The sequence below is a fragment of the Tasmannia lanceolata genome, unplaced genomic scaffold (genome assembly GCF_043159265.1).
Source record: "Tasmannia lanceolata isolate RefF3 unplaced genomic scaffold, GAP_Taslan_0.1 ptg000012l, whole genome shotgun sequence".
NCBI classification, from domain to species: Eukaryota; Viridiplantae; Streptophyta; class Magnoliopsida; order Canellales; family Winteraceae; genus Tasmannia; species Tasmannia lanceolata.
Window position 1 is genome coordinate 11,304,229 of NW_027518689.1, and position 72,089 is coordinate 11,376,317.

The 72,089-nt window shown below is 41.1% G+C and overlaps 2 protein-coding genes across 4 annotated transcripts; both read right to left on the bottom strand.

Annotated features, from left to right (window-relative positions):
- Positions 1-4,768: 4,768 nt before the first annotated feature.
- LOC143887074 (putative myosin-binding protein 5) lies at positions 4,769-8,679 on the bottom strand. Of its 3 annotated transcripts, none has more exons than XM_077391184.1 (2): positions 7,251-8,679; positions 4,769-5,763 (listed from the first exon to the last, which is right to left on the bottom strand). In XM_077391184.1, exons 1-2 carry the CDS (start codon positions 8,338-8,340, stop codon positions 5,153-5,155), a joined length of 1,701 nt encoding a protein of 566 aa, XP_077247299.1. In that variant the 5' UTR covers positions 8,341-8,679; the 3' UTR covers positions 4,769-5,152. The 3 variants fall into 3 exon arrangements, with proteins under 3 accessions (XP_077247299.1, XP_077247301.1, XP_077247300.1); XM_077391186.1 differs by having other exon boundaries at positions 4,769-5,733; positions 7,251-8,678; XM_077391185.1 differs by having other exon boundaries at positions 4,769-5,736; positions 7,251-8,678.
- Positions 8,680-10,032: 1,353 nt separating this feature from the next.
- On the bottom strand, positions 10,033-43,854 carry LOC143887075 (uncharacterized). The gene is made up of 2 exons (XM_077391187.1): positions 43,625-43,854; positions 10,033-10,928 (listed from the first exon to the last, which is right to left on the bottom strand). The coding sequence occupies exons 1-2, from the start codon at positions 43,776-43,778 to the stop codon at positions 10,225-10,227; spliced, it is 858 nt and encodes a 285-aa protein (XP_077247302.1). The 5' UTR covers positions 43,779-43,854; the 3' UTR covers positions 10,033-10,224.
- Positions 43,855-72,089: the final 28,235 nt, after the last annotated feature.

Below are 72,089 nucleotides of genomic sequence, written 5' to 3' on the forward strand. Positions count from 1 at the left end.
GTTCGAAATCCGGCGAAATCTAAAAAAGGCAATATTTATCTTCCTTGAAACTTCGGCCGAAATTACTGACATTTTGTTAATTTCGCCCGAAATTCCAGGGAAATATTAAATAATGTATATTCTATCGGATTTGGTCCGAAATTTTAGAAAAACGAAATTTTGACAAATTTCCAAATTTCTGTCGAAACAAAGTAATGTTTCGACTTTCCCCAAGTTTGATTTCGCTATCCGGATTTCGGTCGAAATTTAAAACCTTGCTATCAACATATGACATACTTCAAAACTGGCGGACAGTCATTTGGGAGAGAGGTATCAAAACCATCCTTCACCATATTGAAGGCCCCTTTTTAACATATGGCAAAAACCCAATTTTGATGGAATCTCCAAAGGAAAACCGGGGCGGGTAGGGATTGGGGATTGATTCGGGATTCAAACAGGGAAAACCGGGGCGTATAGGGATTGGGGACTAACTCGGGATTCAAACGGGTGTTCCTTCATGTCCTTTTCTAGCCCAGCAGGGTTTATGACTCTAGTGAGACAGAAGCAAGCGCTTTACTGTGGAGCTTAAGGTAGTTCATGCCACATATGTCACTCCCTTTGATTGTGGAGGGAGACTCATCCACCATCCTGGCATGGGCTAATGATTCGGCGTTGGGTCCTTGGAAGCTACCTAGTATTACTTCAGAAATTCACGATTGTTACATGATCATTCGCCCTCAAATTTCTCATATGCATAGGTCCGCTAACGATAAAGTGGACAAGTTCACCAAGGTTCGTAGAAGTGATTTTGTCAAGCCCTGGATAGCCTTTGGTGGTTGTCTGAGCGGCTAGAGTATTTCTGTTTTTAAGATTTGTGGGTCAACGATTGTAATCGTGTTGGGGGATATCTTGTCCTCTGTATCGGCTTGTAATCTTCTGCAATTTCCTTTGGTATTCAATAAAGTTAATGTATTAAAAAACAAATAAAAATAAAATTAAATCTGGCTTGGGGTAAGGATATTGATGCAGGTGCATCTCGCCATCTCGCCATGTCACGAGATCAACGGCCCATATTAACTCAAGGATTCAAATTTACTTATTTTATTTTTATTTAGAGTTGGCCATCCAAATTTAGAGCTTTTAGGAAATTCGGTATTTTTAGGAGTTTTTAGGAAGTTTAGTTATTTAGTCGAAGATTAAAAGTTGGATTTTTCCTAGTTTTTGGGGATAGAGGGACGAGTTTTTATTTTGTTGCCTTGGATTTGTCCTGTCGCTGGAATCGTCACTGGAAAATAAGCCACCCGCTGCTTGTTGTTGCCTTTCTCGCAAGCCATCTGCTGCTTATTTTTGCCGCCTCAATTCAACCACGTGCTGTTGAATAATCCCAATACAAGGATTCCACTTCTGTCATATGCCAATGCATTATTTGGTATTAGAGCTTAGGGAACAAGAAATTTTATGTCTTTTGTAATCCTGTACAAGAAAATATGCCAAGAAAAGTTCGATATTATCACAGCTCCGGATCCCACATACCCTTGTTATATGGCGAAGATGAAAACGAGTGCCTTGATTGGATCGACGCTATCGATGAGTATGTTGAAGAAGAAGATCTAAATCATTAAGAGATAATCAAGTGCATCGAATATACTGTTAGAGAACGAGCTAAACGTTGGTGGGAACATATGACTTGGTCTCGAGAATTCTTTAGTGAAGCGCCATGGAAAAAAAATCGTGATCAATTTTTGAAAGTGTTTGCGCCAAAAGCTTTCCAAAGGCTCCACGCTAAACAACTATGTGAAGAGACAGCTCCCCAGACACACTCTTGTTCCAATACGACAAGCTCCAAAGATGGATCAAAACGCTAAACATCAAAATCCAACTGTGTTGTTGAAGCTCACCAGCCAACAAGAGATAGTTGTCATCATTGAAGATCCGTAGAGGCCAGAAGAAGATCGCATTGAGAATTCGCTCGAAGAAGAGAAAATTGATGAAGATGCCGATAACGTGTCAATTAGAAGAGAGCTAGCACCAAGAGATCTTGCCACGGAGATGACAGATGATCCACCCCTGCTCGATGAATACGAAGCCTTTGATCCCGATCGAAGTGAAAGCTACTTTATGCCATCACCACTAAAATTCAATGACTACATCGAGAGCCAACTTTCCGATCGAATCAAATCTCACCGCCATTCAAATCATGCTAGAATAATTGCCCGGTGGAAGTATCTAATTCGTTGGAAAGGTCTCCAATTCGAAGTTGGAGCGAGAACCACATCCAATGTGCTGATTTTTGCTCCCAATGGCATCATCAACCTTGATTTGAACTCGTGGACGAGTTCTTTTCAAGAAAGGGGGTCTGATGTAGGAGCATCTCGCCATGTCACGAGATCAACGACCCTTATTAACTCAAGGGTTCAAATTTAATTATTTTATTTTATTTTTATTTAGAGTTGGCCATCCAAATCTAGAGTTTTTAGGAAATTGAGTATTTTTAGGAAGTTTAGTTTATTTGGTTGTTTAAAGAGAAGATTAAAAGTTGGAATTTTTTCCCTACTTTTTAGGGATAGAGTTGGACGAGAGTTTTTATGGATTCCTTTGTTTCCTTTTTCTTGTTTGAGTAGAATTAGGAAGTCTAGATTGATTAGGATTTTGTCTTTTAAAAAGTCTATAAATACATGCCATGTAATCGTTTTTTATCAAGCTTTTGATGAATAAAAAATTTATTTTGTTGCCTCGGATTTGTCCCGTCACCGGAATTGTCATCGGAAAACAAGCCATCTGCTGCTTGTTTTTGCCGCCTCAATTCAACCACCTGCTGTTGAATGATCCCAATACAAGGATTCCGCTTTCGCCATACGCCTTTGCGTTAGATATCTCGGCTATTGTTATGAAAGAGGAGCAAATACATGGATCGTTGAACTTCTAAACATAATATTGTTGAATGTATTCAATGTATGGATTTGAGAATATCTCATATATAGTGAGATGCATATTTTCGTTTCGCCTATCAACTTGATGTCGTAATTGGTGTGATTCTATATCAAGGCACATGTAAAAGATAAGATGCCAGTTCTACAAGCAGAATGTATTTGATAGAAATGTTATAGGGTGTTGTTGTTTTGTGGTGTGAAGTTGCTACAATCAGAAAATAACATCATCGGCCAACTTCAAGATCAGAAAAAAAATCCCATATCTTGCACTAGCAAGAAGTGCTATCAGAGGAACTTAGAAAAGATGCATCAAGAGAAGATTAGGTGTCTTTTAGAGGCTAAGCAAGATCTGAAAAGTCTTGAACTTTAGTTGCCCGCCTGTGTTAGGTTGCTGATGCTCCTTTAAAAATGGTATCCTGTACAAATCCAATTCTTCTAGAGATTTTTTTTTAATTATCAATTCTTCTAGACTGTCAAAAGTGAGTTGGTTTTCTTCTGGTGAAACACATGGGATAAAAGCAATTCTCACCCACATACTGATATGGAAAATGTACCCATTGATGAACTTGTAGAAGGGAGACATTAGAAGGAAATTCAGTCCCACCAGCAATATCCTGGGAATCGGTCCTAATCACAGGGAGACTCACTTATCTCTGCATATATGGATATTTCTCTCCACTGTTTTTATAGCACAGTTTTAATTCTCATACACAGACTGACATGGAAAATGGAACCACTGATGGATTTCAGTAAGGGACACAATAGAGAGACATTTGGTCTCAGTCACAAGTAATCACTTGGTTAGAGGGACATTTGGTCTCAGTCACAAGGAATCACTTTTTTTTTTTTGTCTCTACTTATATGGATATTTCTCTCCACTGTTTTTATATCAGAGTTTTTATGTCATACGCTGCAACCAGCTGTTAATGTGAAATCTTTAGCTTCGGGTTTCAGCTTTTCAGCACATTCACAAAATTCTTCTCCTTTGGCAGTTAGATGACAAGACCATTCCATAGGATTTTCAGTCTCGAGTTCAAGATCTTCAAAAGGACAGAATATTTGTTTTCATAGGAATATTTCAATATAACAAACTCTAATTACATGTGTTCATATCTTTGCCAGTTCATATTACTTCTAGTCTATTTCTATTGTTTTCTACGAAATTATATTATTTTGGATCAATTCCATCCCCACTGGGTTTGCTAGCTTTCCCTTGTATATTGGTTAACCAAAGAGTGAACTGACATATTGCCATTGTAACCAAGCAATCCTTACACATAGGGCATGTTTGGCAACCATGCAAAAAAATATTCCATTGGATATTAATGAGGCCAGTTGTGAGAGATGGTCGGAGAGCGAGAGACTTGAGAGGATGGGAATGAGGGGAGCATGAAAAGCGCCTTACAAACAAGGGAAAAAACCCAATTTGAAGTGGTGTAATTTTTCCATTGTTTTCTAGCTATTTCTCATGCTCTCTAAGTCTCTCCACCTCTGCCCTATCAAGTCTCTCTCCTCCCTCCTCAGCTCCTCCTTCAAATTGGGCCAATGAAATACCATGGAATAATTTTTCATGATTTCCAAACATGCCCATAATGTCAAGAATATATATTCAAGGGATGTCTGTTTCTTCGGCTGCTGATCGACCCAATCTGGCACATTAAAGCAGAGATCCATATAGACAATGCAATTCTACCAGAAGATGATGGCCCTGAATGTCCATAAAACCTACGAATTAGTAAGTAAATAAACTACAACAGGAGCAAATCTGAATTTAGGAAAGATTCAGTTTCTGTGCTCAGCATTCTACATAAATGAGTCGGAAGAAAACTGGAATTATAATGCAAAGTGAAGAGAAAATAGGACAAGAATTCAAAAGATCGACTTCTATTTGTTTTTGTTTATCATTCCAAAATAAATTCTAATATGGAGACAAAAGGAGGAAAAATGCCTTCATGAGCAGAACAAGATACATTCTCCAATGCCCTCCTCAAGAACTTGAATCCCTGTGCTATTTTTTTGGAGTGATTGAATTGCATGGTTTTCAATTTTTGCTGTGCCCGAATTCAAAGAATTCCACCATGCAGAGTTGTTCTCATAGGAACTTCTAGCATGGTATAAGCATCTCACCCACAAAGTCTTAACAAAGATTCAACAAAAGCTCCTGTTTTCTCACTTGAAATTATAACCCATCTTGATCATAATTAAGCTCATGTATCCATCCTTTCACTCTTGTACTTATGAGGTTAAAAGAAAGCACGACGCTCTGATTTCATGCCGCTGAACGAATGGGAGCGAGATTTCAGCTTTTGTAGATTCTTATTAATGAGTTCCTTATATCCCTCATTATCTTGCAACACAGTGCCCACATACTCAGTGCCTTCGGCGCCTTCATCTTTCTCAAATTCACATTCAAATCTCTCTCTGTAAACCTCAACTTCTTCCTCCAAAAGCTTCATTTCCTTCTCTCTGTTTAGAAGTAGCCTCTTCATAACTTGAAGAGCTTCTTGGTCATACTCCGCCTGTTCCTCCATCATTCTCTGGTATTGCAAGGCCTCCATTTGCACAGCCGACTTCTCCTCCTGGAGCCGAGTGATCATTGCCATTGCCTCATTTGCTGCAATCTCAGAAGCACTTCTTTCTTGGTCGAGTTCCGTGCACAAAGCGATCAAAGACTTGCGGTCCAAACGAACCTGTCTCTTTAGTCTATGCAATAAGCTCTCTCCTTGTACTTTCCCCATGATGCTTTCCTTCAACGACTCTAGACCAGAAGCACTACTAGTAGTAGAAGCCTTAGAAGCGTCTGCTGCCTTTGTATCACCATTAGCTGCTACAAAATACAGTCCATGCACAACAACTAAATCTATGTTACATGGATTCTTATGAATGAGCGATGTACCCATGTGGATTCCCATACTTTAAGATTCACTGCGATACTTCTAGATCTCTTTTATCTATTTTCTCTAGTTACTACTAAAAAAAATTACAATTATCATAGAGTTTTCGAGTTTTGTCTAGGGAGATTATTTTTTCGCCCCCCGTACGATAATGAACCCCCTTTTAACGTGAATTGTGGGCAGACTTTAACGTTTTTTGACGTCAACTCATGTTAAAAGGGGGACGCATTATCCTACGCCGGGGGGCGCCCGGGGGGGAGGGGGGTGTTTGTTGGGGGTTAAAAACAGCGAGGTTTTATCTGGTGTAAGCCCTTATAGTCCCTTATTTTTCAAAAGGTATTGTACGGGCCACATCATAGGATGATCCAAACCTACGTGATTAGATTGGTCCCCAAAAATCATTTCTATAGGATGATCCTAGCCATCCGATCTATAGAAGTTTCCACATTATACAGTTCCTCTATAGATCGAAGGGCTGGGATCATCCTATAGAAATAATTTTTTGGGCACAACCTATTTACGTTGTGGCCCATCACATGGATGGTTTGGATCATCCTATAGTGGGTCCGTACAACACTTTTTGAAAAATAAAGGACTATAAGGGCCTACACCATATAATTTCTCGAAAAAATCATTGCCCTCTATTTATTCTAATAGTAAGAATTTTATATGGAAAAAATATTATAGTTTCTTAACCTACCAAAATTCTCAATATATTACATGTTATAACCAATCATGCAAAAGAATTAGAATTAGAATTGATTAAAATATATTCATTAATCCTTTTTTCCGAGGTTAGCCAAATCCGACACTCGGTACCTGTGTCAGATTCCAACACTGAGTGTAAGCACAGCTCACCCGAAAGCTCGAATAGCTTTCTCCACCAGAGAGTGGAGAAGGGGAGAAGCGACTCGTCGTAGAAGCTTTGCTTCCTGGATGAAGCCAAGCCTAAAAGATTGACTTGATGCAGGAGGACAAGCGCTACAAAATACACTCCATGCACAACATTAACTAAACTAATGTTACATGGACTCTTTTGAATAGGCGGTATGTCGGACATGTGTCGAATCCCATACTTTAAGATTCACTGCAATACTTAGATCTCTTTTATCTAATTTTTTCTAATTACTATAAAAAAATCACAATTATAATAGGTTTTATCTATTCTAATAGTAAGTACTTTATATGAAAATCAAACTTTATATTTACTTAACCTACCAAATTTTTCTATATATTAAATGTTATAACCATATTATCATGCAAAAGAATTAGAATTAGAATTGATTAAAATGTATGGTGAATCCAGAAATTCTTTTTCTCAGGTTAGCCAAATGCAAAACTCGGTACCCGTGTATGATTCTGACACTAGTACCTGTACTAATGCAACATAGAACGAAACAAATAAAAGAAGGAAACTGAATTTCAAAATGAAGCACCTTGAACTCACCATGATTCATCAATCCATCTGCAATTCCAGAACTGGTTTCATTATCCGAAGGCTGCCGTGAAGGATCTCTGTATTGTCCTCCCCCGAGAACCTTCGACTCTTCGACATTCGAATCTGACAACATCAGACCTGTGCTTCCATCCAGAGCTTCGAGTCGCTTGTGTGGGAAACCTTCCCTCAATGAGAGATCTTGTGGTTCTAAGAGAAGCAATTGCTCTTCTGATACCATAATCGGAGTTTCAGGTTTGATCTTTTCAAGGCTTTCCACCATTTTTTTCGACTCTCGATCGATTACCTCATCCTTGTAGGCCTCATTGTCTGAAGCTATCGCGCTCGAACCTTCATCTTCATCTACAATCTCCGATTCAGTGTCCGATGTTAACCTCAACTCCCTATAATTGATATGAGACAGCGGATCAAACCCAAGTGATTCCTCATTTCTCATTATCAAATAGGATTCTCTATCAATTGCCACATTAGAAGGGACCAAAGTTTCAGGAACCTCGCTTCCATCAGATAGCATCTGAACAGGCCCCTTCATGTACGAAGATCTACTCCTCATAGGCTCATTACAACAAAAACACTGACGAATACTACTTTTCTCTAGGGGAAATTCTCCATCATCCTCATTAAGAAGTGTTTTAACCCCAATTCTCCTATCTTCCTTAATGGAATTGTCAAGATTGCTGCCTACAATCTCGGCCAGAGATCGATTGGGATCGGAATTAGATCTGTTTTCCATTGAGAATGACATGAGACAACCCTTGCACATGTGCCTGGCATCGGAAAGTTTGCCATGAATATGGCAATGCACAAGGGATGAGACATCTTTTTTGTGATCTTGGCAGATGGAGTCATTATAGTAGAAATCGGGGTCCCTTCGGACGAGGACATGATCAATCCTAGTGCAGAGCAAACAAGGGATTTTCAAGCCAAAATATCGAGCAAACTCATTGGCCGTGAAAGCAAGTAATCCATCAATAAATAGCAAAATAATTAACATCCACTCTAAAACAATATAGATCAATGCAGCAGGGAATGTACCCAATTTATTTTGGATTATTTGTTTGAGGGTTCTCTTCGCCGCCATGGATTTCACGATTGTTGGGTTTAATGGTTAAGAATCCAGAACCAGAAATCTCCCAAATAGAAGTGTAATTCTTCAGAAGAAAAATATAAATAGAGAGATAGAGAGGCAGAGATGTTACTGTAATAAAAAGAGGATTAGACCATGATCTTGATTTGGAAGAAGAACCAATATCAGATCATGATCTGTACCTGTGGAAAGGATTTCCTTTTCCTTTGGATAACATAACAGAATGATGGATTCAGATGGGAAAGCTGGGGGGCATTCCCTTAAAACCCGCTTCTTGCCTTTGACAAAATCTCTCTCTCTCTCTCTCTCTCTCTCTCTCTCTCTCTCTCTCTCTCTCTCAGGATGTTTGGTTGGTTGTACTGCCAGGAATTTAGTGCAACAATAACGGTCATTCTCACATGTAAGATTTCAAATGTGAAACATGCGTTTGTAATGTAGTGAGGGGTGGACTGCACGTTCCACCATTCATTAGACCAATGGAGTTTCAAGCTTGGATTACTATTTGGTTTGATAATGGCACCCTTCACTATATTAAATTTTGAAACAAATGGTTTTAAATATGATCCAGATTCACTAACCCAGAAATCAGAATTTCCCTTTCTTGTGAAAGGTCGAGATTAATCTCAGTTAAACAAATGTGTTTTTTTTAATCTTAGCCCTTCACAAGAAAATGAAGGGGCTGATTTCTAGGTCACACACGTAATTGGGAGAGATGGGACAGCCATCAAGGATGAATTAAATGAATAAGGCCATGTTGTGTGATGTAAACATGGTTTTAAATTTCGAGACCGATACCAAAATCGATAAAAACCGAAACGGTCATTTATTTCGGCCGAAATTTCGGGTTTTCCGAAATTTGCCAAAAAATCTGTTTTTTTAATATTAATATTTCACCGAATTTTCGACCGAAAGTTAATATTGAATAAAATATTAGTTTCGGGTTTTGTACCAGATTTCAACCGAAATTTCAAAATTTCAAGGTCCGAAACTGGTACCGAAACCGAAATTTTAAACCTTGGATGTAAATGGGTTTTTTTTATAAAAAAAATGGAAAAGGGAAACTAGTGCCTTTTCCCTCTTGTTTGCGTAAAGAAAATAAATTGCAGAACATATTTGATCTAACAAGCCACAACATCATGCATGACTTCTTTCCATGTGTGTTTGGCTCAGTGTTTCAAAACATGCCCAAAGCAAATCCTAGTACACTCTACATGGCGCACTCAAGTACTTGGTTGATGCAAATGACTACATCTAGGCAGTTATAACTCGTGGTAGTCAAAGGAGTTCTGTTCAAGTTGATGCAAATGACTAGTCGGTTGACGCAGTTGTAACTCGGCAGAGCCAAAGGAGTTTTGATTATGACTTTGCAGGCAAAAATGCGGACTTGGAAAGGAACACGACCAATCTAAAAAGGAGTTCACTCGGGCGAGTCGATGAGGCGGGAGAGTTCTGAAACTATGGTTTTCGTACCCTCATTCTTGAATCCAACTATCTTTCATCTCCGTGTTTGATCTCATCTCAAACAGATTTGGCTGATTTTTTAACAATCAATAGCAGGCAATGCAGATTCATCTGGACACAAACTGTTCCAAAGCTGAATTTGGGGCTTTAAAAGCTCACAGGAGAGGCCAAAGATTTCTTTTCAGATGCAAGAGAACTGGAGTAAGATATGAAGAGAAGACGGTATGAAGGAATCACTCAATCAGATCACATTATGGATAATACAAAAGAACATTTTGTTTCTTCGCTCTATTACACATTGCAGGGAAAAAATAACCGTTTGCTTTGACAGGACACAGTACAGGAATTATAAGCCTTCGACTCTTCTAAAACAAACAAAAATCCTGCCCATTTCGATTCCGCTAGGGCAAGTGATAATTAAAACCAATACTGCCTCAGAAAAAGGGCACAGATGAGTAGTACTGCATAGACACTGCAATCCATGAAAGCTGCATTCATGGCTTTCTGCAACACCAATCCCACCTCCAGTGCTTTAACTAAACTATCTGCCCAACCATATTCGTCATTACCTGTTTTTCGAGCTCCTTTGCCCATGTCATAAGCTCCTCGGCTTCCCAATAGTATCCCAAGCACAATGGTTACATCAGTCAACAATACCAGATAAAGTGGCCTGTAGGCAACTACGTTTCTTATGATGTTACTGCCAAGAGGATTACTATGAGTTGATATAACTACCAAAAGAGCTATGATGGCAGAACAAATAAGTCGGATATTCTCAGAAGCTGAGATGGAGGAAATGATTCGGGTCCCAGTGAAAATCCTAGAATGATGTGGTTCTACTACACGTGGATTGATATCAGATGTAGAAATGGATGTGTTTTGAGCTGCCGAAGAGATTGAAGGTTGTATTTCACTGTGGGAGTCCGAGGGATTTCTTACAGCTTCACTGCTTGGAGAGATCCGAGGTTGTAATTCACTGATTGTATCCAAGGGATTCCTTAAAGCTTCACTGGTTGGAGGGTTTAGGGGATGTAATTTGTTGTTTGCGTCCGAGGGATTGCTTACAGTTTCACTTGCCGGCAACACAGAGCCAATCGCATCATCCTCGTCATGGGAAGCACCTGTAAATAGCAAAGGCATCAGTAAGTAAACATGTGGAATAAATAAAACCAAAGGGCAAACACCAAATATATCAGACAAGGAAAGATTTACAGCTTACAAGTAAATAAAACCAGAAACATGACACCTCTGAGTATGATGGTGAAGAAATGAAATGTTATGAACAAGATGTTTAGCTGGGGGTTGTGACTGAAGAAGGTAAGGAGATTCAACAGTTGCTAAACTAGTTTTTCTATGGGTTTGAATTTTGGAGATACACGGTCAGACATTTTTTCTAAACCGCGATACTGAATTTCCTGTAAAAGCTTAATATCAACTTCGCATATCACTGGGAATATGATTGTGTTAAAACAAGCCCGATGGATTTTTATTTTTTTGAATGTTAAAGACCATGCATTTAGCCGACCATGCATTTAGCCGACCATTTTTTTTGTTGAGTTGAGTTGAGTTGAGGTAAAGAGCATTCATTAATGCAAACAGAGACCGAGGAGGTCCCAATGATTACAAAACCCAAACAAGTCCCATGGATTATTACAAGGAAATTAACAAACTAATCCCAATCTTCTGATCATTGCAAACTAATGGAAGAAATCCTATAGTGTTTTTCTCCAGCATTTTCTACAAAAAAACTAAAGAAGTGATGGAAAAGCACAGGTGCTCACATAACGTCACTGCAGTTCCTTTTTGGGTAGGTCAACTGGGAGTGAGCCTAATCCTCAATGACCTTTGTGTCTTATGCTAAAGACTCTACCCGAATTATTAATTGTCCAAAACTATCATTTAGGATATCTTTCAAAAACAAAATATAATCTAGGATGCAAGTAATGCTGGAGATTTTATTGAGAGGATTACCAGCCATAATCACCCACTGAGCAATCAGCCAGGAGTTTACTATGTGGAGGAAATTACAGGGATCAGAGATGGTATTAAACATATGTCGAGCTAGTGCTCCTGTGGCATGTCTAAACAGTGACCAATGGTTCTTTTTAGACAAGGCAACACTTTTCTGTTAAAGATTTTGAGGGTAGAGGCTGTAGAACGCCCGCGGGGAGAGGGGGGGGGGGGGGGGGGGGGTGGGTTGCGTGGGTTAGGGGGGTATATAGATGCTACCCAACTAGTGAAAGGATGTAATTTCTGCCCCATTAATGTAATCCATGGTTACAACCATATTAATAAAAGGGAAATGATATATTCGCCCCCTTTGTTTAACTTGTGACAGTCACGTCCAGCATAAAAGAGTAGTCATAAATACACTAGAGGTGGCTGCACTAATTAAAAAAAGGGAGCGAATATATCACTTCCCTAATAAAATTGTAATCCATTAAAAACTAAATTGGGACGGGTAAGCTAGGTCCAGGTACCTCAATGCTCTGTTTCCTAACCACTCAAACTTTGGCCTTGCCCCTAAATTTAATGCATTTCTTTCTCATTAAATTCTGCATAAAAAACTTCCAAATCCCATCAGTAACCACTTACTAATTACAGTCCTAGAGACTCTTGGGAGAAATGCACATTTGATGAAGGGCAAGCAGGAGGAAAGGTGGGCAGGTGTACTGTGCCTTGCTCAGTCCAAGGAATGGTTTTCAAATTCACGGTAGTTATGTCACTAGGTTCAGAAATCTGAAATAGTGAATGCTCAACTGTCAAATGCTAAAATTTCTTTAAGAGTGGCTGAATTCTCCCCAATTCAAAGAAGTATCACCTTCAACTTCGATTAAAACCTTAGCGGTATTTTTCCAATCAGTTGTAATTTCCACCAAAATTGGAAACTACAGTCTGTCAATTAGAGGACTGGTCTTTAGCTCCAATGAACATAGGCTTGATTCAACTAGATTCAGTTAACAGATAGTGGAGAGCTCCAAGCCTTGTTTCCAAAGCAATAGACTCTCGGTTTGAATAGATGCCTCATCTCCAATTGAGATATAAAACACAGAGCAGTCATACCCCTGTAATTGCCACATTCTGTCCTAAAGTTGTCATTCAAACCCTTGCTTTCAATTAACAGATTAATTGGGAGAAACAAAGGATGATAAACAATTTGTAGAGGGATGGGTGATATGGGTGTCAATGGTTTTGCTTTTTGAAAAGAGAGAGGATATCAAACTTGGAGATGAAGAAGAAAATGATCTCATTAAGGGAAACAAGCTCGAAGCTTAGGAAGCACAGTAGCAGGAAGTTTCTTCTAGGTCTTGAGATTGCTCGGATGCAAAATGACCATAAAGGAGTATTACGGTCGCCGCCTGGGTTTTTCCCCAGGGGATCTCTGCTTGGGTGATCCCATGGGTACGGTTAACTGTAGTTGTAGCTTTAGGATTGAAAGCTTGAAGGAGATTTATCTAGATATTGTTGAATCAGGATACTATGCCTATGAGTCTTTCCAAACATTAGGATTGTCCAGGGTTTGCTGCAGAAGATCCTTGATCTTATTTGCTTCGTTTGGTTGCTAGTAACAAAAATTCCATTGGATTTTTGTGGAATGAGGGAGGAGACAAGGGAGGGGACAAGCATTTATTAGACAAGGGTGTCGTTATGAGTGGAGAGAGAGGGAAGAGAGAGCACCATTCCCTAGAAAATTACATGGGAGACTTCCAAGGAAAAGCTGATGTCACCACTAATTCTTCCAAAAAAATCCCATGGATTTTTTTTTACTAGCAACCAAACAAAGCAATTAGGACAAGGAAAAAGCCCTATCGGATCCCAATGGTCCTCTCCAAGGTCTTACCTTAGAACCCCGTGGAGTGAAGAGGAGGGGAATGTTTTCTTGAGAAGGCTCGATTCCGGAGTTAGGAGAAACCTCGGAAGATGGGTGGAAGGAACCAGAAGGCATATCCCCTCGTACAAATTTGATAGTGATTGGAAATGCTTGGATTGTGGCTACAATAATGTTGGGAAGCGTTGCTATTGCAGGAAGTGCTCACTGCAAAAAGAGGGAAAAGCATTTGTAAGAGGCTGGCCTTCTAGAGAAGACAAGGTTGAAATCACTCTGGAATCTGAGGCAAAAGGTGGCCCACCGGAGATTAGAGTGCTGCCGGGATAGGTGGAGGAACGTAGGTTGGCTCTCAAAAGTTGTTTGGTGGGTTGCATATGCCGCAGGGACAGGTGGAGTAACATGGAAAGCCAATAGTTTGACTTCTGGTATTCCACATTCTATGTGAATGGATTACACGTGTGCTTATTGCTCTATTAAAATTTATGATATCCATGTGTGTTCGATCTCTCCACTTACGATTGATATCGTATGGTCTCTATTGATGAGATTAGAAATTGTGGGCTCTATATATGAGAGCTGGCTGTCTTCCTACTGAATAGTAGCCGATCGCCAGATATGATGAATCTTGATATCGAGTCCCTCCAGTATGTCCAAAACCACTTCTAAAGCATCCGCAAATCTCCATGGAAAGCTAACCCCATCTCTCATCCATCAGACTACATATCAAGGGAGTCTCCTTGATGATAACATTGTCTAGCTGGAGCGATTATTGAATCGAATCCCCATTGAGGAGAGTCTAAACCTCCGCCTTACTAGAATCCTTTTCCGCAATCGGATCCGAAAATGACGAAAGCACATCTGTATCAAATATTCCTCAAGAGCCCTCAAATGCCAGCTGGCCTGAGTTGCCAGTACACAAGCTATCAAAGTTCAACTTTAACCTCCAAGGAGGAGAGTCCCATCAGGGACGAGGGCCATAGAATGAAAACAACTCAGCCTAATATCCTCCCAAGACTCATTGAAGGATGTCACCAAAAATTCACTGAAAGTAGAAAGGTTTGATGCCCACTGAACAACTACAGAGAAAATTTGCCTCTAGATATTGTATATTGATATTCCCTTTTTTAATGATCGCCAATTTATTGATAAAAGAAGATCGAGATGCTCAAGATACAAACATAAGAGAATACACCAAGATAGATGAAAAAAGAAACAAGAACTTATGGGGAAGAGAATCTAAAAGGGCCAAAGATTCTTTCAACACCCCCGATCTAGCCAAACCATCCGCCACCTCATTAGCTGATCGACGAACATTCTTGAATGATAAAGCCAAATCTCTAGAGCAATCCAAAATCTCGTCAAAGTACCTATCAAACCTCCAAGGATTCTTTTGGGAACCTTTTAGCCATCTAATTACTTTTAAGGAATTCCCTTCAGTCACCACATTGTCCAAGCCTTTCGATGCCAACAATGTGATACCCTGGTGAGCTGCACGGACCTTAGCTTCTGATGCATCCGCTACCCCAATAGGGCCCGCAAGTGCCCCAACAACATTCCCTTATTGTTTCCATCCCCCCTCCCCACAAATCCATTCGGCCCCAAGTTTCCTAAGCTAGAGCCATCAAACTTGAGCTTAAGAAGCCCATAGGCGGGGGTTCCCATTTTTGAGATACAAGATACTTCATTTCCATGCTGAAATAAACCTCCTTCCAACCTTCCCACAGGTCATACGCTAAAACAAATGCAAAGGATGGAAGAGCTGTCACCCATGAAATAGTAAGGGCTATCACTTTAATAAATAGGTAGTCGGGACTCCTTGCATAACCCTTAAACAGTCTTATATAAAAGCCAAATTGTGGCTGCTAAGAACAAGCTCCACATATCCTACTCTAAAAGGCCAATAGGGTAGACCACCACGACTCAAAATGATCAGCAATATGATATGGGAGAACGTAACTCACTCCAAAGAGACAAAAGACAAAGTACCACAATTCATGCGTAAAATGAAAATGAAGTAGGAGATGGTCTACTGACTCGGCACTAGCAAGGCATAGTGCATAATGATTTTTTTTTTTAAATTGACATTTATTATTCCAAAAAGTGCCAAATAAGAGACAAGTTGTCCCCTAACAGGCTACAACAATATCGCCCCCTACATACAATAGAAGTAGCTTACATATCCGTTATATCCTACCCATCCCCATTCCCCAGTACATTAACCAATAGCCTACTTGTATCGAATCCAACAAAAAGTACCATATTTGTGGACCCTACCAAGTCATGATACGTGTCCGCCATGCCACATAGACTTCTCCACATCATTTCAGCTGGCGATTTTGATTTTAAAAAATCTCGCTCGAAGACCTAGCTAGAGCTATTGCGCCCCTAACCGTGCACGATAGCCATCTTCACCACCCGATCTTCGTGAGCCTCCACCTCGCACCACCGCCAATCTCCGACGGACCCCCATTAAATCGGGCACCAAATCTGTTTCTTCAACCCTCCTCTCCACTGCTATATCCAGCAACCCACGACCTCCCACGGCCACCTCATTCGGCATCCCACGGCCTCCACATTCGTCAACCCATGGCCTCAACGAATCCGGCGGCCTCCTGTACCGCTGCCCACCAAGCCCCTCGGTTAAAACCGGCATAATCATCTCCATTTCCGTATACCGAAATCCGATCACCCCCATAACCACCTGCCGGCCAACCTCCACCATTAAACCCAGATCTATCCAAGGAAGCTCTGTTAGGGTTTAGAGCTAAAAAAGTTTCAAGGAGGGTTTCAAGAGGAGAGCTGTCAAAAAATCGATCGGAAGAGCTCTCTAGAGGGTTTCACTTGCCAATGAAACTGTAGCAACATCGATAAGAAGAGCTCTCAGGAAAATCTGTTGTCCTCTTCCGGCAGACAACCAACTAGCCATCCGTTGAGCCTCCTGCTACCCTGAAATTTTGCTTTTGCTCCTCCTTACTGGTTCCTGATTTTTAAATAATATTATCTATACTATTTATGTCATAGTGCACAATGATTGACAATGATCTTTTGTCTACGGCGGAGGTGATCAACATTAAGAATATTATCTAAACATGCAAACCAACAAAAAGCATTAACTACTGTTAGACGAAAGTTTAGACAGAGAAAATAGAGTGAGTTAGGGTTATCTCCCCCTGACTCATATCTTTATACTAAAACATAAAGGGATGTACAAAGTCCTAAATGCCCTTAGGCAAGTTACATATTCCAACACTCCCCCTCAAGCTGGAATGTAGATATCATACATTCCTAGCTTGTTACATATATCACTCAATTTTGACTTATTTAAGGACTTTGTAAACATATCAGCTAATTGGTCCCCTGACCGAGTAAACACAGTGCAAATCTCTCTTTTCTGGATTCTTTGACGGATAAAATGACAATCCACTTCAATATGCTTGGTGCGCTCATGGAAGACTGGATTGTTGGCAATGTATATTGCAGCTTTGTTGTCGCAATAAAGCTGCGAAGGAGAAGATGAAATGAAGCCAATTTCAGAAAGAAGTGAACGTAGCCAAATAAGTTCCGTGCTTGTCTGTGCCATTGCCCTGTATTCAGCCTCTGCACTGGACTTAGCTATAACATCCTGCTTCTTACTCTTCCATGAAACAAGATTGCCACCTACAAATGTACAATACCCAGTGGTGGACCGTCTATCTGCTGGGGATCCAGCCCAATCTGCATCAGAGAAGCCTTCAACTTTCATATGGCCATGTCTTTTGAACATCAATCCCTTCCCTGGAGCCCCTTTCAAATACTTGAGAATCTGTGTCACCGCAGCCCAGTGAGAAGTACGTGGAGAGCTCATATACTGACTGACATCTCCAACAACATATGAAATATCTGGCCGAGTAACCGTGAGATATATAAGTTTACCGACAAGCCAGCGATACCTGCCAGGATCCTCCAACAACTCTGCTTCTTCTGGAACGAGTTTCACATTAGGATCCATGGGTGCAGAAGCTGGTTTAACTCCAAGATTGCCTGTTTCTTTTAGCAAGTCCAAGACATACTTTCTGTGTGATAGGAACAAGCCTCTAGAAGAACGAGCAACCTCTATCCCCAAGAAATACCTGAGTTGACCCAAATCCTTAGTAGAGAATTCCTTTTGCAAGAAGGTTTTCAAACGTTGTATACCTTGTGAATTGCTCCCTGTGATGATTATGTCATCCACATAAACTATCAACAAAATACACCCAGCTGAAGAGTGATAACTGAAGACTGAGTGATCCACTGCGCATTGTTTCATGCCAAAGCGCATGACTGCCTCACTGATTCTCCCAAACCAAGCACGCGGAGAATGTTTGAGGCCATAGAGTGACTTGCGTAGGCGACACACGTAGGAGGAAGTCTCCCCCTAAGCAACAAACCCTGGTGGTTGCTCCATATACACCTCAGTCAAGTTGCCATGGAGGAAGGCATTCTTCACATCCAGCTGATGAAGGGGCCAGCTATGATTAACAGCAAGAGACAGGAGCACACGGACAGAGGGAATTTTCGCAACGGGACTGAAGGTCTCAGTGTAGTCAACACCAAAAGTCTGAGTGTATCCTTTCGCGACTAACAGTGCTTTTAAGCGCTCGACAGTACCATCAGGGAGGTATTTGATGGAGAAAACCCACCGACAACCAACAGGACGGGCACCAGGGGGTAGAGAAACCAGATCCCATGTATCATTACTATGAAGAGCGCCCATTTCTAGGTTCATAGAATCACGTCAGCCAGGATGGTCAAGAGCCTCAGCCACTGACTGTGGTAAAGACATAGAAGACAAGGAGGAAACAAAGCTCTGGAAGGTACTGGTGAGCTTATCATAAGAAACAAAACTAGAAATAGGATGTGCAGTGGAACGGGATCTCGTACGAGATGCAATAGGAGAATAAGAAACAACAAAGGAAGGCGGAAGAGAAGATACCTGAGAGCGGGAGAGAGGGATCATCGGCTCAGAAGATGATTGTGCGAGAGGAGGTAGAAGAGACCTATCTGTAACTTGGCGCCACTGATACTGCTGTGTAATTTTAGGTGGAGCTAGCTTCTCCAACGTGGCAGAAGAAGTAGAAGCTGCAGAAGCTGGCCGCACGGAAATAGGAGATGACGGAAGAGAAGCAGGTAGATCTGGTAAGGGAAGCGAGACCTCGGACTCGAGAGAAGGGGTGAAAGATGCCGCGTCATGTTGGAAGAATGCCTCAGACTCAAAGAACGTAACATCGGCTGAGACAAACCAGCGACGCAGACGAGGGCTATAACAACGATAGCCTTTCTGCGTACGGGAATACCCCAGAAAGACACAACGCTCAGACCGGGGATCGAGTTTGTCACGGCCAGGTCCAAGGTGATGAACAAAACAAACGCATCCAAATACACGAGGTGTCAGAGGAAACTGTTCCTTACTAGGAGATAAAATCTCGAAAGAAGAGGCACCCTCTAAGACAGAGGAAGGAAGGGGATTTGCTAAGAAACACGCCGTGAGAAGGGCATCACTCCAGTATGCCTCAGGAACACTCATCTGGAAAAGAAGAGTGCGATCTACTTCAAGCAAGTAACGAAGTTTCCTCTCAGCAACACCATTCTGTTGAGAGGTGTACGCACATGTAAAATCCCATGTTGGGAGAGATAGGATTGAAAGCCATTAGTATCAGAAAAATATTCTCTAGCATTGTCAGTACGAAGACATTTAATATTGCAATTATATTGATTCTTAATTTCAGAATGAAATGTGTGAAAAGCAAAGAACACGTCGGATCGACTCTTCAGTAAATATAACCAGGTCATGCGTGAGAAGTCATCAATAAACACAATAAAATACCGAAAGCCAGTAGTAGACGCGACCCTAGAGGGTCCCCATACATCAGAATGGACTAATTCAAAAGGACTAGACACTCGACTAATGATCCGGGACGGAAACGACACACGAAGGTGCTTCCCGAGTTCACAGGACTCGCACTGAAAACTAGAAAAAGGTCCGGGAACCAGAGAAGTCTGCTGCAGCCGCTGAAGTGAAGGATGCCCCAGGCGACAACGCCACTGAAATGTATCCACAGAGCTATGTAAGACAGTAGGCGGCCGGTAGTCAAGACGATAGAGTCCATCTACCTCACGACCCGTTCCAATCGTCTTCCCAGTCGAGAGATCCTGAAATAAACAGTAAGATGGAAAAAATGAGACAGAACGGTGAAGAGATTTATCAAGACGATAGAGTCCATCTACCTCACGACCCGTTCCAATCGCCTTCCCAGTCGAGAGATCCTGAAATAAACAGTAAGATGGGAAAAATGAGACAGAACAGTGAAGAGATTTAGTAATTTGCTGAAAGTAAACTAAATGGTGATTTTGGTACACATAAAACAGAAGATAAGGTAAGAGCAGGATGAGGGGAGATATGACCAACACCAGTGATAGGTGTAGTGGACCCATCAGCAAGGGTGATAGACTGAGAGGGAGACGAGAAAGAGCGAAAAGAATAAAGCTGAGAAGAGTTACCAGTCAGGTGATTGGATGCGCCAGAGTCAATGATCCATGACCCTGAGCTAGATAGAAGGGTAGTGGGTGAACTACCTAGCTAGGCGAAACCTGCAGAGGGAGGACGAGAACTGAGCCGCAGACGCTGGAACTCCTCATAATCGGCACGGGATAATGTATAGGTGGAATCAGCTGGTGCAGGAACAGAAGCAGAGGGAGCGCAATCTGAAGCCGAAGCAGTAGTAGCACCCATGTGAGCCGAGCGTGCCTGACGAAGCTCGGGATGCAGGGTATAGCAATGGTCAATATAATGTCCCTCGCGCTGACAGTGAGTGCAAAAAGAACGGCCACGTCCACCACCACGGCCGGCACGGCCACGACCACGACCACGACCAGAGGAGGCTCCACCACGAGGCGGGCGAGTACTGCCATCATAGGTCGCGAGAGCAGAACCATCAATAGGAACAGATATCATTGGATCACCAGGAGACCACTGCTGGACGCGGGAGTAAACCTCAGTAAGGGAAGGAATAGCGCCAGAACCGATAATCTGCTGACGAAGATGCATGTATTCTCGACGACTGCTTTCCAAGTAACGTAGTTTGCCCCATCCAACTTAACAGTAGTGTTATGTGGGAATGATCCATCCACAGAGAGAGATGATGACGAAGAAGACGCCAAAGAGGGTGTCGGACGAACACCAGGATTGTCAAGCACCTCCTCCATAACAACAAGCAAGAAAGAAACAGACAATCCAAACCAAGACGAATAACAGGAGATAACAAAATAGGTGGGCAAACTAGGATAAGCCAAGAAAGCTAGACGCGGCTCCAAGAATGACGGGTATCGACGAAGCTTGATAAGAGGGAAGCCATGAGGCACAGAGGGGAGCCGCAAAGACAAACGAGAATCAAAGTAGGGTAAGAGTAAGAGATGAAGATTTAACACATAATAACAAGGAGGAAAGAGTGGTAGGGTTTACCAAGGGATGAAAGGGAGAGGAGGAAAAATGATGGGGGTTAAAAAATGATGGGGTGTGAGGCTTACCAGCAGACCTACGAATTGGGGGGTGGAAAAAAAAATTTTGGGGTGCAGATCCTCGGTCCTGGAAAAGGTTTTCCTAAGGCTCTGATACCATGTTAGACGAAAGTTTAGACAGAGAAAATAGAATGAGTTAGGGTTATCTCCCATTGACTCATCTTTATACTAAAACATAAAGGGATGTACAAAGTCCTAAATGCCCTTGGACAAGTTACATATTCCAACAACTACTAATGGAGCTTTAAATTTCCAAGCTATCCGAGCCAGTGAGAGGGATTCGATTTTTCAACTAGAATCGCTGAAGTGATACCTAAAGAGTTGCTTGGCGAGCTAGATCGTCATTGATCTGGTTCAATGATCATGGCGCATAACTTGATGGCATGTGGTATGAATCCCATTGAACAAGTTAAATTATAGCAACGAGTAAACAAAAGTCTACAAAAGGGTTTCATTGGATAAAGCCTCAACCCGTGTGCAATACTAGCATTACGAAAGACGAATCATGGAGAATGTGCATTGATAGCAATGCCATTAATAAGATCACAGTTAAATATCAATTCCCTATTCCACACCGTTAGATATCAACTCCCTATTCCATGACTGTGAATCGATGTCAGGCTTTTCTCAAGAAGATTGGCTTTTTGAGCATTAAAAAATGATTTTATTAAGAAAGAGAAAACCCCAGGTATTGTGATGGCTAGCACATAAGCCAACACAATAGCTAAAGATACACTTTCATGAAGATTGACTTGCGAAGTGGATATCATCAGATTCACGTGAGACTAAGAGATGAATGGAAGATTGCCTTCAAGACGAAGGAGGGACTTTTTGATGGTTGTTGACACATTTATATGCGTAAAGATTGCCTTCAAGACGAAGCAGGGACTTTTTTATGGTTGCTGATCCCTTTGGGCCTCATTAATGCACCCAGCAGCACATTTACGCATGTAATGGCACACGTTTTTCATCCTTTCATAGGACACTTTCTTGCAGTATATTTTAATGATCTTCTTGTCTATCGTAAGAAGGAAGAGCACCTGTCACATATTTATTAGGTAATGAGAGTTTTTTGACAAGATAAGCGCAATGTGAATTCAAAGAAATGTTCATTTATGAGCCCCAAAATCATGTCTTGCTTTCGTAGTTTCAACAAGAATGGAACCAAATCCCAACAAGGTGAAAGCTATACTCGACTGGACAGTTCTGAAGAATATTCACGTAGTCATAAGCTTGCATGGATTGGTAACCAAGGTTCTAAAAATCAGAATCGAATAGTAAATCGTAACAGGGTTCGAAACGTATTGAATCGTAAATTGGATCGTAAATAGTAAGATTTTTTCAGATTTGTATATTAAAATTAGAACAAATATAAAATGGTAAAAAATAAGAATAAAATGAGTAATTATCTATTTTCCATTTGAAACTATTAAATTAAATATAAACTTCTATGATTAATAATAAGAACTACAAACCATATTCATCGAACAATAAATTACTAAACAAAGCACAAACTATATTCATCATATAATAAATTATTATATAATTTATCACAATAGTAAACAAAGCACATACTCAACTCTATAATAATCATCATACAAAGAAATGTCAGCAATAGACGAAGCATTTTGAAATGATTTTCATTTTTAAATCACAATCAATTCTCAAAATCCAAAACAGACAGAATCGTAAAAAAAATCGTAGAAATCATCAAAGTCGCATGATTCAAAGTCGAATCGTACTTGGATCGTAAGATTTTTACAAAAAAAGATTCTTCGTCCGACAAATCGTTCAACCCACGAATCGTTTTGAATCGTAAGATTCAAATCGTAAATCGTAAGATTTTAACAACAGAGTTGGTAGCCTTTTATTGTAGGAATTGGAGGAGTTTTAAGTCAATAGGGTCAAACTATCATTTTTCAGTGAGCAGTTAAATGAGGCAAGAGAAGCGCAATGTGAATTCAAAGAAATGTTCATTTATGAGCCCCAAAATCATATGTCTTGCTTTCGGAGTTTCAACACGAGTGGAACCAAATCCCGACAAGATGAAAGCTATACTTGTTGGACAGTTCTGAAGAATATTCACGTAGTCATAAGCTTTCATGGATTGGTAACCTTTTATTGAATGTTCATCAGAAATTTCAGTACCATAATGGCTCCAATCAACAACTGAAAGAAAAAAGGTGAATTCTTATGGACCAGAGCAGCCACTAGAGCCTTTAAGGAGTTCAAGAAACGGATAGATAGAAACTCTAGTATTAGAGTTTCCAGGTTTCTCCAACATGTTTGAGGTTTCCATCGATGCATCTAATGTAGGAATTGGAGGAGTTTCAAGTCAATAGGGTAAGACTATATCATTTTTCAGTGAGCAGTTAAATGAGGCAAACCATCGATACTCTACTTACGATAAGGAGGTTTATGCTATCGCGTAAGATCTAGTATACTGAAATTATCTTCTATATAAAGAGTTCACGCTTTACTCAAATAATTAAGTGCTGAAAAATCTACTCTCAGAATAAACCAAATCCAAAGCATGCGAAATGGAGTGCCTTTCTACAAGAATACACTTTCTTCCTAAGCATATGGCTGGTGTGGAAACTAAGGGGCCGTTTGGCAAGGTTCCCAAAAAATGTTTATCATGTTTTTCTGACTTTAAGATTGAAAAACACGTTTGGCAAATAAAATTAGCACCAACCAACATGTTTTTGTTGTTTTTTTCCCGCTCCAGAAACACTCATGATGAAACAAAAAAAAAGACGTTTCCGAGGACAAACAAAATAAAAAAATTGGTTTATCGAGCTGGACCCCTATCTTCTTCTATATAAATAGTTCAAGCTTGACTCAATCATCAAGTGCTGAAATATCTACACTCTTAGGATAAATCAAATCCCAACCATGCGAAATGGAGTGCTTTTCTACATGAATACACTTTCTTCTTAACCATGTGCGGGCGTGGAAACCGAAGCAGCAGATGCATTGAGTTTGGGCAATATGACATCTAGATAAACATCCAACCTACTCTATACATGATAGTTATCCATTTAATGACATTAATTTTTAATGGTAAAATATCATTAATGAGAGAAAAAGAAACAGAATACAATTGTCAAAAGAATCTATTTAATGACACTAACCTGTTCTTGCCTAGGTAATATGGGAACTACACACTGGATGATCTTCGGGACACTTTGGCCGAGATAGGACCATTTATTAGGGGTGCAACTTGGGCAGGCTCAACCCGAACCCGACGGGTTCAACCCGGAAAAAAGTCGGGTTGGGTTTCTCCAAAGTTGCCAGAGTGGGAATCGAAAGAGGGAATCAAAACGGGAATCGAAAGCGGGAATCGAAGGCTCCCGGAATGGTCGGAAGCGGGAATCGTGAAGTCGCCGGAGAGTCACCGGATATTCATCGGGGAGTCGTCGAGAATCGTTGGGGAGTTGCGAATCGCCGAGGAATCTCCGGGAAATTGCCGGAAAATCGTGTTTCACATAACATTAAACCGCGGTTCCCAAAAGTGGGAATCATAAACCGCGATTCCCAAAAGTAGGAATCTGGTTTCCGGCGAATCCGAACCGGGATTCCCAGTTTTTGGGGATTCGAGAAGATTTCCGTTTCGGATTCGAAAACCGGGGAATCGAGGTTCCCCCACTCCCAGGGAAGAATCCTGCTTCCTTGGTTTTCTCAACCCCGGTTGAGTTCAGGTTGGGTTCGGGTTGAGGGCTTGGTCAACCCGACCCGAGTGAACCCGACGTTTTTAATAATTTTTTTAATTATATAAGCTTAAAATCTTGGGTTGGGTCGGGTTGAACTCGGGTCGGGTCAGGTTCGGGTTGGTAAAAAGGGTTCCTCAGGTCGGGTCGGGTTGAACCTTGTCGGGTTGGAACTTGGGTCGGGTTCGGGTTGAGCAAATGGTTGCCTGGGTCTGGTTCGGGTTGGCCTCAACCCGACCCAACCCAACCCGAGTTGCACCCCTACCATTGATATGGTTTAAGACTGCTCCTATTGGCCATTACTAGAAGACATGTTGCAAAGACAGTCTAGAAGCACCGGACATGGCAACTAGAGGAAGGTAGAAAGCAGAACACCGGACATTACCAGTTCCTCATGAGCCCTAGATAACAGCATGTACTTTGTTTTAGGACTGCCGAAAACTCTGCAAGGATATGATTTTGAAGATGGCGCATTTCTTACCATGCAACAAGAGATCAGATGTAGTGCATATTGCTCGACTTTTCTTTAAAGTTGTCCGAGTAGATAATTCTAGGGCCAAGAAAGGGTAGAATAATCATTTCTACGAACCGTATGTAAAGTAGTCAACTCCAATCCTTGGCATGGAGCTATAATAAGAGTGTGGGCCTTTCTGAGAGTTAGAAGCCTGAGAAGAGTCTTGTGTTTCATGTTTTAAGTGAAAAGGACAGTTTAGATATTTTGAAAGAATCGTGTAGATCACTGGAATAACTTAAGTTAAAAAATAAAATAAAATAAAAAGAGGGCCCACTCCACTCCCATTAATTAAGTTGGGGGGCGGGGGTTGAAATTTGTGCAGAAGGGGGAGAATACTATTTTTGTGAGATTTGAAAGGGAGAATTTCTAGTGGGGAAACTACGTCTTTTGGGGTTCTGGGCTTGGGCAAGGGCTTTGGAATTCTCTAGAACCATTCCATCTTCCCAATATATCTAGGCCTCATGGTCATACTACTATGTCTTATGAATGAAATAAAACTCAGAGCTCTGTGTAGGTGAAGAGTTTTCTTCGCTTTTAAACATTGAACTGAATTTTTAATCATCTGTTGGTCTGACGTCTCCAATCCAGTGGTGTGATGCTCTGGAAACTATGCTCTCTATCTTTGTTATTTTCTTAGAGTGTGATATCTAAAGTCTAAACCATCAACTTCCATACTTTAAAAATTAAAAAAAATCTTAGATCTTTGATTTCTAGTTGCAAACTTCAAATTTTATTCAAGGGCTTTGCTAAGAGCACTTGGGTGATCTATCAAATCTGATATGATCTAAGATATGAGAGTTGAATATCAACGATTGGTTTTCAAAGTTGAGTTGATCTTAAGATCCAATGAACAAATCAACTCAATTTCAACATGGATCATCTAGATAAAGCCTAACAGAGATATTTGAGATATATTGAAAGGTTAGACATGAATTATTTTTCAGAAAGTAGAAAATCCAATTTCAACGATATTTTGGACAATTTTGCATAAGTAAAGGATTGAATAGAACTTCCTCTATTGATCCCATGGTTTTAAATTTCAGCCGAAACGTTTCGTTTCGGCCGAAATATTTCGGTTTCAGCACAAACCGAAACGAAATTCACATGAAGTCATTTCTTTAAAAGATTTCGCCAAACTTTTACCGAAATTTCACTGAAATTCCGAAATTTTGCCTAAATGTCCCCGATTTTTTGACTTTTTTACAAAATTTCCACCGAAAATTTAAAAACGTACACCGAAATGTTATAATTTCCACTGAAATTTCAACCGAAATCGCCGAAATTTTAGACATTTCGGTCAAAATTAAAAAAATAAATGAAACCATAATCATATTTTTACATGATTTCGACCGAAATTTTAGCCTGAAACCGAAACGTTTCGGTTTCGGTGGTGGCCGAAACGGACACCGAAACCGAAATTTAAAACCTTGATTGATCCTACATGACTTTATTGATCCTACATTATTAAGTCAATGTAGAAGAGTTAATCCTGCAAATCATTGGGTCTCTCACTCCAACTCCAACTGCACATTTGAGTTTCACCAATCCATTGTGATTCCCAACTAAGCATCATGTATTAGCTTCCATGTGATTTCAAAGAGGAAACCAATTAAAGATTAACTTTAGTGAATGCCTTGGTGACACTTCCATAATTCAATTAGTTTGTCCATTCAATTAGGGCTCTGTTTGGTTGTAGGTAGTTACCTCGTAGAGTAGTGTTGCAAGTAGTCAACAGGGAGGAGACACACCTTGGAATCTCCTCGCAGTTACTTCATAGAATAGTGGTAAGTAGCAGTAGAGGGTATATATATATATATATGTATATATATATATATATATATATATAGAGAGAGAGAGAGAGAGAGAGAGAGAGAGAGAGATATCAATCCAAAAGGTGGTCTTTTGATTCGATTTTGTTGGGAGTTTGTTAGCATGACACGTCACTAGACAGGGAGGAGAAAAAGAGACATCCTAGGTAGTCCTTAAGGATTTCATTCCTCTAATGGCACCCAAACGAAGGTTTTTATGACATGGCACCCAAAACCCATACAAAATCCTGGATTTTGCACAACCAAACTGATGCAGATTGTAGGCCAAATAAGTGGCATATTTGCCCATTATGACGTTTAGGGATTTATTTACATGGTATTTAGTTTCTAGGATTTATATTTCCATGTTTTTAGTTTTTAGAGCTTTTATTTTCCATGTTATTTAGACTTAGGAACTTATTTGTTTTCCGTGGAATTTTACTTCAATTGCCTATATGCAGGCCTTATGTAATAGAGATTATTAGAGGTTTTGATGATTAGTTGAATTGAGATTTCTCCCTCTACAGATTTCTGCTTCTTCCTCTCATTCTTCTCTTCTCCTACTTCTAGTTCTCTTCCTCTTTTTCTCCTATTCTTCTTCTTCTATTCTTCTTCTCTCTTGTTTTTTTTCTCTTTTCTCCTATTTCTTCCAGTTCTTTTTTTTTTTTTTTGAAAAATGGATTTCTTCTATTTCTCTTCCCTGACCTACATCAATTTGGTAGAGTTTCCATTGATTTCTTCATAGCAAAAGGTCCACGAAGGGACGATTTCAGTCCGAGAAAGCACATAGCACCAACATCCAGGTTTGATACAAAAACCAACACCTAAACAGCCGCTTCTATTTCACCCGCATACCAAGATTCAGTCCTGAGATTACTATCTTTTTCTCTTCTATATCTTGCCATCCAAAACTGCCGTCTCACCTCCAATCTCAGTCCGGAAAACCCTCCAAAAGCATACATAAACACCAACCCAAAACTTCCACTTTCAGTCACTTCAACACCTTTAAATCCTAACCTAACAACCCTTTGTTTTAACCAACCAGTCCCTCACACAGCCCCACGCTTCTTTTCTGTCATCCCAAAGCTACCAACAAAACTCTATTACCTGTTAATGAATACAGCCATGATTCCCAGCCTTATTTCGCACCCTTTGTACCAACCAGATTTTATACCCACAAGACCTAGCCTCATATAAAAAAACCAACCCAACCCTTCCTAAAAAAAACCTTGATTTCCAACAGCCTAGGCCTTCACCAAATCTGCAGATCTTCAGCCCACAACGAGTCCTGAAACCTACCCCCAAACCCCTTCTTTAACTCACCCAGAAATCAGTACCTGAACCCAAAAAAAACTTACTATTTCACCACCTCTTGCAGCTGATTAACGGTGTATCCTCGCCGGAAAGTTATCGCCGGCCACTGTTGTCCTAAAGAAAAAGAAAACTTGCTATTTCTATTTCTTAAGGAAGAAGGAAACTCAAGTTTCTTTTTTCTTTTTTTTTCAAATAGCCTGCATCAGTTATACAAGAAGAAGGCAACTTATTCTTTCAATTACCTAGTAACTGCCAATCACAGGTAATCCTTATTTGCATAAGTGAAAGCACAACTTCACTTTAACTCCTTTTACCAAGTAACCCAGGTTACAGATTAAAAGGTATAAGTGAATATATATACACATATAAGGTAACCCCTCTTCTTTCCTTGGACACCCCCTCCTCTTCCATTAATGATCCACGTAACTTCTCAATCACGTGCGTCTGAGAATAGAAGAAAAGAAAAGAGAGGGTAGCACCCCCCCCCCTTTTCCCCCTTGGGCACCCCTTCCTCAGTAAAAAACACCAATTAACCCCCCTCTTTTTACCTTTAGGCACCCCTCCCCCAAAAAAAAAATAGGAAAAAGAAAAGAAAACAGAAATAGAATTTTCTTTTCTCTTTTCATTCTCTCTATACTCTCTCTAGTTCTCTCTCTCTTCATCTGGGCAGTTTCCACTTGGAATTTATTCGCGACCTCAACACAGAAGTTGTTCTGTGCAACCAGCAGAGCACATCCATCTAATTTTAGTAGAAGAAAGCAACTATCAGCCCAATTTCAGAAGAAATCTCAGCCTTCGATCATGTCCCATCATCCGATCAAGAGCTTTCTAGCATCCAATCTGAAATCTGCGAAAAGCATTGTGTTCCATTCGACATGACATACATATCAGACGGTTGATTTAATTGTTTGACACCGATCCCAATGGTTCCACCATGTGTTCTATATTTTGATGGGTACGGCGATCGATATTTGCAAGAGTACACTCCCTATAGCTACTATGAGGATGCATGTTTACGATGGATCGATGCTCTAGAAACATATCATGAGTATTGTGGCTATGATTACCGAGCGACTATCTACCGAGCTAGAGAAATGACAAGACGACAAGCCCAATCGTTTTGGATTCGCAGAGCTCGAGCAGTTCATTGACGATGCCGATTCCATATCAGTACATGAGCACAGAGACTGGATTGATTCTCCAGTAGATGCTCTGATCGAGATGATCGTGGCGGTTGAAAGAGAGGATTTCAGTGCACATGTCGATCTTCAGGAGATTTGTCAGTCTGACATCACTGAGTCGCATCAGATATCCACGGATGAGCTTATTGGTAATGACCTTTTAGATGATGGTCATAGCTTGGTACTACCTACAGTCATCACGCTAGTCTAAGAGGAGTACTTGTCATTTTCCCAGCTTCATTGATTCTCAATAGAGGTTCGAGTCGTTATGATTCTACACGGGCGATTTCTTTCCTATCGCTCCAGCTGCATTTCTGGCTATTCTCACGGATATCACGAGCATTAGACATCAGGAGTGCTTCCGACGGATTACGACTCCCACAGCTGCTTGAGTGGATCGTCTACATATTTGATCCAGGTGGACTAGAACTCGAGGACGAGTTCTTTTCAAGCGGGGGAGAATGATGCAGATTGTAGGCCAAATAATTGGCATATTTGCCCATTATGACTTTTAGGGATTTATTGCCATGGGATTTAATTTTTAGGATTTATATTTTCATGTTCTTAGTTTCTAGAATTTAGAACTTATTTGTTTTCCATGGAATTTTACTTCAATTGCCTATATAAATGCCTTATGTAATATAGATTATTAGAGCTTTTGATGATTAATTGAATGGAGATTTCTCCCCTCTAACAGGAAGATTAAGTGTATGTATCGAAAGAAAGAATTTAGAAATAAAAATTTTGAGTATGAAAATCATCATTACCTACGAACTCTACAAAACTCGCCTAACTCAAGAATGTTTGGTAAAGATCGATATGAGGATACAACTAATGCAACCAAGGGTGACATTACCTAGATGGGATGGAGATCTTGAACTCCTAAAAAATCTCAAATATAATGAAAAGCTTACGAGGAAGGAATCGCCTACACCGGGTGACGAGCTACTCTCTCCTCTCAAAAAACAGTGGATGAAAGAAAGGGCAGAAGTCAGTTGAATTTCGGGATTGTCTCCTTCACAGATCACCATGAATAATGAGGAAGAACTTCACACGCACCTTCATAACTTGCCCATTTTCAGCAAGGTGTTAGAAAAGAAAAGGCGAATCTAAAGGCGTCTGTGGGAAGAGGAGAAACATTTGGCGATCTTAAGCTTGGAAAAGGGGAGCGAGAACCTGAGTGCTGACCACCTGGATCTGGGGCGAGGTATCACAGAGGTGGAAAATGGTCACCGATTAGTGAACGGGTCCAGTAGAAATGATGAAGGACAAGGTGTTTTGTTATCGTCGACTCTAGAGGAACCTGAGCACCCAGAGTTTGAGGGTTGTAATGATTTCTTAGCAATCAGAGACGTCTTTGGGATCTCTTATCAAGAAGACCTAGGAAAGACTAGAGAAATGGTCCTTGCAATGAAAGCCAGAGTCGCAGAGGAGAAAGTAGAAAGAGTCAAGGAGGCTGGACCAGAAGCTGGATTATGAGATTAAAGGATCATATCTTGAGAGGTCGTCGAAGAGTACTGTTTCAGGGGGTGCGTATTGACTCCCAAAGATTTTATTTAAGGTGAATTCGTTAGTTATGGAGCAGTGTGTTTGATTTCTGGTGGAACCCTAATTACATAGGATGTTCCTGATTGTTTTAACTAATAGAGGGAGGTTGGGAAGCAGAAGATTGAAGGAATATGGGGAATTCAGTACCGAGGTGGGGGAATATATGACGCTGGTTTTCCTATAGGTTGGTGGAAAGGTAAATTGCTGGAATGGTTAATAGGAAAGCTTGTAGGGGTCAGTCTCTACGTTAGGTTATTCCAGATCCTAGATGTGCCGAGAAAAGATTTAGCTCCTCAATAGCTTGAGAGACCATGGTCTTTCGCTGCTCGAGGCAATTTTGTCTGGAAGTCCCTTTTAATGTGATTAGTCAAGAAAAATGAGGAACGGAAAAAGGGTCTTGAACCCTGTTATATTTTCGCTCTTTCTTGGGCTAGGGTTTGCCCTAGACCTCTTTGGTTGATTCTATGTAATGCAGGCTGGGACTCCTGGCCCCCAATGTAATCTTCATAGTATCAATGAAATATGTCATCTTTCAAAAAAAAGATTTCTCCCCTCTACATATTTCTGCTTCTTCCTCTAATTCTAGTTCTCCTCTTCTCCTACTTCTAGTTCTCCTCTTCCTCTTCTCCTATTCTTCTTCACTCCTCTCATTCTTCTTCTAGTTTCTCCTATTTCTCTTCCCTGACCTACATCACAAACAATGCCCTAAACTCCTCTTTAACCACCTTGATAATAATTTTTGTTATTTTTCTTACTCTTGGCCTTTTGTGCCTAAAAATCCATTCAATCTACTCTTTCTGTATAAACAACAATGTTGCCACTAGTCCAAGGCTCCACGTTACGACTTGATTAGACCTCTAACAAGGAATGGACCCAAGCATAGCCAGTACAGTCAAACAATATGAATTGGGGATGCCAAAGTGAAGCTGCATGTGAATATTTAAAAATTAGGTGATCTCACAACTCCTCTAATGTCAAACATATGGCGCATGTGTTGGTGATCTATCAAAGGCCTCTACAGTGAAGATGATCAATCATTTGTCTTTTTCAAACGCAGATCCCAACAAATTCTAGAGCCATAGAGGTTGAGGCTCTGGCTCAATTGGTTAAGGCTTTGTTCTTCAACCTTGAGATCGGAGGTTCAATCTCAGCTTACCTAACAAAAAAAATTCAACAGCCATGGGAAATCTTATATTTGAGTAAATATGCCTGACACCTCGTCCTCTCGAATATCATGACTCACATGCTTTATTTCTTTTAACCTCAATTAACTTGTAAATACTTTAAAAGTCGACAAATAATAGAAACTATACCATTAACCTTCCAAAACCGATGAGATTGAACTTAAACTTTACCCGTACCTTCAAAGGCTCCTACACTTTCCTCACAACTTTCTAGACCCCCAACTCCACCAACCTTGATATGATCCCAGCATCCAATCCATCAAGGGATAGTCCATAACTCGCATTAGTGTCTTTCCACAATGTCCTCCCCTCTCCTCTCCACCAAACCTAATTAGTCATGTCCCTACAATGCCTTGTTTACTTTTACTAGTTTTAAATTTCCAATATACTACTCTCATCTGCAATACTTAAACCTATTTCAAAACAATATAGTACCACTATATCACAGTATCAGACAAGTGCACTTGAATAAGGGTACTTTGATTGGATCCTTAAAAACAATATATTGGATAATCAAATTTAGAGGTTCCTTGTAACCAATCTTTACAATATCAGAAACCTGAATTCTTTTTCAGCTAATATTTTCATTTATTGGTTTGAATACTTCCTCCAACTAATACTAGGTTCTTTTTAAACTTGCCCACAGTCAGCAAAACCCCTCGCTCCTCAAGTCCTACAACAAATTAGATGGTCTATCAAAATCATTACGCATTGGAAAAGAAACTCATATAAGATAATCTTATCTATGATTGCTGACTTAACCAATGGAATCTGCCACCCAATGACAGTGAAAGTAGATTACCCTTCCAAGCAATGGGTTCTTCTCAAATCGTTCCTCCTCGAGTTCCCAAGTACGTATCAAGCAAAATGCTTTACTATCCGAGAAGGATGCTATTTCATATACTACACTATCCTCCATATTAACCACTAAAACTCAGACATTCCTCCAATTTTCCATTTTGGCCTGAAGTACGTATCGAGTAAAGATGCTCTCCAATGCAAGAAGGATGCTATTTCATATACTAGACTATCCTCAACGTTAACCCCCAACACTCAGATTTTTCTCTTACTTACCCTTACTCCTGAAGTGACTTCGAAGCATTCATGGATAACATTCAGCTGTGAGACTTGTTCAATAGATGCCTATCAAATAAAAGGTTGTCCTCAACAAGTCAAATAAAAGGTTTTCGTCAACAAAAAGCACATACGAGATCCAAAAATCCAATTAGAGCCCGTTTGGATGCCGAAAAGATTTTGATTTGGATTTCTCACATTTGCAGCCCTTTTTGCTTTGTAATCTGGATCGGATCAAATTCTTGGATTTCTAATTCAGCAGCTGACAGTGAAAAAAATCAGATTTCTAAATAAGCTGTGGAAATAAGAAATTGGAAATCCACAGATCTTGCAGTTTCCTTCACCCTCTCTGCTCCTCAACCTCTCGCCTCCACTAGGAAGTACCCCCTTCCCTCTCTGTCTCCCTCTACATGAGCTGCCGGATCTATTCAATTTGTAGTCAAAACTCAATTCCAAATCCAAATACAAAATGGGACGTATCCAAACGGGCCCTTAGTGAAATTGGAAACCTTCTATGAGACCCAAGAATTTAGCTTTACTATGGAATACTCAGCGCCTGTGCACCCAAACAAAAGGAAGTTGGCAGATTCCCTTGCTTTACTTTTCTTGAAATTAGATGATCCATTACCCAAGATAAAAATCCATCATGAAAATTTATAGTCCATGAACAAAATCAGTTGGCTAAGGGAGATGAGCTTGCCCATAAACTTTTCTAATTTACTACTACAATAACAAGCTCACATACTCCTACAAAGAAAAAGTAGTTACATTCTTTAATCTCCAAAATTTTGTTACCTTTCGTAAGGGATTGAAGGAAGTGAAGGCTATAGAGGATAGCGACAATCATAAAGCTTGCAAAGACCATCACAAGACCAAATCACTAGGACACCAAGCACGACTAGTGACATTGAGAATTTATTGAAAAACGGAGTCGGCAAACACATCCAAGATCATGGCTGTAACGTGCTCGAAATTAAAAGCATGAAGTTTCATCTACAAAAGATAAGAATAAATCATACCACAAGCTCTTTGAGGAGCCTAGATGATGCACCAGGAGACTATATGATGTTCCAATAAGTACGTTCAGCCTAATTTCAGGACCTTAACTGAAATACCCCTAATGCCCTAAACTCTTTTAATTTAACATTAAAGGAGGAAGGGTATTTTTGTCTTTTTACCAAAGACTAGCTTTTATAAACAGAAGCTTCTTGTTTCTTCGACAGAAACAGAGAGGGGTTGTCGGTGAAAGAAATAGGGAAAGGGAAGATTTTGCCTGAAAAGGGAGCCCGATCAGCGGATTTTTTGCATTGGAGGTAAGATTTGGGTTCTAATCTTTGATTATCTCCTAGAATAGGCTTTCTTGTTTTTCCAGGGCTTAGTAAATTGGGGGATTTTGCCTCTTTTTGCCGCAGAATCTTTTCCGGTAGCTTATCGATGGCTTGGTTAAATCCGTTAGAATCGTTTCCTCGCGAGCTTTCCAACGAGTCTAGCCTTGGGCAATTCCATCAAGCAGTTAGGAAATCTTGACCTTCGAGGGTTTTTGGAGAGAAAATTATACTTTGAGGAAATTTCTGATTTAGGCTTTGGGCTGTAAAATTAAACCCTTTTGAGTGTGTTATAGCTTGTTATAGTTATGTTAGAGTATATTTTAATTCATAAATAATTCTTTATGCAGGTAATTGAAAAACATTGTTCGTAGAATTGGGGAGTGCTTGTATTGTAAGTATTTAGCTTGACTTTAGCAATCTTCGTATGCAAAATTTTTGAAAAGATTTTCCAATAAAACTATTATTTGAAACAGCTATTTTAACATCTGATTTTGTAACTTTGGATATATTTATTTAGAAAATTCATGAGGTTAGCATTTTATAATGCCCCTCGTGTCTGGCTCATGATGGTTGGTGTGTCTATACCTCCGCCATTGGGATGATATGTTGGCCCTCTTATGTCAAAGGAGGTTAAACAATTGACCCTGTCGACTTGTATCTGATATCTGTTGCTTTTACAGTTCTGTTTCTGCCTCCTAGCACATGAGCATCGTTTTGTTACTATGCATTTTCTGATAAGCACTGTTATTCTGATTCTGATTTTGTATTTCTCTTTATATAGACTCCGTAAATTCCGAAAATATGATTTTGCTTTGTTTTCTGCATTTTTAGGTTTAGATTTAGTTGAACTATATTACTTGCTGGCTTTCGAGCTCACTGTGGATTATAACATTTTAGGTTCCGAAGGCTAGTCGTGACAGGCGATCTACCCAGTGCTTGCTCGATTTTCTGGACTAGAACCATATGTGAGCTTTTGCTTTTGTTGTTTTGGGAAGTATATGGATATAATTAAACTCGTATCGTCTGTATGGTTTTGAGGGTTGTAATAAGTATTTTGGTGGTTGTCTGTATATAAAGCTTTAGAAGGTTTAGTTGCTCTTACTGCTTCCCAAGTAAATTGTGGATCTATCTTTGGTGTTATCTTGATGTGCTATAAGAAAGCCTTGCATGCCTGTGAGGTTTTATTATGCAGGTACGCGGCGTCTGTCGTGCCTTCGGTTCCGGGTGTGACAGAAAAATGGTATCAAAGCTTAGGTTTAAGATTGTTAGGGCAACCAAGTAGAAAAAAAAAAGAGATTGAGAGTTGCGTAGAAATTAGGCAACGAGCAATTAGGAAATAGCACGATGGATTTATGTGCATCTGGGACGCCTGTTTGCATATGAATTAGTTGTGCTAATTAGAAACTGCATAATAAACTCATGTGCACCGGGGACGCCTGGTTAGAATGTGGGCGAGTTGTGCAGGAACAAGACAAATATGATTAGTTATGTGCTCCAAAGATGTGTAAATTTTGTTACTTATTTAGTGCTATTATTATTATTCAGTTAAATTACATATTCTGATATTAAATGTGTTGTTGTGGTCGCATCAGAATGGCACCGCCTAAGAAACCTCGTACTAAGAGAATGAATGGTCGAAAGGAGAACTCTCAGGGCAGAGTCCCTGATGATTTGATGGAAGAGGTACCTCAAGATCAACCATCTGCTTCTCAGCAAGTTGCTCCTAAGCCTACCATACATCAAGAGAGCAGGGTGGAGGAGCCAGGCATTGTACGAGAACTAGTTCAAGAATTAGTGGGGTTTGTTCGAGAGCAGAGATCTCTACTGCCTTCCCAATCATATGCTCAGAACGTGCATACTCATGACATATCTGAGTTCATGAGAATGGCTCCTAGGATTTTTTGGGGTACTGGAAGTGTTCATGATGCAGAAGCCTGGATGAGAAAAGTAGAAAAAGCATTTCGGGCAATGAATTGTAAAGATGACGAAGAGAAAGTGAGATATGCAACATATATGTTAGAAGACAATGCTCTTGACTGGTGGGAAGGAATTCAGAGGGTGAATGCAAATAAACCAGAGTCATTCAAGTGGCAAGATTTGTGTAATGCTTTCTATGCTAGATACTTTCCACCTAGTATGCGTCGTAATTTAGTACGGGATTTCATGAAGCTAAAACAAAATGGGAGATCGGTTGAAGAATATGAGACTGAATTTGATAGGTTGGCTCGATTTGCACCTACTTTAATAGCAGATGAAATTGCTAAGAAGATTAAGTTCGAGGAAGGATTAGAATCCTACATTCAGATAAGCTTGGCTTCAGTGAAATCAATTAGCTATGATGAATTGGTGGACAGGGCAAAGAATATAGAGTTGGTTTCGAAAATTTATCAAGATTCAGAAATCGAGGAGCAAAAGATGAAAAGCAAAGATGTTAGTGCCTCTAAAGGTCAGAGTTCTCAGGGATCTGTGAGATACCAGCCATATGAGAGGCCACAGAATTCATCTGGGCCGCGTAGTTCCCAGGGGCGCTATCCTAGTCAAGGGATGCAGGATAAAGCCACTTCTCGGCCTAGGCCGACATGTGTTGTCTGTGGAAAATTTCATCGCGCTGAATTGTGTAGGCATGTATCGGGTGCCTGTTTTAGATGTGGCGAGCAGGGCCACAGGATTGCTCAGTGTCCGATGAGAGAGCCAGAGCCTAGGCCAGTACAGAGGCCCCAGAATCCGAGTGCCCCTCCAGTCCCTGCCCCGAGGTCCCCGTTAGTTAAGACATCGATCTGAGTCAGGGTGTACTCCGTCAGCACATACATCAGCACAGACATCATCTGCTCAGTAGTCGGGCAGTGGTAGACCGCGTGCAGAGGGTAGAGCTTATGCCATGACTCAGCAGGATGCACAGGCATCAGGAGCAGTTGTATCAGGTACTTTGTCTGTTGCTTCTGGATTTGCGCATGTTTTATTTGATCCTGGTGCCACTCATTCCTTTGTATCTTCTGTATATGTGTCTGAGCATGCTTTACATTCTGTACCTTTGGACTATGTGTTATGTGGGTACACCGGTAGGCGATGAATTATTAGCTGACCAGGTCTGCAAGATGTGTACTATCAGAATAGAGGAAAGGGAATTATTTGTGAATCTAATAGTATTAGACATGCGAGATTTTGATGTGATTCTGGGAATGGACTGGTTATCTTCTCACTTCGCTACTGTCGATTGTCGAGCAAAGCGAGTGAGCTTTCAAATTCCAGGAGAAGGAGAGTTTAGATTTGTAGGAAGTGGTGCTTATGCTTCCCCAAAGATTGTTTCAGCCATGAAAATTGAACGTTTATATGTGGCTGCAGTAGTAGATAGTAGACAAAAAGAGTTGGATCTGGAAGATATACCAGTGGTGAGGGAGTTTCCTGATGATCTCCCTAGATTGCCTCCAGATAGAGAGATCGATTTCTCTGTTGATTTAGCTCCCGGTACTGCACCAATCTCTAAAGCTCCTTATAGAATGGCTCCTGCAGAAATGAAAGAACTGAAGGATCAATTACAAGAATTATTAGAAAAAGGGTTTATAAGGCCGAGTGTGTCCCCTTGGGGAGCACCTGTGTTGTTTGTGGAAAAGAAAGACGGTAGTATGCCGACTGTGCATTGACTACCGTGAGTTGAACAAGGTGACAATGAGGAATAAGTATCCTTTGCCCCGGATTGATTACCTGTTCGATCAGTTGCGGGACGCACAAGTCTTTTCCAAGATTGATCTTCGTTCCGGTTATCATCAGTTGGAGATTAAGTCTGAAGATGTGTCAAAGACAGCATTCAGGACTCGCTATGGGCATTATGAGTTTCTAGTTATGCCATTCGGTTTAACGAATGCTCCTGCGGTTTTTATGGATTTGATGAACAGGGTGTTCAAGCCCTTTTTGGACAGGTTCGTGGTGGTGTTTATTGATGACATTCTTGTTTATTCTGGAAGCTAGGTTGAGCATGAGCAGCATTTGAGAGTGGTCCTTGAGACCTTGAGACAGGAGAAGTTATTTGCAAAATTGAAGAAATGCGAGTTCTGGTTAGATAGTGTTGTTTTTCTGGGGCATATGATATCAAAGGAGGGAATATCTGTTGATCCTCAGAAAGTAGAAGCCGTAGTTAATTGGAAAAGGCCACATAATGTTTCCGAGATCCGCAGTTTTCTAGGATTAGCTGGGTACTATAGAGAAGTTGTGGAAGATTTTTCTCGGATTGCCGCACCCATGACTCGGTTGATTCGGAAAGGAGTTAGATTTGTGTGGTCTGAAGAATGTGAAAAGAGCTTTCAGGAGTTGAAGGCGCGGTTGATATCGGCACCAATCCTAACTCTTCCAGCAGCATTTGAGAGTGGTCCTTGAGACCTTGAGACAGGAGAAGTTATTTGCAAAATTGAAGAAATGCGAGTTCTGGTTAGATAGTGTTGTTTTCCTGGGGCATGTGATATCAAAGGAGGGAATATCTGTTGATCCTTAGAAAGTAGAAGCCGTAGTTGATTGGAAAAGGCCACATAATGTTTCTGAGATCCGCAGTTTTCTAGGATTAGCTGGGTACTATAGAAAATTTGTGGAAGATTTTTCTCGGATTGCCGCACCCATGACTCGGTTGATTCGGAAAGGAGTTAGATTCGTGTGGTATGAAGAATGTGAAAAGAGCTTTCAGGAGTTGAAGACGCGGTTGATATCGGCACCAATCCTAACTCTTCCAGTTAGTGGTGAAAGTTTCACCATTTATTGTGATGCTTCAAGAAAGGGGCTAGGATGTGTTTTAATGCAGAAAAATAAGGTGGTCGCATATGCCTCTCGTCAGCAGAAGCCATATGAAGAAAACTATCCTACTCATGATTTGGAGTTAGCAGCTGTTGTATTTGCATTGAAGATTTGGAGGCACTATCTCTATGGAGAGTCTTGCGAAGTTTTTACTGATCACAAAAGTTTGAAATACATCTTCAGTCAGAAAGAATTGAATATGAGGCAACGGAGGTGGCTGGAATTGATTAAAGACTATGACTTGACTATAAACTACCACCCTGGTAAGGCAAACGTGGTAGCAGATGCATTGAGCCGGAAATCTTCGGCGAATGTCGCCGCTCTATTGACTTCTCAGAGACAAATCCTAGAAGATATGAGGAGGATGAGTCTTGAAGTGTAGCATCATGGGTCTGGGCCCAGTTAGCTAATCTGCAGGTTCGACCTACATTATTAGAGCGGATTAAAGAGGCCCAGTTGAATGATCCTCAGTTGCAAAAACTTAGGGGCAAAGTGGAATCTGGCCTTGTGACAGAATTTCATATACATGATGATGGCTCTTTGAGATTTAGAAACAGGGTTTGTGTTCCTAGTGAAGCAGGATTGAAAAGAGAAATTTTAAAGGAAGCTCATTGCACAGGATATACAGTACATCCAGGGAGTACAAAGATGCACAGAGATTTGAAAGATACCTTCTGGTGGAATAATATGAAAAGAAAAATTGCCCGTTTTGTATCTCGATGTTTGACTTGTCAGCAGGTCAAGGCAGAACATCGGAGACCAGCAGGTAAGTTGCAGCCTCTTCCCATTCCTGAATGGAAATGGTAAAGAATCACCATGGACTTTGTAACTGGATTACCTCGAACACCTAGTGGCTATGATTCAGTGTGGGTAATTGTGGATAGATTAACAAAGTCTGCCCATTTTCTGGCTATCAAGACTGGTATGACCCTTGATAATTTGGCTAAGTTGTATGTTAAGGAGATTATTAAATTGCATGGGATGCCAGTATCCATTGTGTCGGACAGGGACTCTCAGTTCATGTCTCAATTTTGGAGTAGCTTACACCAAGCTTTGGGCACTTCACTTGACTTTAGTACTGCATTCCATCCACAGACAGACGGGCAGTCAGAAAGGACAATTCAAATTTTGGAGGATATGCTTCGAGCGTGTGTTATCGACTTTAAGGGTTCTTGGGATCATCACCTACCCTTAGTCGAGTTTGCATACAATAATAGTTTCCAAGCTAGAATTCAGATGGCTCCGTTTGAAGCCTTGTATGGGAGGAAGTGCAGATCCCCCATATGTTGGAATGATGTGGGAGAAAGAAGATTAGTTGGTCCTGATTTAGTACAAGAAACAATTGAGAATGTTCAGTTAATTAAGGAGCGTCTCCCAGAGCAGACAGAAAAGCTATACGGATGTAAGGAGACGGGAATTAGTGTTTCAGCCTGGTGGTAAAGTATTTCTTCGGGTGTCTCCATCAAGAGGAGTTATGCAATTTGGGATTCGTGGAAAACTCAGTCCTCGGTATGTGGGCCCTTATGAAATTCTAGAGAAAGTAGGAAAGGTGGCCTACAGACTTGCATTACCGCTTTCTCTCTCTGCTATTCATAATGTTTTTCATGTCTCCATGCTGAGAAAATATATTCCTGATCCGAGCCATGTGATAGAGATAGAAGAGATACCGCTTAAAGAAGACTTGTCATATGAGCAACTACCACTTCGCATAGTTGATAAAAAGAACCAAGTTTTGCGTCGGCACACCATTCCATATGTTAAAGTGCAGTGGCAGAACCATTCTGAGCGAGAAGCAACTTGGGAGCTGGAGGAAGAGACAAGAAAGAAATATCCTTATCTTTTTTATGACTCAGGTATAATCATTGCTTATCTTAAATTTCGAGGATGAAATTTTTTTAAGGAGGGAGAATGAAATACCCCTAATGCCCTAAACTCTTTTAATTTAACATTAAAGGAGGAAGGGTATTTTTGTCTTTTTACCAAAGACCAGCTTTTATAAACAGAAGCTTCCTGTTTCTTCGACAGAAACAGAGAGAGAGGGGTTGTCGGTGAAAGAAATAGGGAAAGGGAATATTTTGCCTGAAAAGGGAGCCCGATCAGCAGATTTTTGGCGTTTGAGGTAAGATTTGGGTTCTAATCTTTGATGATCGACTAGAAATTGGGGGATTTTGCCTCTTTTTGCCGCCGAATCTTTTCCGGTAGCTTATCGATGGCTTGGTTAGATTCGTTGGAATCGTTTCCTCGCGAGCTTTCCAACGAGTCCGGCTTTGGGCAATTCCATCAAGCGGTTAGGAAATCTTGACCTTCGAGGGTTTTTGGGGAGAAAAATTATACTTATAGGGAATTTCTGATTTAGGTTTTGGGCTGTAAAATAAAACCCTTTTGAGTGTGTTATAGCTTGTTATAGTTATGTTAGAGTATATTTTAATTCATAAATAATTATTTATGCAAGTGATTGAAAAAAATTGTTCGTAGAATTGAGGAGTGCTTGTATTGTAAGTATTTAACTTAACTTTAGCAATCTTTGTATGCAAAGTTTTTGAAAAGATTTGCCAATAAAACTATTATTTGAAACAGCTATTTTAACATCTAATTTTGTAACTTTGGATATATTTATTTAGAAAATTCATGAGGTTAGCATTTTATAATGCCCCTCGTGTCTGGCTCATGATGGTTGGTGTGTCTGTACCCCCACCAATGGGATGATACGTTAGCTCTCTTATGTCAAAGAAGGTTTAACAATTGACCTTGTCGACTTGTATCTGATATCTGCTGCTTTTGCAGTTCTGTTTCCGTCTCCTAGCATATGAGCATCGTTTTGTTACTATGCATTTTCTAATAAGCACTATTATTCTGATTCTGATTTTGTATTTCTCTTTATATAGACTCCGTAAATTCCGAAAATATAATTTTGCTTTGTTTTCTGCATACTTAGGTTTAGCTTTAGTTGAGCTATATTACTTGCTGGCTTTCGGGCTCACTGTGGATTATAACATTTTAGGTTCAAAGGCTAGTCGTGACGGCGATCCACCCAGTGCTTGTGGGATTTTCTGGACTAGAACCATATGTGAGCTTTTGCTTTTGTTGTTTTGGGAAAGTATGTGGATATAATTAAACTCGTATCGTCTGTATGGTTTTGAGGGTTGTAATAAGTATATTAGTGGTTGTCTCTATATAAAGCTTTAGAAGGTTTAGTTGCTCTGACTGCTTCCCAAGTAAATTGTGGATATATCTTTGGTGTTATCTTGATGTGCTATAAGAAAGCCTTGCGTGCCTGTGAGGTTTTATTTTGCAGGTACGCGGCGTCTGTCGTGCCTTCAGTTCGGGGGCGTGACATTAACACCTTAAGACTAAAAGGAACCTGCTTTACTCTATTCGTAGAAGACCACGATTCAATTATTCTTCACATCTCCTCTGGAAGTATAATTCATAAACAGCTAAGACCACTATAAATTATACATTTCTAGAATAGATGACTATTGGAAGATGAATTACATCAACATCCCTTCCTCCAGTCATTACTGGTATTATAGGAAAATACATATTTCAGTCTCCCTTTGTAAGCCACGCATACCCTCCTCAGTCTTAATCCAAACGAGAAATATACGCTTAAAACCCTGAATTTTTTTCCTTGAAGCATTAAATCTGCCAATAGAATATCAAATACCCAATGGATTTCCCACCCAAAAGAATATCTAAAACAATTCATTTTGAGTATAATTTATCCAGGCATGTATTTTAAACTGTTCATGGTGGGAAACTATGCCATATTATCATAAAAATATAACAGTACCTCTGTAAAATCAACTAAACCAAGACCACACCAAAACAACATATTAATTGATTGATTTCAACACAAACAAAAAAAATCGATTCCGAAATAGAAAGAAAATAACGGAGATGCCCTGGAAATCAAGCACTAACCAAACAACTCGAAAAGAATAAAGAAGAGAATAGAATCAAAGATCGAGAGAAATGAGGAAACTAGGCAAAAACAAATACAAGGAAGACATACCGTTGAGATTGTGTGGAGCAGAGGTTTGAGAAATCTGCAGTGGAGGAGATGATGAAGATGGTAGAGAAGGGATTTGTCCTGTGATGAAAGCGAGACGATCGGATCCTCTCTCCACTATTCTCCTTCTCCGTGCTTCTCTTGAACGATTCTCCATACCCACTCCCTATCTCAGATTGTCGATCAAGAGAAGAGGTTTAAAGTTAAAAGACCACCGAAGGCTTTTTTGGTAGATAATAGAATTGTGATTGGATCACATAAAACTAGTAGGGGTGCAACTCGGGTCGGGTTGGGTAGGATTGAGGCCAACCCGACCCGACCCGACCTGAGGAACCCATTGTTCCAACCCCAACCAGACCTGGCCCGATTTCCAACCCGACGAGGTTCAACTCGGCCCAATCAGAGTTTTTAAGCTTAAAAACTTAAAAAAATCATATAAAATGTCAGGTTTCACTCGGGCCGGGTTGCCAAATCCTCCGATCCAAACTCAACCCGGGTTGGAAAAACTCAAACCCGAACACGACCTTTTTTCGGGTTAAACTCGACCCGAGTTGCACCCCTTGGACTACTACTACTACTAGATATCGACTGGCATAGCAAGACGGTGTCCCGTCTTCCTAGACGAAAACGAGCAAATGTACTCACCGTACACAAGGTGCATGGATTACGTGATAGTTGATATGGATGATCAAGTGACTTTGGACCTATGGCCAAAGCTGTTAGGTTCTTGCCAGTTCCATGTGATCCGATCCGTTGGTCCCACGGGCAACCACATTCCGGGCCCCTGATTGGACCATCGTAGGTCCTTGATGCATAAAGTTTATTTTAGGGTTTAGCAAACAAAAGCTAAACCTTTGATTATGGTAGTTCTTTATCTTATGCATGGATCAAGATCATGTCGGTCCCCTCCTGATGTTCTACAAGATTGACGGCTCTGGGCCCACTTGTGCTACTTTTACGTGATCCAATCCGTTGGTCAGAACAAGTATGGCAAATTATTGTTGAGAACAACGTGATGGCCGATGGGATGTCCTAGGTCCTTGATCCATCCATCCGTTTTTAGGGTTCCCCCAACAAAAGCTAAACTGTTGATTAGTTTAGTCATTTATGGGATCAATATCATGTGGGTCCCCTCATGTTGTTCTATACAGTTAACAGTTCCGACCAATTCTGGCCCAGCTTGTGCTACTTCTATGTGATGGGACATAATTACGCCGCTACTGTCAAATCTCGCCACATGTCGCTGTGGACCCCGATCCGAGAGAGAGGTGGGGGATGAGCTCTGTAGACACCCCCATTTTGCTCCGCCTTAGTCAACAAGGAAGTTAGTGTTTTTTTATCGGTTCTTCGGTGTTTTCCATTCCCGTGTCCGCCTCTGATGTTTTCTCGATCTTTTCGATCATTTCTGCCGTGTTTTGCATTCTTCCGCCAGGTGTTGAGAAGGGTTATTCACAAAAATCGAAGCAAGAGAGAATTTGGACCCATTTGGTGGGCCGCATTGAATATTTTGATTAGATTTGGATCAAGCAAGTGTGCCCTGCATTATTTTTCATGAAAAATATGAGGTTTTGAATTTATTTGGATCAAATAAGCAAAATTGACTCCCGTGGTCGCCGTCGTATATTTCGGCCAATCTAGCATTGGCCCATTATTGTCGTAATTCAAGCTTGAGATGGCGGCCAATCAAGGGAGCGCTTTGCGATCATCCACTAAAGTGATTTAGGTGTCGCAATCTATTTATGTTGTGGCCCATAAAATGAACAGTTTGATCATCATGTGAGGAGGGGCCTGCTATGGCGTTATCACCACCAATTTACATTATAGTCGGTCTAATTGACTGTTTGGATCATCTTATAGAGTGGTACGCAGGCATGTCCATCTATATGGTAATGGCCCACCAATCGGTTGGTTTAGATTACCTGATGAAGATAATTTAAAGAGCACAACCTATTTATAATGCAATCTAATCAATTGGATGGCTTGGATCAGTTTTGGAATAATTTGAGAAGCGTAACCCATTTACCTGAAAGCCCACTAAGATGTACGGTTTGGATCATCTAGGGGATCGCCATTTTGGGCAATTTGGATTTTTAGAAAGGGAATGCTATGGCCGATTGGCAATAGTTCAAGGAAGGTAAATTTGCAGTCACGTTGGGAACTTGATTTATTCTTTATTTGATGCTGGCAAGTTATTTGTGGTAATACATAATTTAACAGACACCCCTCTTTCTATATAAATGAAGATCTCGGCAATCTTATTCTGGGACTAAATTCAACAATTTCTTGGGTTAAGGAAAGAAGCTATATTTTCTTGTTCGGTGGAAGGATAACTATGGCAACATCATGTCTGACCCGGAAGGGAAAATTGAACGAAAGGAAAGAGTACACGAGGGATGGAAAAAAGGGAGGTATACATAATTCTCTTTCACTCTGGAGAGGGGGGAGGAAGCTGGGTCGCATAAAATAAGAAAAGAAAGAAGAAAAAGAAAACCAGAGCAGCAGCTCTGATATTGCTCACAGAAAGCAAAGGATCAGCCCTCGGTTTTCACTCTCTCTCACGGCATCTGTTTCTACGATTCTCCCTCACTCTGTTTTTTTTGAAGCTTTACTCTCTCCCTCTCTATCGATTTCCCTCTAACTCTCGTACATCCTCTGTTTTTCACACTCATCTCTCCATCTATCTCACTCACCATCCTCTGTTTTTCTCTCATTCCTCCCTACCCTCTGTTTTCACGACATTCCTCTCACCCTCTGTTTTTTTTACAACTCTCCTCTCACCTTCTGTTTTCACTCTCCCCCTCATCTCTCCATCTCTCCCATTCGGTCTCTCAAGCTCCTCACTCACCAACTCTGCGTCTCTCTCCATCTCACTCTCTGTCTCATCTAACTCACTTTCTGTATCTCTCCCAATTGGTCTCACTCTTTCTCACCCTCTCGTTCACTCTCTCTGTCTCTCATTTTTATTCACTTTGTCTGTCTGTTCCTCTCTTAATCCCACTCTCTCAATCTCTCTCTCTATCCCTCACGAACTCTCTCTCTCTCTCTCTCTCTCTCTCTCTCTCTACGCAGTGGGGAAGGAAAGCAAGAAAAAAAGAAAGAAAGAAAGCGTATTGGAGTACACGTCGGCGGGATTTTTCGGACTCTGCGGCTCTTGGATTGGGCGAGGATCTCGACTACAGGTAGGTGCATGATTCTCAGATTTTTCCAGGATTATTTGGTATTTTTTATATATTTTTGCATGGTTTTTAACGTTCAATTGAATTTAATTCGATATTATATGCGTGTGCTCAAAATCATGATCTACATGAGTGTTTCAATTCCGATTCGTCCCGAAATTTAATACACTGATCTATTTAAATAGACTAAAATAACCATCGGATCGGATCGGACATTGAATCAAAGGATTTCGAAAATTTGAGTGAAGAGTGGAATTTTATTTAAAAATAATGGCTGAGAAATTACAAAATTTGAAAAAATAGCTATCTCAGGATGATTTATTTTGTGGAATTTCAAAATTTTCTTGTGTTCATCACATCAGAACAAGATTAAAGGACATTTTCCGGAGTCATAATTTTCTCAAAAAGCATGTTTTAAAAATAGAAAACTCTTCAAAAATATCTTTTTGACGAAGAAAAATGAAATATATACTAAATAGATTCCAAAATTAATGAAATTTAGTGGGAAACTAATATGATGCTGATACATTCTACCATAAATTTTTAAAGATTTTTGGATTTTATTTGGTATATTATTTGATGCTTTCTTTGAAACAAATCAAATTTTGTGAGATTTTCTATTGACATGAGATCACAATTAAAATTCTCAAAATTTTTACAGTAGTCTTATATTCCATATTTCTTGCTTCTGTAAAATTTTCAATTGATTTGAATCTTTTTTCCTAAGGGATGTAGTGTAAATTCATAACCTGGTCTGAAAATTGAAAAATCTGAAAGTGATAGTAAATATTTTCTAACATTATGGTTTAAAATTGATAAAATCCATTGAAAAATTGAAATTAATTAAAAATCATCATAAAGTTTCTAAAGAACCTTAAATTTTTGTCACATGTTCACTCATTAATCCATTGAAACAGAAATATTAGGATCTTTAGATTTTCTTGGTAAAATGGCCAGTGCATCCATAATCGTATCCCAATTGCAATCGATCTTTGACAATTTGAATATTTAAGCTATAGCATGTTGTTGGCTCCGAGGTTACTGTCCACGGAAATCCTGAGATATGCCAGGCAATAAGGTGCTATAACCTAAGTATTAAATTACACAAGGAAAGAGCGCAGGATTCCCTTCCGTGGATGCTATTCTAGGCCGAAATTGGTTAACCCTAGAACCTTTGGTATCCCTTAAATGTCCAGAAACTGAAAATCCTTGAAATCTGAAATTCATTAACCTCGAGAACTTAAATCGATCTGTCTCGTGTCTTTCGGGACCATTGGATCATGGTTTCCGATATAAGAACCATTAGAGCCCAATTTAGGAACACTTACGTCATGTCGTGTCCTAGGTTTTAGGGAGTCTTAGGTTTTAGGGAGTCCTAAAGTTAGGAGTCCAGCCTCATCACGGACGCTTGCTATGGATAGCAACCGTGCCATAGGTCTAGTTACACTAGTCACCCAATCTTTCCTTAGGACAAGCCTAGTAAACTAGGATGTAGGCTAACCTGCATTAGTCTAAGGGACAATTTGCATTTAGATAGGATCATATAACATCTTAGATGAAATCCTAAGATAATAAAATCCTCAACTTGAATTAAATAACTCCTCTTAAAACTGTTGAAACAGTCAATCCAGTCTAGGTCGGTGTCTTAGTTGAGTTAGGCATAAGTAGCTTAGCTTAGGTGCACCGAACTACGTCGACTCTGATCCCAGTGAGGCTTGGGTACGTAGGCAGGTTGGATGCTTGATGGCATACCAATCGGGAGTCGGCTCCACAACAAATTGTGGGGTTTTGTATATTAATTTTCTTGTAAATTCTTAATTAAATCACTTAAGACTTTCCATGAAATTAGAATTTTAGGAGAACATTCACTTAGATTGAATCCAGACAAATTAAGAAATCAAGATACACATTTAGGATTCATATTGAAATTAGATTTTAGGATGCATGTCACTTAGTTAGCACACTAACATAGAGTTAAATGAGCCATTTAAAAGAAATTCAAAAGAGTTAACTTTTGGAATTGAAGACCGATTATCGGGCAGGAATGGTGCATGTGGCGGATAACTCCCCATACCTTCCATTCTTGTAACCAGGTAACGAGTCTAGATTTCTGGTGAATTATGGGTCCTAGATCCCACATTTAGGTGGCGACTCTGTCAGTCTTTTTTGTGTGAAATTTGGATTGCCTTAGTGATCCCAAGTTCACATAAAAGATGAATTAAAATCAATAATTAAAATGCACACGCCAATCGCGTGGGTACGAGAGACCAAGAGAGAGCGTGGCGGCTCGCGCCCCACCCCTCTCGCGGGATCGGGTCCCACAAGCTCCCAGCGGCCTCTTGGATCATCCACATGTGAAGGAGAGCTCTACCAAGGAACTCTCGAAACAGATGCCACCATCATAGCATAGCACGGGTGACGATATAAAAGAGATACCTCTCGATTCGGGAACAAGTCCGGATTCGAAACGTACCTAAACAAACTCAGAGTCGCCATCCATGGTATATGGCCATGGATCCTCAATCAAAATAGGCTCTGTATACCATGGATAACCAGAAATGAATGAGTTCGTGCCTGATTACGAATGGAGATGGTCTGAAGAGCACCCCCAATTCCTCCGAGTGCAAGCACTTGGTCTCTTATGCCAGTTATTATTAACCTCAAAGAGTTTCGGGCGAGAATCATATGAAATAGGAATAATTCTCAGGAATCGTCTACCTAAGCATGCATTTCCTGAGGATAAAGAAATAAGCATACACAAAATGAAATGAAAAATGTGTCACCTAAGCAAAGCTAGATTATGAGTGACATGCTTAATAGTTGTCTAAGTTCTGGTGGACGAACACATGCATGCTACAGCTACAGGTATAAGTCTGTACAGGAAAGGAAATCTAAAATTAGCAGTTGATCATGAATAGTAAATGAAATAAGGAATAAACAAAATGCCAGGCAAATAACAGAATAATGAAATAAAAATCTACGGCGTGCACATAGCGCCTATCTACAATGGGGCGAATACATAGCGCCTAATATAAAATCCTAACACATCTCATCTAGAAAACAGTAAATGACAGATAGCAATTGCAATAATAAAAACTTATGGCGTGCACATAGCGCCTATCTACAATGGGGCGAATACATAGCGCCTAATATAAAATCCTAACACATCCCATCTATAAAGCAGTAAATGACAGATAGAAAATGCAGTAATACCGTAAAGTGTTACAGCTAAGAAGATAAACCTGCGCAATGAGCAAACATCAGTAGACGATAGTAAAGGATAATAATCAGTAACCTAATAAAGATAGAGAATTACAGCTAAACATGCGAGAACTACATCTAAGCAAGTAAGAACTACAGCTAAGCAGGTAAGAACTACAACTAAGCAACTAGGTAAAACACATAAGCAGGTAAATGTTACAGCTAAGTACGTAAGTAAGCAAGGAAATGCACACACGCTGCCATGATCCTACATGAAAATCATCAACAAAATACAAACACAAGCCCTAAAGTACTATCAACAAAACCTAAGACTTTAATGCTTCAGCCCGAGTCTTTAGATGATCTTATATTCATCCAAAGAAGCCTACGTATCCCCGCCTCCACGAGAATCAAGGCAACGTAGTTCTTCGCACCTATTCTAAGCTATGATGCCTAAGACACCTAGACCTCTATCCTAGACTCGATCTAAAAGACCAGACTAGTTATTAAAGCTTAATGAGCGATTATTTAGATTTCAGTTAATTGTGGATTTTAGGACACCCAATATGCCCTAACTAAATGCAGGTTAGCCCTAAGCGAATGCAGGTGGTTCCTACAACCTATGTGTAACTAGGCTGTATTTCCTAAGGAAAATAAATGGTTGACTAACGCATCCTATTCTAGTCATCAGTCGGCGATGTGAATCACCCACTGACCGGACAGAGGCGCTCCTATAACTCTAGGACAAACCCCTAACTCTAAAACAAGCACACAACAACCACAACAAATCAAGGACAAACCCCCTAACTCTAAAAGAAACTCTCTATTTAGAAGAAACTCCCAACTCTAAAGGAAGAGCTTTTTGAAAACACGGTTTTAAAGAAAAAGGGTTAAAGTATATTTATTTACAAAGTTTGGCTGGACTTGGGACATGGATCCCGAGCTGCGCTACGTACCTCGTGGAAGAGGATCAAGCTAACGTAGTTCGAAACGAACTCTTCTAACTACCACTAAAAGAAAACACTCCAAATGATTTAAGACTTTTAAGATTTTAAAAGTTTTTTATGTTTTAAATTTCTAATGTTTTTTTGGATTTTAAAGTTTTTCCAATGTTTCGGATCTTTAAATGCTTTCAATCTCAAAGGGAACACGCAAGCATAACCACAAACTAGGGCAATGCCCTAAATCCAAAGGAGAAAACTCCGAAGAAGCCACTAACGCTTCAAAGAGACGATCCACAACAAGTAAAACAAATGTCCCAAGAATAGAGAAAATAATCTAAGATCCTAAGCATGGAAGGCTCTAATAAGACTGAGTTAGTCTCGAATCAAGAAGAATGACAATTCTAAAGGAGAAACTCCTAACTAGAAAAACACCAAAGAGGGGTACAAATGAGTCAGAGACTCTCTAATAACACTACCAAGCTAAAGACTCGCTCTAAAAGAGGAGGCCACTCTAACGTGAGGCTAGGTAAGCCTCCTAAAGGGGAAACTCTCTATATGAGACAAGGCTTGTCTCCGAGACACAAATGACGTAAACAAAGGTTCTGATGAGACTGGGCAAGTCTCTTATATACAAAGGAGGGGAACGTTACTTGGACTGAGCAAGTCCCCCTAAGGATGGGCTTGGGCTAGCACCTTCATCGCCCTAGCAATGAATAGCAAGAACCATCATCTAATGGTATCTAAAAGACTAGAGAAGTCTCTAAATAAAAGAGGGGAAGCTCTACTAGGACTGAGCAAGTTCCCTAAGAATAGGCTTGGGCGCACCGCAGCTCCTTGTAAAAAGACTTGAGTGGCTACACAGATGGAACTAGTAGTCCTCGGTCGCACATTTTTATGCCTTCGATCCGAAATGCCATCAATCACCTGGTCTCAGTATCTGGTAGCGCCAAGCAAAACCATAAATGAGGGGCACAAGGAGGAGATTACGTGATTTAAATTCTAGTCCTAATATGAAGCTTCCCTAATATAATGCTCTGTATAAGAATATGAGAACTCAGGGGTTATATAACAGAACTTTAAAAGATTGCACTATTGGTTCAAAAACGATCATCAATTTTTTACTAGCAAAATGGGGCCAGAATATTACCAGATGGCAAAATAACCAACATTGCCCTAGAATCAATGCCCTGGAACAGACAAAACTGTGCTAGATATAAAACTTTAGAGAAGATAGAAGGGCACAATCAATAAGCAACAAGAAAAGGAAACAGAACAAAGTTGGAAAAGAAAAGATTGATAAAGCAGTTTAGTTTTTTAGGAACAGCAATGCAGTTATAATTTTCATTTCCAATCAACAGAATTCAACTGAAGACGAGAATAAGTGTTTTTTTTTTTTTTGGTGTAGAAATAACAAATGAAAAAAATTCATTGGAATGAGTTCAAATGTCCAATTAAGACAGTTTTGGTTCAAGCAGAGCTCACATACCACTGTGCTTGTTGCTTCCCCGATTCCCTGAAACATTTTGCTCCAAAAAACAACTGAATCGACCTCCAATAACGGTCCCCACCAGCCAACCATGTGTCCATATGGATACCAGTTGGAAAATCAACAAATATGCACCGTCTGTTATGTTCCACTGCTTTGGCATAGAGCATCTGCATGTGAGACGAGGGGACCATCTCATCTTGCAGCCCAGATAAGAATAGAATGGGCAATTTGATCTGGTCGATAACATCAATGGTACTCCATGGTGACCGTACGAGACAATTGAGAATCCTTGGAGCTTTAGCAACATTGCGCCCTATGAACCACTTTAGGAAGGGTAGCACAACTCCAGCCATGTCCAAAACAGAAGTGAAAGTGTTCTCCAATATCAGAGCAGAAAGCTGAGTTTTTCCGGTAGAGTTGAGTACAAATTTGGATTTCTCCACCGGTGCTGGATTCGTATTGTGCTTAATGATCGAATCTGCTCTTTCTTTCAAACTAATCACAGGGATGACAAGTGTGATACCAATGACTGAAGTGGAAGAGAATTTGCTAGGTTTGGATTACCAAGATTGACAATTTTTACCAAAGAAGATGAGCGAGGCAAATTCCCAACCTCTCCTCTCTCTCGATCTAATTTCTTCTTCCCTCCTCTAATTTTTTTTCTGTCGTTCTCCTTTACTCTAGCTTTTACCTCTGCACAATGATCGGCTGAATCGATGCCCTTACAACTCCTTGTCACAGATATGAGCAAAAATCTCGATTAAAATTTCCTTTCCAGATTGAAGTTATGGTTGCTGGGAATATCTTTCAAGAAAAACAGAAATGAGAGCACCTACACCTGATCTAAGATTTTCTCTGACTAACTAGGGTTTGAGAGTTGAATTTGCGAAGAAGAAGCTTTAAATGAAGCTCAAACCGATGAGGCTAAGGTAGTAGTGATGAAGATGAAGCTCGAATCCCTTTTCTCTTCCTCAATCTTTCAATTTCTCTCTCTGAAATTGCAGATTTCTGAATCTCCTAACCTGAATTTTCTTCTTCAACCTCTTCAAATCACAGATCTTGGATCGGAGGTTTTGAGAACAGAAGTAAGGTTTAGATGAGGGAGAAAGAGGAGATAATGAAACTGATTTAATGGGGAACACCGACTGACCGGAGCTCCGATCAAGCCACCGGAGAAGAAGATCAACACTTCCTCTCTGAATTTGTCCAGATCTAAGGTTTCATGGATAGGGTTTGAGGAAAATGAAGCTCGGTTAGAGTTTCTATAGAAGAAAAAAATCCAGATCTGATGGGATTTGAAAGCAAAGAAAACTAAGAGTAAATCTGATGAAAAAATGTGCAGATCTATGGTTTAGAGATGGAAGAAATAGAATTAAAGAAAGAGATCTCAGATCTGAGCTTGCTGGAGATGGCAATCCGGCCGGAATTCCGTTGGAATCTCACCGGAGAAGACGATCTCTCTCTCTCTCTACCTCACTTCTCTGCTCAGACGAAAATGAATTTTTTTTTCTTTTCCTCTCTCTAAAAGAGGAACAAACCCTAGCTTCCAAGAGAAGATCCCCAAAAATGAAGGCTCGAATTGCTATTTATAGAAAACTTACCTAATGTTTTAGCCCTATAAGTTACTTGGAGGTCCCCTTTTGAGTATATTTGACCTTGTTTCGGATAAATGTGGTGGTCCACAAGAAGAATTTTTAATGAAAATAAAAGACAAATTTGCGCCCCTTTAGTTGTCTGGGACAACCTTCTTACTGCAAAAGAGGCTAACTGGACAACCCCCAGACAAGATAAACTACCCCCTTTCTGCAACACTATATATGCACTATCTCATGAACTTCACTCGTTCGCTAAGCGAACCTCAATAGATTTTTACGAAATTTTAAAGGGACATATTAGGGATCCTAACCTACCCTATAGCATAACATGGGACACTAATTCTATTATTTAAAAGGATTTTTAGTTAAACCACATAATTGGGGTTCGGTCAAAATGGGGTGTCTACAGTCGCCCATGCACCGATAACACCTAAACCATCATGAAGGAAGGCGGTGGGAAACGGCAAGACCGTACGATTATGACACGTGTCACCTCCTCGCCGTCCAAACCCCATCATCACAAACTATGGAAGGGATTACCTGGCAAAGCCACGCGCGCCGTCGAAGCAGGAGAACGGCCCAATCCTACAGGGGAAGGTTTTCCCTCTATAATGATGAAAGGTCCGCACGCCACCCCTTTAAAAGGAGGAAGAAGGGAAGAGAAGGAGATCGATCCTTTTTCTCAGCTTCCACAAAACAACCGGAAAAAGAGGCAAGACAACAACAAAGGAGACTAGGAACTTAATCCCACTCTCCCTGTTAGTCCCCTCCGACCCATCCACCCACACGCCCAGAAAAGAATCTGCGCCTTGGTCCTGGTAAACCTGATCGAACCCTCTCCTCTTCTCACTGTCCTTTATATTGATTGGTCGAAGGATCTGACTTGGGTGTCGAAGTGGTCATCCGGGACCCACCCCGGACCCCCTGACCCCCTTTCGTTTGTGATTGCAGACCCCGAGGAGGCCCTCTACCGACCGCGCGATCGCAGACCCGGATTCAGACGCCATCATATTGGCGCCATCCGTGGGACTCGTCGAGTATTGAACGCCTTATGGCGATGAGAAACCACACCCAACAGCAAGAAATAGGGGTAATGACCAGGAGCCAGGCCCAACATGCGCAGACCCACGCTTCAAGTTCCCGGGAGCCAAACTCGCCGCTCTCGGGCCGACACCATCCCTCCTCCAGCACACCGCAAATGGTCCCTACCATGGAAATGTTCAACGAACTCCGCCAAGAGCTACTCCAACGCTTGCCTCTGCCGAAACCTCCGGCCCCGGGGAGGCCCCTGACAACACACGACCAGACGGAAGCCTACGACGAAGGTGACGAGGAACAGCCGGGGTAGCGTCATCCCCGGCAAAGGCGAGTACCGGCCCGCCGGACGCCCTCCCCATCGGCCAATAGCCCTTTGCCTCCCACAGCCAGGGGGCACCAGCGAAACGACGGAAAGCAAGCTACGTTCAGCCGCACTCCCCCTACCTGGACGGCTCGCTTCCAGGAACCACCACCAGCCTAGACAGAGGAGGTAGCAACCTCAGCGCAGCTCGCTGGGCCAAACCCGATAGCTGACCTGCAAAGGCAAATCCAAGAAGTAAAACTGGAAATGAAAAAGCCTTATGCCCACGGCATCCTCGACGAATGGGAGACAGAAACGGCATCTCCATTCACCTCGGAGGTCTTAAAGACCCCAGTGGAAGCAGGAATAGACCTCTCCCGTTTCAGTCTGTACGATGGGAGCACATACCCTCTTGAGTTCCTCCAAACTTTCAAAAGGGTAATGACGCTCCGGGGCGCGTCGAACAGATTTATGTGCAGAGCCTTTCCCTCCCTGTTAAGAAAGACCGCTAACGACTGGTACATGAGGTTGGAGCCCGACTCCATCGCGTCCTTCCACGAATTCGGAAGGAAGTTCAACGCAAGATTTGCCAACAACCGCCTCCGCCACGATCCAGCGGATGCCCTCTTAGCCCTCCAACAAGGGAAAAACGAGACCCTGAGAGACTTCATGTTGAAATTCAATGCCGAGCTGGCCCAACTTTCCAACATGGACGTCCAAATAGCGGTCACAACGCTAAAGCATGCCACCACCAACCCAAATCTCAAATTGCACCTCACCCTCAAGCCACCACGGGATCTGCAGGAACTAGAATCCAAGGCCGACAAGTTCGTATGAGCGGAAGAAGCCTGCGCACGAGAGCGACGATGGCCGAAGAGTATTGAGGCCACGGGCTGGGGAAGGACAAGCCAGCTGGAATGCCGTCCCCATCTTCGAAAGGCTCGGAAGTGCCCCCCTAAAGGTTCCCCTCTCCCATGTCCTCTCGCTATCAAAGATCAGGGTCTCCTGACCCCCCAAGAGAATGGCCACGGACCCGAAGAAGCGGTCCACCAAAAAGTTCTACAATTTTCACGGGGCCACGGCCACGAAACCGACCATTGTTTCCATGTAACGACCCGATTTCCAGAACCAGGCCGCTACACCAATTTGACAAAATCACCTGAAATTTTTTTTTTTTGAAAGGAACAACTTAAATGAGCGGAAACATTCACAATAATAAAACCCATTCATAATTTTAAAACTCACTTTGATCCAAATTAAAGACCTAGCATTCCAAATAAAATTTATTACAGCCCGAAATTTAATAACTTAAACTGAGTTTAATAAAACGACAGGTGACCCATCTGTCACCCCACCCTCTCTATTTATTTCCCCATTCCCGCTTTATTTATATCTCTTCGTTTGCGAAGGCTCCCTCTTCTACTAATCCTGTGGAGGGAAATGTAGCAACGTAAGAGCAAGGAAAAAGGGCTAACGACATAAAAGCAACACGGTACAATAACCATAAAAATTCTCAATGATCAATATTAGAATCCATTTTAAACTATACAGTTTTTCTCAAATCCTACATAAATGAGACATAACTACATTGGCATTTTATTTATTCAAATTACAAGAAGAAATATAGGTGGAAATAAATCAAGCAATATGTACTCTCATCCCCAATAGTCATACGGCAATTCCCAATAAGATCATGTTCGGTGGCCTTCCAGCCTGGCCGTCAACTATTGACCATCAAGGAGTCCTCCGTCCCCTAATGAGACGTGCTCCTTTCTAGGGTTCTCTTTGGGTCACCATATGGTTCCACCCGAAAATGTATTGTCAGCCAGGTGTCGTACGCTCTCAGCCTGGGTAACTTTTGGCTTTTGCCCAAGGACGAATCTAAGGGTCTGCCTTAGTCCTCCCTCCCTCATTTCCAAATCCTAGAATGGCATACAGAATCTACAATTTTTCTTTATGAACATGCTGGGTCTATTTTAATTTACAACTTTATCTAACATAAATCATAGCAAATTTGCTTTCTAAAATGAAAGCCTAAAGAAGTATGGTATTGAAACATATGCGATGCCTTTACCTTCTAACACAGTCACATATCAAATAATCATAGGAATTACACTGAGTTACCGTTATGAAGCGAGTCCATATTCACTTGCCTAGATGTTGCGTGGAAAGGAGTGAGATAGTGCAGATGAGAATTTCACGAAAGCAACTTGAGAAGTACCCTGAACAATTATGTAGCATTTGTGTCAAAACTCCTTCAATTAACACTTCTTTCTTCTAAACCTCTATTTCTTATTGCAGGTTGCATAAAGGTGGAAGTGAACGAGGCACATGTCTGGGTAACTAAGGTGGATTGATTCTCTGATGGTCATGCTCAAAGGCTTAAAAGATAGCGTGGTGGCATTACTAATGAAATTTTACTAAGTGTATATTTTAAGAACTATAGTACGGGATACAACATCTGACGATTATGTTTTTACTCACACCCTTTCTTACGTTACGTGGACCATCCCGTTGTAGTGTTTGTAAGTAGAAATCATGATACTAAAAAGGGTGGCCTAAGGTAGTAAAAGGGGTGACTTTATTATTTTATTAGTCTTCTTTTCTTTGTTTCTATATCACTGCCTTGAAGGTTTTGGGAAAATGGGTTTGCATGCGCAGACGGTGGTCCGAACATGGGATCAAGGAAAATTTATGAAATGTATAGGTTGGAAGCCATGGTGAGATCATTCAAGATAAAAAGGGAAAGTGGGTTTTAAAGTTGCAGCCATGGATTGGTTGGTGGAAATCTCATCTATTTGTGGGGTTTATGAAGCTTTATTAGGGTCTTGTAATTTGAAGGCTTTATTTCAATGGTGCTTGCTGTTGAAGGTGAGAGTGGGTTTCAAGGTCGGAAGGGGGTGGAATTCTATATTGTGAAACAAGGGTTGCCTTCATCAATTCGAATAAGGGCTGCGATTATCAACATGGCATGGGGTGGGAATTTGATAAAAATCAAAGTTGGCTTATAGGGTTTAATCAATTGAAAAATAAGGAAGAAGAGAGTTACCGTAGGTGGAAATTTGGAGGTAGATCTCAATCCCTTTACTTCTTCTTCTTTGGCTTGTTCCCAATCCCTTTCTCTCTCTCTCTCTCTCTGATTTGAGTGGCAATAGAAAAATCAAAAAATATGAAATATACGTTCATAAGAGGGAGAGAAAGAGAGGAAGGCCTAATTTATAAATTTGATTTCCCCCCAAGAAATCCCTTTTTACAAGTTTTCTATTTTTGTGAGTCATCCTTCTAATTTATCTACCAAGAACATTAAAAGGTTACCAAAAGAAGTTCCTTGATTGCAAGATTAAAGGTGGTCCACACAAAAATTTAAGGGAGTAAGGAAGGCAGCACACACGTTTCACTTCTTTCCCTCTTTAAATGATACATTTAAAGCAAGATTCCAAAATCCCATTTTTTTTTTTAAAGCAAGAGGTCTTTTTATTTTGCTAGCACTGTGCGTTTCTCCTTCTAGGGAGAAACGTACAGTAGCATTTCACAAAGAGAAAAAGGCAATCATTCCATTGTGATGCAAAGGTGATGTACATATACCATATATATAAAAACAAGGCCCAAAAGTGGCGCCCCAATCTAGGGGAGTATTAAATGATTTTTCACCCACAAGGAAATAGCGTTAGAAATTGTTTTGGGAAGGACACCTATGTTGAAAATATTTTTGATTGCCAAGAATGCCCCTCACACAAAGGTCTAATGTGTTAATCTTGCTTGGGGCAAACTTGCCACACCTACCTTAATTAAAACTTGGAGTGGAAATATCAATTTTTTTGTTTTACAGTACATAATAAGAGGGTGGTTTAGAAAGGCTATGGTTTTCACGTTAAATTATAGGCCCCACCACAATCGAAAATTAAAGGTCTCCATCAATATCCCATGAAACCCTTTTTATGACCCATATTAATTAGGTTAATACACTCAGAATCTTAACTTTTTAGGGTGAAATTATCCTACATAAAAACCCAAATTTTCAGTTGTTACATTCCACCTCCGGCTCCAGTTAGAAAAACTGGCCGAGGAAGGGCATCTAAATCAATATCTCACGAACCCTGTCGAAAACTCGCACGAGGCCCCTCACCCCGACGACGAACCCAGAGACAGGCGCCAGTCGCGTAGCAGGCACCGGTCAGGTAGCCGGCGCCGATCCGGCAGCCGACGCCAATCCGATAGCCGACGCCGATCTCCCAGCAGGTATCGCTCCCAGAGCATACACCGGTCACGCAGCAAGCATAACTCACGCCGCTACCAGCGCCCCAAGAAAGAAGAGCCAACTGAACGCCCGCAGGCCCACGAACAACCGCCTACCGTCATCGGAAAAATCAAAATCATCGCGGGTGGGCCCGCAGTGGGAGGACCAACAATAGCTGGACGGCGAGCGTATGCAGAACGGGTGTTTTCCCTGGAGATGCCTTCCAAAAAGGCCCGGACGGATCCTCCACATGAAGATTAGGTCATCACTTTCTCCCCAGAAGACCTCAACGGACTACAAGTCCCGCACGACGACGCACTGGTCGTCAGGCTAATCGTCGCCAACTTCGACATAGGGAAAATTCTGGTTGACACGGGGAGCTCCGTCAATGTGCTGCATCTCGAAACCTTTGAAGAAATGAAACTAGGCGAAGGGAGACTAGGACCCGCAGAATACTCCATCTACGGGTTCTCCAAAGCGTCGGTGCGGGTCAAAGGCAAAATCGACTTACCCGTAACCTTTAGAACGTACCCTCTCCAGAAGACCATCTTGACCCCCTTCATGGTCGTAGACATACCATTCACCTACAGCGCCATAATAGGACGCCCCGCCCTGAGAGACTTGGGAGCGGTAGTCTCCACCCCCCACCTCAAAATGAAGTTCCCCACTCAAACCGGGATAGGGGAAGTCCGGGGGCAGCAGATGATAGCACGCCAATGCTACGCGGCAAGCCTGAAAGGAAGCAATGCCCCGGCCGAAAACTTCACGATCAGGGGCGAGGACCCCCGGGAGCAGGCCCGAACGATCAGAAGAGAGCCCGTCGAGGAGCTAGACCCCATCCCTATAGCCGAAGATCAACCAGAGAAGTTAGTCCGGATCAGTTCCTTGCTAAGAGGCGTCTTATGAGACCAAATGATCAATTTCCTCAGAGCCAACAAAGATGTGTTCGCATGGTCCGCTCAGGACATGCCCGGGATACCCAGGGAATTGGCTGTTCACAAGTTAAACGTGAACCCGACCCTCAAACCCGTCCGGCAGAAAAAGAGGAACTTCGCGGTAGAACGCCAAACTCACATAAAAGCCGAAGTGGAGAAACTACTACAAGCCGGATTTATCAGAGAGATCCGGTACCCCGAGTGGCTGTCCAACGTGGTCATGGTCAAGAAGACCGGCGGGGGCTGGCGGGCCTGTATAGACTTTACAGACCTAAACCGAGCCTGCCCAAAAGATCCTCCCTCTCCCGCGCAGAGACCAGCTCATCGACGCCACATCCGGACATGAGCTCCTCACCTTCCTAGATGCCTTTTCCGGCTACAATCAGGTAATGTGGGACTCGATCCCGCGAGAGGGGTGGGGCGCGAGCCGCCACGCTCTCTCTCTTGGTCTCTCGTACCCACGCGATTGGCATGTGCATTTTAATTATTGATTTTAATTCATCTTTTATGTGAACTTGAGATCACTAAGGCAATCCGAATTCCACACAAAAGAGACTGACAGAGTCGCCACCTAGATGTGGGATCTAGGACCCATAATTAACCAGAAATCTAGACTCGCTACCTGGTTACGAGAATGGAAGGTATGGGGAGTTATCCACCACATGCACAATTCCTGCCCGATAATCGGTCTTCGATTCCAAAAGCTAACTCTTTTAAATTTATTTTAAATGGCTCATTCAACTCTCTGTTAATGTGCGAACTACGGGACATGCATCCTATGATCTAATTTCAATGTGAATCCTAAATGTGTATCTTGATTTCTTAATTTGTCTGGATTCAATCTAAGTGCAAGTTCTCCTAAGATTCTAATTTCATGGGGAATCCTAAGTGATTTAATTAAGAATTTACAAGAAAATTAATATACAAAACACCACAATTTGTTGTAGTGCCAACTCGCGGTTGGTATGCCATCAGACATCCAAGCTGCCTACGTACCCAAGCCTCACTGGGATCATAGTCGACGTAGTTCGGTGCACCTAAACTAAGCTATTTATGCCTAACTCATCTATGACACCGATCTAGACTTGATTGACTGTTTCAACAGTTTTAAGAGAAATTATTTAGTTCAAGTTGAAGATTTTATTATCCTAGGACTTCATCTAAAATGCTATATGGTCCTACCTTGGGAAGATCCGAACCATTCAAACGATAGTCCAAAATGTAAATTGGTTGTGATAATGCCATAGCAGGCCCCTCCTCACAAGATGATCAAACTGTTCATTTTATGGGCCACAACATAAATAGATTGTGACGACTAAATCGCTTTCATGGATGATCGTAAATTGCTCCCTTGATTGGCCGCCAACTTAAGCGACAATAATGAGCCCATGCTAGATTGTCCGAAATATACTACGGCAACCACGAAAGTCGGTTTTGCTTATTTGATCCACATAAATTCAAAATATTCAATGCGGGCCCCCCAGATGGATCCAAATTTCAACAGAATGCTCAAAGCGGGCCCACCCACGAGTCCAAATTCCCTCGAGCTCGGATTCTTATGAATAACCATTCTCAACACTTGGTGAAAAGAAAAATACGGAACATTGCGGAAATGATCGGAAAGATTGAGAAAGCATAAGGGACGGACACGGGAACGAGAAACACTGAAAAACCGATAGAAAAACACTAACTTCTCTGTTGACTAAGGCGGAGCAAAATGGGGGTGTCTACAGGTAAAAATGCACGAATCAGACATCCCAAAGACTGCGTTCATCACCGATCAAGGCGTCTACTGCTATACCGTCATGCCCTTCGGGTTGAAAAACGCGGGGAACACATACCAGCGGCTCGTAAACAAGCTGTTCCAGGAACAGATCGGAAGAAACGTGGAGGTGTATGTTGATGACATGCTGGTAAAAAGCTTGGAAGCCTCCAAGCACATCTCCGACCTTCAGGAAACCTTTGACACCTTGCAGCGAGCCCGAATGAAGCTGAACCTCGCAAAGTGCGCCTTTGGGATAACTTCCGGGAAGTTCTTAGGATTCATGGTCAGCCAGAGAGGCATCGAGGTCAACCCCGAAAAAATCCAGGCCATCATGGACATGGAGCCCCCGGCAACAGCGGTAGAGGTGCAGCGGCTCGCGGGACGAATCACCGCCCTCGGCCGTTTCATGCCCAAGTCGGTGGAGAAATGTCAGCCCTTCTTCAAGCAGTTAAAAAACATACGAGAGTTTGAATGGACCCCGGCCTATCAAGAAGCCTTCGACGCCTTGAAACAGTACCTCCAAACACCGCTCGTACTAGCCAAACCCGAGCCTGGGGAAGAACTATTTTTATATCTGGCCATCAGCCCTACGGCAGTAAGCGCGGTATTGGCCAAACAGAGCGACGAGATCCATTAGACCCTGCACATTGATGGCTTAGCAGGTAAAACGGGGCGCGGGGCGGGAGTGGTCCTCCACGGCCCAGACGAATTCACAGTAGAATACGCCCTCCGGCTAGATTTCACAGCTTCCAACAACGAGGCTGAATACGAGGCCTTATTGGCAGGGCTAAGCCTAGCCGCGGAGCTTGGCGCTGGAAAGTTAAAAGTCTATAGCGACTCCCAGCTGGTCGTCAATCAAGTAAACGGGGCATACGAGGTCAAGGGCCTTAGAATGAAGAGATACCTCAAGAAGGTAAAAGATAAGCTGCAGAGAATGGGGGAAGTCGAGATTCTCCAGGTACCGCGAAACATGAACAATCGAGCGGATGCTCTGTCAAAAATGGCCTCGGAAGAAACCCATGACTTCGGTACCGTGCTCACAGAGATACTGTCCCACCCCAGCATCGATGAGGTACAAGTCTTGGAAATTCCACCAGGACCAAATTGGATGGATCCCATCATGTGATACCTGAAAGACGGGATACTACCCGAAGATAAGCTGGAAGCCCGACGCCTAACCGCAAAGGCCGCCCACTACGTGGTCCACGGACCCAGGTGTGGGACATGATCCCTCGAGAGGGGTGTGGCGCGAGCCGTCACGTCTCTCTCTTGGTCTCTCGTACCCACGCGATTGGCGTGTGCATTTTATTATTGATTCGTCTTTCCTGTGAACTTGGGATCACTAAGGCAATCCGAATTCCACACGAAAGAGACTGACAGAGTCGCCACCTAGATGTGGGATCTAGGACCCGTAATTAACCAGAAATCTAGACTCGCTACCTGGTTACAAGAATGGAAGGTATGGGGAGTTATCCACCATATGCACCATTCCTGCCCGATAATCGGTCTTCAATTCCAAAAGCTAACTCTTTTAAATTTATTTTAAATGGCTCATTCAACTCTATGTTAATATGCGAACTAAGTGACATGCATCCTAAAATCTGATTTCAATGTGAATCCTAGATGTGTATCTTGATTTCTTAATTTGTCTGGATTCAATCTAAGTGACAGTTCTCCTAGAATTCTAATTTAATGAAAAGTCCTAAATGATTTGATTAAGCATTTGCAAGAAAATTAATATCCAAAACACCACAATTTGTTGTGGTGCCGACTCGCGGGTGGTATGCCGTCAGACATCCAAGCTGCCTACGTACCCAAGCCTCACTGGGATCAGAGTCGACGTAGTTCGGTGCACCTAAGCTAAGCTACATATGCCTAACTCAACTAAGACACCGACCTAGACGGGATTGACTGTTTCAACAGTTTTAAGAGAAGTTGTTTAATTCAAGTTGAGGATTTTATTATCTTAGGATTTCATCGAAGATGCTATATGATTCTTATCTAAATGCAAGTTGTCCCTTAGACTAATGCAGGTTAGCCTACATCCTAGTCTACTAGGCATGTCTTAGGGAAAGATGAGGTGACTAGTGTAACTAGACCTATGGTACGGTTGCTATACATAGCAAGCGTCCGTGATGAGGCTGGACTCCTAACTCTAGGACTCCCTAAAACTTAGGACACGACACAACACTAGTGTTCCTAAATTGGGCTCTAATGGTTCTTAGATTGGAAACCATAATCCAATGGTTCCGGAAGACTCGAGACAAATCAATTCAAATTCTTGAAGTTAATTAATTTCAGATTTCATGGATTTTCGATTTATGGACACTTGAGGATTACCAATGGTTCTAGGGTTCACCAATTTCGGCCCAGAATAGCATCCAAGGAAGGGAATCGTGCGTTCTTTCTTTGTGCAATTTAGTACTTAGGTTATGGCATCTTATTGCCTGGCAAATCTCAGGATTTCCGTGGACAGTAACCTCGGAGCCAACAACATGCTATAGCTTAAATATTCAAATTGTCAAAGATCGGTTGCAATTGGGATACGATTATGGATGCACTGGCCATTTTTCCAGGAAAATCTAAAGATCCTAAAATTTCTGTTTCAATGGATTAAGGAGTGAACATGTGACAGAATTTAAAAGTTCTTTAGGAATTTTTACAATAATTTTTAATTAATTTCGAATTTTCAATGGATTTTAACAATTTTAAGCCTATGAGTGGTTTTACAAGTGAAATTGTTGCAAATAAATTCGAAATGATTTGAAATTTCAACAGCAGCAAGATGGGAATGTATGTAGCTTACTGGATGAGTTTTATAGATTTTTATGTTAAATTCATATTTAATCTTGATTTATCAATTCAATGACCAGATTGCAAATTAACACAGAAACTACAAGAAATAGAAATTTAAATTCTATGAAATTTCTACAGATATAAGATATGAATAGACATAGCATGCTGTGAGAATTTCATAAATTTTAAAGGCTATTTACTACCAATTTCGGATTTTACAAGTTTCAGACCAGATTGTGAATTAACACTACATCCCATATGAAAACAGATCCAAAGAACTTGAAACTTTTACAGAAACAAGGAATATGGAATATATGACTACTGTAAAAATTGGAAGAATTTTAATGGTGATCTAGTGTCAGTAACAATTCTCACAAAATCTGATAATTTTCAAAGAAAGTATTAAATAATATACCAAATAAACTCCAAAAATCGTTACAAATTCATGGTAGAATGTGTCAGTATCATAGTATTTTTCCACGAAATTGCATTAATTTTGGAGTCTGTTTAGTATATAATTTATGTTTCTTTGTCAAAAGATGTTTTTTTTTGAAGAGTTTTCTATTTTTAAAACACGATTTGCGGAAAAATTCGGAAAAATTCGAAAAACAATGTACCTACCTGTGGTGAAGATCTCCGCCCAATCCAAGAGTTAAGAACAATCGCCGCCGCCGATCCGCTCCGCCGTCTTTCGCTTTCTCTTTCTTCTTTTTTATTTTTTTTATTTTTTTGTTTCCCTCACTGTTGATAGAGGAAGTGATTGGAAGAAGGATTTTTATGAGATGAGCCACCTTGGTCCTCTTTTCTTTTTTCTCATCCCCTCTTCCTCTCCTCTCTTTATATAGTGAAAAACTTAGTGGGAGAAGATGGAGAGGTGGAAAATAAAAAATGAGAATGGTGGGTATGGTGGAGAATATATAATGGTAATGGTGGGAATGGTGGTGGGAATAATGGAATATATAATGGAATAGTGGGAATGGTGGTGGGAATAATGGAATAGATAATGGAATAGTGGGAATGGTGGTGGGAATAATGGAATAGATAATGAGAATGGTGAGAATGGTGATGGAAATAATGGAATATATAATGGGATGGTGGGAATGGTGGTGGGAATAATGGAATATATAATGGAATGGTGGGAATGGTGGTGGGAATCATGGAATATATAATGGTAATGGAGATAATGGTGTTATTTTAAAAGGGAAAAATAAAGTTAGTGGAAATGGTAGAGAAAGTTAAGTCATGCTAATGGTGAGTCCCACTTTGGGGGTTCCGCACAAGCGGGTCCCACATCAGCGGGCCCTACACAAGCGGGTCCCACATCAGCGGGTCCCACACAAACGGGTCCCACACTAGCAGGTCCCACACTAGCAGGTCCCACACCAGCGGGTCCCACACAAACGGGTCCCACACTAGCAGGTCCCACACTAGCAGGTCCCACACTAGCAGGTACAAATTCTCCCTAGTTTAGATTTTTCTGAATAATCCTTCTCAACATTTAGCGGGAAAATGCGAAACACGACGGAAATGACCAAAAATATTTAGAAATGTAACAAACGGATGCGGGAAAGAAAGACATTGGAAAACCGACGGAAAACAAACCCTAATTTCTTTATCGATTAAGGTAGAGCAAAATGGGGTGTCTACAGATGCCCCTCTTTGGTAGAGATGACGTAGTCATCGAATACCAAAGTCAAAATGACAGAGCCATTTTGCGTAGCTTTAATCGACAAAAGACTCTACACAAAACGGAACTTAGACGCAAACATTTACTACCTAATGCAAGGCCCTAAATGAAATCCTAGAATTAGAACATAATAAGAAATCCTGATGCGGTGCCGTTTACAAACGAGCAACGAGAGAATGAGATACCACTTTCGAATGGATTCCGAAGAGAAAGAACAAAGATCGTTCTCAAGCGGTTTTTTTTTTTTTTTTTTTTTTTTTTTTTTTTTTTTTTTTTTAAAGAAAATGAGACATCTTTCACAAGCGGGCTCAAGGAGGATAAGAGACCATTCACAAATGGACTCAGACAATGAGGTACCATTCACAAACGGACTCAAGGAGGATATGAGACCATTCACAAATGGACTCAGAAAATGAGGTACCGTTCACAAACGGGCTTAAGAAGAAGATGAGACCATTCACAAATTGACTCAGAAAATGAGGTACCGTTCACAAACGGGCTTAAGGAGAGGACGAGACCATTCACAAATGGACTCAGAAAATGAGGTACCGTTCACAAACGGGCTCAAGGAGAAGATGAGACCATTCTCAAATGGACTCGAGAAACGAGGCACCGTTCACAAACGTGCTCAAGGAGAACATGAGACCATTCACAAATAGACTCAGAAAATGAGGTACTGTTCACAAACGGGCTTAAGGAGAAGACGAGACCATTCACAAATGGACTCGAGAAATGAGGCACCGTTCACAAACGGGCTCAAGGAGAATAAGAGACCATTCACAAATGGACTCAGAAAATGAGGCACCGTTCACAAACGGGCTCAAGGAGAACATGAGACCATTCATAAATAGACTCGAGAAATGAGGCACCGTTCACAAACGGGCTCAATGAGAAGACGAGACCATTCACAAATGGACTCGAGAAACGAGGCACCGTTCACAAACGGGCTCAAGGAAAACATGAGACCATTCATAAATGGACTCGAGAAATGAGGCAACGTTCACAAACGGGCTCAAAGAAACAAGATAGCTTCAACAACGAAGAATTTAGAGATTTTTCATGAACTTGAATTTGACGTAGGATTGGATTTGATGAATTTTTGATTTTTCAGAAATAAGGCACCGTCCACAAACGGGCTCAAGGAGGACATAAGACCATTCACAAATAGACTCAGAAAATGAGGTACCCTTCACAAACGGGCTTAAGGAGAAGACGAGACCATTCACAAATGGACTCGAGAAACGAGGCACCGTTCACAAACGGGCTCAAAGAAACAAGATAGCTTTGATTGATGAATTCAACAACGAAGAATTTAGAGTTTTTCATGAACTTGAATTTGACATAGGATTGGATTTGATGAATTTTTGATTTTTCAGAAATAAGGCACCGTCCACAAACGGGCTTAAGGAGGACATGAGACCATAAATGGACTCAGAAAAATGAGACACCGTTCACAAACGGGTTCAAGGAGAAGACGAGATCATTTACAAATGGACTCGAGAAAAGAGGCACCATTCACAAACGGGCTCAAAGAAACAAGATAGCTTTGATTGATGAATTCAACAACGAAGAATTTAGAGATTTTTCATGAACTTGAATTTGACATAGGATTGGATTTGATGAATTTTTGATTTTTTTGAACTTAATGAAATCGGGGATGTTATAGATCGTGCCTGACAAAGATATCGGAAACTAGGACTTTGACGAATGATGAAACGGCAAACCGAAGAACCATTACTAACAAGAATGGAGTAGAAACACTTTTATGAAACTTCAACAAGATTTTTCTCAAAGAGACTGCTGGTCTTGTCTTTGGGGATTTGGATGACTGAAACCTTGAACAAGACACTTGAAATTGGTAATCTAGAACAACGGCTCTCTTGGATATAATCAAACTAACTGGAAGGAAATTCTGAATTTTAACGGTTCATCTTTGTGAGAAATTGGCTCGACCATCATTGCATCTGAGGCTCTTCCAAGCTTAAGATGCCTTCCTGAGGTATGATCTTTTTAAGGAAGCTGGGCTTTCTGATGTTTCTACTTCTGAACTCTTCTGAGTTGATCTTCTTTGAAATGTAGCTGTTTGACTAGATTCTCGAACTCTTTCAGGTACAATCGCAGGGAGTTGACGAGGTCGGGCCTCCTTCACCGAGACAGTTGCATCATTTTGGACACAAGGACGACGATTGACTCTTTTTAAAGAGAAAACTTAGATAAAAGACACTACTCAAAGGATTGAGGATCTCTGAAGGAGTGAACATAGAATAACAACGATTGATTAACTACACTGACAGACACAGTAATGCTTCTGACTTAGTTAATATTTTATTTGGTAAGTCTATCCTTTCAAGGAATATTTTTTTTAATTGGTAAACACTGGACTTTTCCCTTAAACAGTAATGCCTCAATGATTTAATTACAACTCCTAGGATTGCTTAGCTCCAATGCCCCCAGTTTTGAGGATGTCACTTGAATTTGCTTGAACTTCAGTTGATCTTCAGTCCTGATACCGGCTGTAGCCTTCTTACAATGATTCTCTTACCATGACCAAGTCACCTCTTCAAGGTTTTTAACTTGGCGGACCGTGCTAGCCTTAACTTTTGCCTGAACCGCCTTTCTAGGTTTTCGATTCAGCAGGCTATCCCCTTAGCTTTTGCCTAAGCCTCCCTTTCGGGTTTTCAACTTAGCAGGGGAATGATCTTAAATTTTGCCTAAACCGTCCTTTCAGGTTTTCAGTCTAGCAGATCTTCAAACTCCATTTCATCATCAATTTTTTTTTTGTTTCGGGACCTAGATCATTAGTTCTGAACACCGGAAGGACTTTATAGGTAGGATAGGGCTTTTCAAAGAATGGCTTAAGGTTCAACAAAGATTTCGACCGAACCTGTGAACATGTTGCCTACATGTCCCAAGGTAGGAATCAGGTCGTGTGTAGTTCAGGGCGAATGCCCCTAGTTTGAAGATAAATTGTTCGAAGGTTTATTGATTTTTTTTTTCTTTCTGGAATAATTGACTTCTCTTCTTTAGGAACTTGTCCCTCTTTTTTCTGAAAGGATTGAATTTCTTTTTTTTTTGATTGATTGAATTGCTTTTCTTTTTTGAATCGACCGAACTCAGTTTAACCGAGCTGCCTACGTACCCCAGTGTAGGGATCAGGTATCGCGTAGTTCGGGGCGAATGCCCCTAGTTTGATGGGTTTTCAAGAAAATTTCATTCAGGCTCAAAAGGGTTTGCAAACATGTATTTGGTTTGACATTGGGTTCTGATTTTGGGATTTATTCGGCCAAAGAAGGCCTTCCGATGTTTAGATTGGGAGTCGATCTAGTTTACTAGAGTCCCTCTGGTACTGATTATTTATTTTATTTTTTATTTTTTTTTACGGAGTTTGACGGCATTTCCAGGTAAGAGATAATAGATCTTCTTCTTTCAAGATTCTAAAACGCGCCTTCGACTTTCATAGAGCGAAACTTGTTCTTCGACATCCTCCATCTATGGATTTGTAACTCTTGATATCTGATGATCACTTTTCAATGCTTGCTCTTGAACTTCTTATCTCGAATTTGATGGCTTCATGTTATGAATTTGAGAACCAAGGTCATTCATTGGAAATATGAAAGTTGTTTCCACTCCATGCCCCTTGCATAGCATATGATATTCACTTCATTCTTTCTTGAACCTTCTATCTGGGTCTTTCTCCTGGCATTAATGGTAACGCTTACCGGACCATCTTTTTATCCTCAAAATGGGTTTACCAATTCTTCACACTCTTCAGAGGGTAATGTATTTTCAATCGGCATTTACTGGATCAAGGTTTCAGTGCCAGTGTTTACCACTTCAATTTCATCTTTGAAAGGCTGGGATTGGCGCTCCTCCTCTTGTTCAAGTAATTGTTGTGACCCAAGTGAAGTTTCATCAATTTTGTCCTCATTTGAGGAGGGAGTCTTATTTTAAGATCAGAAGCACACTTAAGAAACGGACACAAGTGAATTATTGGGACTCAAATTTTATTTAAAGAGAAAGTTCTTACATCTGACAACCTATCCTGAACATGCTCAGGATTCACAACTCTCAATCAAAAGAAAAGCAAAAGATAACTTGCCTGGACTAGCCATTGACCTTGAACTGTAAGACCGGACTCAACAATTGTCCTGACCATGATGACTGACTCAATCATAAAATAGGAAATGACAAAACTTTAACTGCTGCAACTGTCTGGTTTCGGAGGCTCGGCGAAAGCTGGCTCATAAATGGTACTTTCAACTTCTGATTCTTTTCATTGCAACCGGACCTGTGCCCCTTTGAACCTTCAGTTATTTAAGCATTGCGAACGGCTGGCGGCAGTACTGCATGATTTGATAATGGGTTATTGGTAGCAACGGGACTTGGCTCAAACACAAGGCTTTTATTGTCGAGCAACCTCTGGATTCTGAATTTTAGGGCAATGCAATTATCAGTGAGATGGCCAGAATTTCTATGGTATTCGCAGTGTTGATCTGTTCGCCAATTTGCTGGTAAAGGATTAGGAAGAGCCCTAATGTCGGGCAGGATTATGCGACCTGAGGCTAGACACTCCTTGAGTATCACAGATGGTGGAAGAGGGAGAGGGGTAAATTCTGTCTGGGCCTGTGGCCGAGGTGCGACAGCAGGTTGGGTATAATCCATCACCATGGGGTTCTGAGGTTTTGAAGGCTGAGGCTTGGAGCGGGAAAGGTTATTAATTTCAGCTGATGGAGGCTTCCTGAATTCTTTGGTATTCGGGTTACTTCGGTTGAACACACCTTGAGCCATAGCCTCCTCTATTTGGGTGCCTGCCACGATAAAGTGTTTGAAGTCCGGATAATACTGCAACGACATGTGATACTGGAGCTGGGGGGAAATATTTTTCATGATTATTTGGACCTGCTCTTCCTCAGAAGGGCGCTCCATCATCTGAGCTGCTATTCTCCTCCATCTTTTCACAAAGGTCAGAAAGGATTCCCTCAAGTCTTGCTTTGTCCTTTCCAAATCCTTTCTGGTGATTTCTGTCCCGTCATCATATTTGAATTGCCTGATGAACTGCTCGCCGATATCCTTCCATGTCCTGTAACGAGTCTTGTCCAAGACCATGAACCACCTCCTGGCAACCTTGGTTAGGGAAACCGGGAACAATTGAGCCATTTGCTCAGAAGATAAGCCTTGAGGTTGACACATGATGGTGAACATTTGCAAATGTGTGATTGGACAACCCACACCATCATATTTATCAAAGTCCGGCATTTGAAAATTGGCTGGGAGACGGATTTCTGGGAACAGTGTGAGGTCACT

Coding starts and splice junctions, on each gene's coding strand:
- LOC143887074 (XM_077391184.1), bottom strand. CDS start 8,340: ATGGCGGCGAAGAGAACCCTCAAACAAATAATCCAAAATAAATTGGGT. Junction 5,764..7,250: donor AGATGGATTGATGAATCATG/GTGAGTTCAAGG, acceptor ACATAGATTTAG/TTGTTGTGCATGGACTGTAT.
- LOC143887075 (XM_077391187.1), bottom strand. CDS start 43,778: ATGGAGAATCGTTCAAGAGAAGCACGGAGAAGGAGAATAGTGGAGAGA. Junction 10,929..43,624: donor TGCTCCACACAATCTCAACG/GTATGTCTTCCT, acceptor TGCTATTTACAG/GTGCTTCCCATGACGAGGAT.